The sequence below is a fragment of the Camellia sinensis genome, chromosome 1 (assembly GCF_055761805.1).
Source record: "Camellia sinensis isolate YWXY chromosome 1, ASM5576180v1, whole genome shotgun sequence".
In the NCBI taxonomy this organism is placed as follows: Eukaryota; Viridiplantae; Streptophyta; class Magnoliopsida; order Ericales; family Theaceae; genus Camellia; species Camellia sinensis.
This window is the reverse complement of record NC_138961.1, coordinates 252,133,416-252,205,504: the sequence shown is the minus strand read 5'-3', so window position 1 is coordinate 252,205,504 and position 72,089 is coordinate 252,133,416. Positions and strand designations below refer to the sequence as shown.

The window sequence follows — 72,089 nt, the reverse complement described above, 5'->3', positions numbered from 1 at the left end:
ATAAAGATTCAAAAGGCCAAAAGATTCAAATGGAAGATATTCAAATTAGTAATTATGGAGTGAAAGATATTCAAATTGATAATAATGGAAGTACAACGGCTATAAATGGCTATAAATTTAAATGACTACAACGGCTATAAACGGTTATAATTTTCATTATATATACCAAAGCCTCTAATGTAAACAAGTTACAAAAAAAACCTGAAAATATTCTTTGATCTATAATCATTCACATCTATTCTCAGAAATTATACATTGAGTCTTATAACTTTAAGCACATCTTTCCTGTGTGAGATTTACAGAAAAATCAAAATTTCATTTTATATATCTATCTTTGAGAGATATTTATTGTAAGCTTTCTTTGAAAGCAAAAATATTATTTCATCTTGTAAAAGTGTTGCAAACACTGTGTTCTTGAAATCTTGAAAGTGATTGTGAATCACCTAAGATTTGCAAGGGTTTAGACTTGTGAAGTCTGTGTAAAATCCGTAGAGGATTGCTCCATTTGTAAAGATGTTGCTAGCACCCCTGTGAAACTAGAAGATAGTGAAAAATCTCAAGTGAAGCTTGAGGAGTGGATGTAGGCCGAGTTGAAGCCGAACCACTATAAATTTGTTTGTCTCTCTCTCCCTTATCTCTTTATTTTATTTTAAATTGCCATAGCTATATTTCACATTTTTGCTGTGCTAAAATCATTAACTGAAATAGTTGTTAAGACACTTATTTTAATTATTTTTATTTCATTAATTATATTTATCTATTGTGCTAGTCATAATTTTTATTAGGTTATTATTAATTTTAATTGTAAAAACCTAATTCACCCCCTCTTAGGTTGTCTTTTGGGTAACAATTGGTATCAGAGCGTAGACTCTTGTTTTAGATTTAACCATCTAGGAGTTTCGATCCATGGCAGCTTTAGCTGAAAGACAAGCTATAAATAGGCCACCATTGTTTAACGGAAACAACTATAGTCATTGGAAGGATAAGATGATCCCTATACCTACAAGCCACTGATTATGCCATGTGGATTATTGTCACCAAAGTTCCAAAAATTCCTACCAAATTAGTAGACAATATTAGTGTACCTAAAACTGAAGATGAATGTGATGAGAGAGATCATAAATTATTGCAAGCCAATGCTAAAGCCAAACTCACCCTTTTTTTGTGGATTAGACTCTAAGGAGTATAATAGAATTTCAAGTTGTAATTCGGCAAAAGAAATTTGGGACAAACTAGAGGTAACGTATGAAGGAATAAATCAAGTGAAGAAATCTCGTATTGATATGCTTGTTTATAGTTATGAATTGTTTAAAATGAACTCTGATGAATCTATTTCAAGTATGTTTACTAGATTTACTAAAATTGTAAACTCTTTAAAATCTTTTGGCAAATTTATACTAACAGTGAGTTGGTAAGATGCATTCTTAGGTGTTTACCAAAGAATTGGGAAGCAAAGGTCACTGCCATTATAGAAGCCAAAGATCTCTCCACACTTAAATTGGAAGAGCTTATGGGTTCCCTTATGACTCATGAGATTACCATGAAAGGACATGAGGATGTTGAAAATAAAAAGAAAAGTGGAATTGCATTCAAAGCATCATCAAATGAAAAAGAACACGAAAACTCTAGTGAGGATGAAAGTTATGCCATGTTTAGTAGAAATCTCAAAAAGCGCTTCAAGAAAAACAATTATGCAGAAAGAAGACCTTTCAAAAAGGAGTACAAGAAAGATAACAAGAAAGAACCTATTATTTGCTATGAGTGCAAAAATTCTGGACATATGAAAATGAATTGTCCAAAATTGAAAAATCATGAAAAGACTACAAAAAAAAAAAAAAACAAGAAGGCCATGGTAGTAGCTTAGGGAGAAAGTGAAAATGAAAGCTCAAGTGATAAAATTGAAAATGAAGTAGCCAATTTGTGTCTCATGGCTCTTGAAGATGAAGACTCTACTCAAGATGAGGTAACTACTCTTTATGAAGAACTTGAAAGTGCATTCCATGAACTAAAAAATGAATTTAGAAAAGTTTGTGCCAAAAATAATGTGTTAAAAAAATCTGTTACATCTTTATCTAGTAATGTAGATGAATTAAAGAAAGAAAAAATTGTTTTGAAAAATGATTTTGACACCATCTCTAATGAGAAAACTGTTTTAAAAAATAATATTGATGATTTAACAAAAACATTTGAAAATTTTGTAAAAAGTAGAGATAACCTCAACATGTTTCTTGGAAATCAAAGATGTATTTTTGATAAAGCGGATATTGAATATGACCCTATTAAGAAACAAAAGAATCTCAATACAATTTTTGAAAAGGCACCTCTCATGACTCACCCTCATATTACTTGTCATTATTGTAGAAAGAAAGGCCATTATATATCTTCTTGTCCATTCAAAAATAATATAAACATAGGAATTAAAAAGATTTGGACTGTTAAAGGATCTAACAAAACTAACCAAAAAGGACCCTAGAAACTATGGGTACCAAAAACCAACATTTGATTGTCATCTTGTAGGTTTGTTTTAAGTCCAAAGCTAAAGAAGAGAAGTGGTACCTTGATAGTGGATGTTCCAGATACATGACCGGCAATAAATCATTCTTTACTAAACTATTATCGAAAGATGGAGGATTTGTTAGTTTTGGAGACAACAAGAAAGGAAAAATCATCGGTATTGGTAGCATCGGTATTTCTCCTAACCCTTTTATTGAAAATGTTTTACTTGTTGATGGACTTAAGTATAACCTACTTAGTATTAGTCAATTATGTGATAAAAGTAATTGAGTTATTTTTGATAAATCACATTGCACAATTGAAAGCACAAATGATCATAAAGCTTTATTCGTTGGTAATCGCCATGATAATATTTATATTTTTCATCTTAATGATCTCTATGCTAGTGATGTTAAATGTTTATATGTCAATAATGAAAATAGTTGGTTATGACATAAAAGACTTGGTCATGCTCATATGGATTTAATTGCTAAACTTTTGAGAAATGATTTGGTCATTGGACTTCTAAAAATTAAATTTGAAAAAGATCATCTTTGTAGTGCTTGTCAACAAGGAAAACAAACTAAAACATCATTTAAATCAAAATCTCATATTTCCACAACTAGACCTTTACAACTATTGCATATGGATTTATTTAGTCCCTCAAGGACATCTAGTCTAGGTGGTAAACGTTATTATCTTGTTATTGTTGATGATTATTGAAGATTTACATGGGCTATGTTTTTGGCACACAAAGATGAAATCTTTTTTTCTTTCACAAAACTCTGTCGTAGAATTCAAAATAAAAAAGGTTTTCTTATTACTAATATTCGAATCGACCATGGTAAAGAACTTGAAAATGAGAAATTTGAATTGTTTTGTGATGAGCATAGTATTGGACATAATTTTTCAGCACCTAGAACCCCTCAACAAAATGGTATAGTAGAAACGAAAATAGAACTTTAGAAGAGATGAGTAGAATAATGCTTTGCGAAAATAATCTTCCTAAATAATTTTTGGGCCGAAGCCATTCACACCGCATGCTATATTTTAAATTGTGTATTAATTAAACCTATTCTCAAAAAGACTCCTTATGAACTTTGGCATAATAGAAAGCCCAACATTAGTCACTTGCATGTTTTTGGTTGTAAATGTTTTGTGCATAATAATGATAAGGATAACTTAGGTAAATTTGATTCAAAATCTGATGAAGTAATTTTTCTTGGCTATTCCTTAACTAGCAAAGCTTATCGTGTTTTCAATAAAAAAAACTCTTGTTGTGGAAGAATCTATACATGTGACATTTGATAAAACTAACATCTCTACTCAAAAGCAAATTGTTAGTGATAATATAGGGTTGGAACCAAATGTGGAAGAGTCAAGTATCTACAAAGAAGAGAACCAACCATGTAAGTTGAACAAAAAGATTGAACAACCTATTCTCCCACCTCAAGAAGAAGGAGGAAATAATGATGATTTGCTAAGAGAATGGAAGTTTGTTCATAATCACCCTAAGGATTTAATCCTAGGTGACCCTACAACAGGTATTGAAACTCACTCTTCACTTAGAAACATTTGTACTAACTTGGCTTTTCTCTCACAGGTTGAGCCTAAAAACTTTCAAGAAACCGAATTCAATGAACATTGAATGATAGTTATGCATGAAGAGCTTAACCAATTTGAGAGAAACAAAGTGTGGGAACTTGTGCCAAAACCTAAAGATCATACCATTATCGGTACCAAATGGATTTTTCGAAACAAGCTTGATGAATCCGACACAATTATAAGAAACAAGGCTAGACTTGTTGCACAAGGATACAATCAAGAAAAAGGTATTGATTTCAATGAAACTTTTACTCCGGTTGCTAGATTAGAAGCCATTCACATATTACTTGCATATGCATGTTTTAGAGATTTCAAACTTTATCAAATAGATGTAAAAAGTGCATTTTTAATGGTTTTATAAATGAGAAAGTTTATGTTAAACACCCCCCAAGTTTTGAAGATCATACTTTTTCAAATCATATTTTTAAACTATCAAAAGCTTTATATGGTTTGAAACAAGCACCTCGTGCATGGTATGAACGATTAAATAAATTTTTGATTGAAAATAATTTTTCTAGAGGAACGATTGACACAATACTTTTTGTTAAAACTAAAAATGATGATTTACTTATTGTGCAAATATATGTGGATGACATTATATTTGGTGCTACTAATGAAACCATGTGTAAGGAATTTGCTAAGTGTATGCAAGGTGAGTTTGAGATGAGCATGATAGAGGAGCTAAATTATTTCTTTGGACTTCAAATCAAACAATGTAAGGAAGGAATTTTTATCAACCAAGCTAAGTACACAAAGAACTACTCAAAAAGTTTGATATGTATGACTCAAAAATAGTTGGAACACCTTTGAGCACATCCATTAAGCTAGACAAGGACAAAAAAGGTAAGTCCATTGATCAAACAAAATATCGAGGTACGATTGGCTCACTTCTTTATTTAACTGCAAGTAGACCCAATATTATGTTTGATGTTTGTATGTGTGCTAAATATCAATCAAATCCTAAGGGATCACATCTCAGTGTTGTTCAAAGAAGTTTTAGATATGTTGTTGGCACTCAAAATTTGGGGCTGTTTTATCCTAGAGGTGTTGCATTTGATTTAATTAGTTACTCGGATGCCGACTTTGCCAGATGCAAACATGATAGAAAAAGCACCAGTGGCACTTGTCACTTTCTTAGTAACTTATTAGTATCTTGGTTTAGTAAAAAGCAAAATTCTATTGCTTTATCAACGGCCGAAGATGAATATATAGCTTCCGGAAATTATTGTGCCCAAATACTTTTGATGAAATAACAATTGGAGGATTTTGATTTGTATTATGATCATATCCCTATTAAATGTTAATACTAGTGCCATCAATTTAAGCAAAAATTCGATTCAACACTCGTGAACAAAACATATTGAAATTCGACATTATTTTTTAAGAGATCACGTTCAAAAATGGGATATTGTACTTAAATTTGTAAACACCGACAAGAAATTAGCGGATATTTTCACAAAACCCCTAAACGAGGATCGCTTCAATTTTATTCGTGGCGAGCTTGGAATGTCGATTTCTACTTAAAAAGTTTTGTTATGACTGTGAAACTTGAATTTTTGTTAAAATGATATATGTGTATTGTTACATTGATATGAAAACATTTATATCAGTTGAATGCTCTCAAGTCCTTCATACATTTATTCTCCTTAACAGTTTGCTATTCTCAACTGTGTAATTTTTTTTGGGTTCTGTATCTTGAGGTAAAATTAACTTTGCATACACTATTTTTTTTTTTTTAAAACCCTCAAGGTATTTTTTTTATTACCATTCCAACAACACCAACGTCTCATTAAGTTTAATTTCTGCTTGTATTATTTTATTTTAATTTTGCTATTAGGCTTAATTTCTTTTATTTTTATTTTTTTCTCATTATTATTTTTTGTTTGGGCTTAATTTTCTTATTTTTTTTGCTTTTTAATTTCATTTTTCAGTACTTAAACATAAAACAAAAACAAATCAAAATACAAATATTTACATAAAAAAAACACTCTTCATTTTTTTTTAATGCCACACACCGATCAAAATAAACATAAAAAAACAAAATAAAAAAAAAATCATTTTTTTCATGCCGTACGCCGATCTTACTTACTCGCCTCTTCCACCGCTCTCTTCTTCTTTTTATCACCTTGGGCGACGCTTGACGTCCCTGACCCCGTGCTTTCGTCGAGAGCGAGCACTCCCCGCCGACTATCAAAAGCCAAGAACAACGTTGCTCCAAATTGGGCCGTGGAGGTGGTCTTCCGTTTAAGCTCCTTAATTTCGGCCTTCAGTGCGCCTATCTCTGCTCGCGCATCCTTGTACATCCGCTGGAGCAGAGTGAGTTGGGCATTGACCTGATGGAGCTCACTTGTTTTATTCTGCAGTCGGTGAGCCAATTTTGTGACTGCAATCACCGTCTCCATATAGGACGTCAATGTGAAATGATTGGCTTCAATGTCTGATTGAGTTGCCATTATTAGCTCAATCGACATCATAGGAAGGTTGGGAAGAGTAAGAGTCGGGGAACTCGGCCAGCAGTGCTTACGGGATCATTCAGGTCCATAAAGAAAGTAAGGGGACGGGACGAGGCCATGTAGTAGGAGAGAGAGATGTAATCGAACGGAGATTAGTTTTTGGCAACCTTTCTGCTCTGTTCCATCTCTCTGTTCTATCTCTCTCACGAAGCGAATGAGGAAGAAAAAGACGAAGAGAGTGATTAAGAAGAAGACAGAAGAGAAGACAACAAGAGGGAGAGAGAGTCGAGGCAGCTAATTGACTGATTGACCTGTCTTGCTTTTGTCAGTCGGTCGACGCAAAAGCGAGGACGCGTGTCCGACGCAATTTTCGACAAACAAAAAAGAGACACAGGCAAATCATATATATATATATATATATATATATGTATATATCTATTTTGATTATCTATTTTTTTTATGCCATTTATCACTATCATTTTCCTCCTCCTCTAGATTCTAAGCCATAATTTCCTTTTGATAATGTCACAAGGAGAGGAAATTATATGATGTTATGTATTATGGTATTATTTTTAAACTAATCTGATATTATACATTTATAGTTTGATATCTTAATCTTATATCATGTTATTGATTAAAGCTTATTTTTTACACATGTACTAACCTATGTATTTAGAAATAAATTCAGGGAGCATGGCTTGAGGGAGAGCCCTTGTTACTCTCAAATCAAATCAAAACATCATTGTATGCCATCATAAAAAATGAGGAGATTGTTAAACTTATTTATTTTGATGATTTATTTAATTATGTTTTAATTTATTTGAAAAAGAAAAATAGAATCAAAATTTATTTTGTTCCATTATTTCTCACATAAACCTTTATCCTAAATGTTGTTATAATGTATTTAATATTTGATTAAATCAGGAGTTCAAACAGCCCAAAACAAAGGTTCAAATAGCCCAACACAGCAATAGGCCAAAAGGTTCAAGTGGAAGATATTCAAAGTAGTAATGATAGAAGTACAACGGCTATAAACGGCTATAAAGGTTCAAAAGGCCAAAAGGTTCAAGTGGAAGATATTCAAATTAGTAATGATGGAATGGAAGATATTCAAATTGGTAATGATGGAAGTACAACGGTTATAAACAGCTATAAATTCAAATGACTACAACGGCTATAAACGGATATAAATTCAAATGAAAACAACGGCTATAAAAGGCAATAATTTTCGTTATATATACCAAAGCCTCTAATGTAAACATGTTACAAAAAAAACTGAAAATATTCTTTGATCTATAATCACTCACATCTATTCTTAAAAATTTTACACTGAGCCTTATAGCTTTAAGCCCATCTTTCCTGTGTGAGATTTACAGAAAAATCAAAGCTTCATTTATATATCTATCTTTGAGATATATTTATTGTAAGCTTTCTTTGAAAGCAAAAATATCATTTCATCTTGTAAAAGTGTTACAAACACTGTGTTCTTGAAATCTTGAGAGTGATTGTGAATCACTTAAGATTTGCAAGGGTTTGGGCTTGTGAAGTCTGTGTAAAATCCGTGGAGGATTACTCCATTTGTAAAGAGGTTGCTAGCACCCCTATGAAACTAGAAGATAGTGGAAAATCTCAAGTAAAGCTTAATGAGTGGACGTAGGCCGAGTTGAAACCAAACCACTATAAATTTGCTTGTCTCTCTCTCCATTATCTCTTTATTTTATCTTAAATTGCCATAACTATATTTCACATTTTTACTATGCTAAAATCATTAACTAACATAATTGTTAAGACACTTGTTTTAATTATTTTTATTTCATTAATTATATTTATCTATTGTGCTAGTCATAATTTTTATTAGGGTATTATTAATTTTAATTGTAAAAACCTAATTCATCCCCCTCTTAGATTGTCTTTTGGGTAACAACTACGATTGACTTTATTAAAAATTGAATGATTGAGATTGCTTGATTATAATGAGCTTCTCGTCCAAACAACTTTTAACTTTTATTTGACAATCTCACATTAAGAAAATGAGAAAAAAATGAGTTGTTTCACTATATAAATCTTATACTCCCAATTAATATTATAATGTTGTATATGTTTCAGTTCAAGACAGTTTAAATTTAAAATTTAAAAGTTTTAATTAATTAATTTTTGTATAAGTTGATTGGTTCTTTGAACTATCCGATAGGGTGAACCGTTTTTGATTTGACTGATTCACTGGTTTAACTATGATTTTAGCGGTTTTATCAAAATATATTGGCTAGATTTGTTTGATTCGAAATAAATTAAAGATTGAACTAATTAAAGATTGTTTGATTCGAAATAAACTTCCCGCCGAAACAATTGTTAACTTTTATTTTACACAATCCCACATCAGGAAAATAAGAAAAAAAAAGTTATTTTACTTATATTATATAAGGAAAATAGAGTTTTTAGAGAGAATATTTCTAGAAACTCATTTTTTTTAATTTTAAATAATTAAGAAAATTCTCATTGGATAGTTTCCCTTTAACTTTTATTTTATAATCCCATATCGAAAAAAAAAGGAAAAAGTAAATTGTTTCACTTACATAAAGTGAATCTTATGCTCCCATTTATATAAATTATTGAATTTTCTTAATTTTAAATAATTAGGAAAATTTTCATTGGCTAGCTTCCATTTAATTTTTATTTTACAATCGTGCATCAAGAAAAGAATGAAAAAGTGAATTGTTTCACTTATATAAAGTGAATATTATGCTCCCATTCATATAAGTAAAAAGAGATTTTTAGTGAAAAGGCTTATGATCAATATTTTATACTAATTTTTTAGATTTTCTTAATTTTAAATATTTACAAAAATCCCGATTGGCTAGCTTCCATCTAACTTTTATTTTATAATCTCACATAGAGGTTTTGATTTTAAAAATAATTTTGTATAAGATTTCGAAACTCTCATAATTAATTAATTTTTGTGTAAGCTGGTTGGTCTTTTGACATAACTAATTAAACTAAATTATTTTTGGTTTGAATGATTTGCTGGTTAACCATGATTTTAGCGATTTTACATGTTACGATGATTCTTTCTTACTCATTAAACTGTTAAAATTTCTTTAATTATTTTCCTTTCAAAAACCAATATGAAATTTTTTTAAAATTTATATATTTTTATTCTAAAATAGTGAAATATTAGAACTATATCATTTTTTTTTATAGCAATGCATAATTTTAATTATTAATTGTCAATACAACAATTTTAATCTATCTGTGGGGACATAATTTTTGAATGACAACACGTGACCAAGGTGTCACCGAAGTGCCAGCTGAAGTGCCACGTGTCCTAGTCATGACGCCGAGATGATCTTGGCTAGGACGAGGTGATCTGCAAAGAAACCAGAATCCAGGGTAAGCAGATAAGGGACAAGAGTCTTAGAATGAGAGAGGACTTCGGTTTGGGTAAAGATAAGACTCTTAGAGAGTTTATCTCAACCCTACCGGGAGTTCAAGATTAGCAGTAATCCTAAGTCCATTGAAGTTAGGCTTCTATTGGGACTAGGTTTGTGTTGGCTATAAAAAAGAGGCACCCTCATGGGTCTAAGGTATGCTTTTTGTATTCTGAATAGTGAGTTAAGTACTAATTGCTATCTTTGAGAAATAACTGACTTGATCGTCGAAGTGCCCCCCGAGTGGACGAACCATCGTCAGAATCTCTTCTTTTTGTTGATAGGTCGTTCGGGCTTAATCTATTCTGCTAGTGTTCTCTAGCTGAATACCTGTTTGGCAGTATGGTCGAAAATTGACACACACAATTTGGCGCTGTCTGTGGGAATGAAAAGAGAATAGATGGCCAACGACGGACAGAAAGAGAAGGTTGGGGACGACACCCCTACTGAGAGTGGGAAACATATTGACCTTGACGCCGAAAAAGACAATTACAACGAAAAGATTCGTGATAAAAATCACGGAGGAAAGAACGTCGGCCAGGAGGACGGCGTATCGAAGAAATTGGACCGGAACGGATATTATAACGACGATGACCACAAGGTATGGAAAGATAGATGCCTGCGGAGGGACGACGAGATAAAGGGAATGGCGAACAAATTGACGGACCTGCAAACGGTCGTCAATTTCCTGATGCAGAACAACGTAATACAGCCATCGTTCCCGCTACAAGATACACCGATTCCAGCGGCCAAGAAAGGTGCCCAGAAAAGGGGGCAGAAAACGGTTCCTACAGTCCCTCAGCATGGCGGGACCAAAGAAAGAACATTCTTACCGGCCTTCGCGGGAGGTCGGGCATGGAGAATCCCAGAAGACACGATCTCGGCCTAGATGATTAGGTCCGAGAAGAGAAGAGCTTAGCCTAAAGTGAGTAGATCCCAGATTCCAAAAGACAAGATCTCGGCCTAGATGATTAAGTCAGAGAAGAGAAAAACTCAGCCTAAGTTAAAGACTTTTTATATAAGGTCCACAAAAGAGTAGGTAGAAGCCATGCAGAAGGCTGGAGAATGATACTTGGGAGCTGAAATTTACAAGCTAAGATTAGTTTAACACTTGTTGAAATTTAAATTTACAAGCTGAAGTTAAACTGAGGTCATGTTTAACACTTGTTGAAATTTAAATTTACAAGTTGAAGTTAAACCGATGATGTGTTTAACACTTGTTGAAATTTAAATTTACAAGTTGAAGTTAAACCGAGGTCATGTTTAACACTTGTTGAAATTTAAATTTACAAGTTAAAGTTAAACCGAGGATGTGTTTAACACTTGTTGAAATTTAAATTTACAAGTTGAAGTTAAACCGAGATCATGTTTAACACTTGTTGAAATTTTAAGAAAAATTTACAAGTTGAAGTTAAACCAGGGTCATGATTAAAGTAAGGAATGATATAGGTTTCATCACCTCAGGATGCTGCGGTAATAGAACCTAGGGGGCAATTGTGGAGACATAATTTTTGAATGACAACACGTGGCCGAGGTGGCACCGAAGTGCCAGCCAAGGTGCCACGTGTCCTAGTCATGACGCCGAGATGATCTCGACTAAGCCGAGGTTATCTGCAAAGAAACCATAATCCGAGATAAGCGGATAAGGGACAAGAGTCCTAGAATGAGAGAGAACTTCAATTTGGGTAAAGATAAGATTCTTAGAGAGTTTATCCCAATCCTAATGGGAGTCCAAAATTAACAGTAATCCTAAGTCCATTGAAGTTAGGCTTCTATTGGGACTAGGTTTGTGTTGGCTATAAAAGAGAGGCACTCTCATGGGTCTAAGGTATGCTTTTTGTATTCTGAATAATGAGTTAAACACTAATTGCTATATTTGAGAGATAACTGACTTGATCGTCGGAGTGCCCCTGGGTGGATGAACCATTGCCGAAATCTCTTCTTTTTGTTGACAGGTTGTTCGGACTTAATCTATTCTATCAGTATTCTCTAGCTGAGTACCTATTTGGTAGTGTGGTCAGAAATTGACACACACATTATCTATACTATATGTTATAGTAAAGAAACATTTGAAACAAACCTTTAAACTTATATATAAAATTTTATTTACAAGAGACAAAATATAAAAAAATTAATTATAATTATCATATTTTTAATAAATAATATATTAGTTTATCTCGTGTATAGTACGAGTGATATGTTATTTTGTTTATACGTGGAAGGCTTCTCTCAACTGTCTACAAATAAGACCTCGAAGTTAACATTTTGTTGTAATAAAGTAAATACTAGTTTCCAATTATTGTACTACTGAACCCAAAATATTATTTAAATAGAATAAGAAGTTGATTAAGTAATAATTAATTGATTGTAATCCATTGAGGAAAATAATTATCCTATAGTCTCAATCACTATATGACCTTGTGTTCACCATGTCAAGTGAAGAAGAGATAAAGAGGCTACGTAACTCAGCCACCAGGGTATAATTATTGAATTAATTGATATTGGGTGTGTGGGAAGATATTGAGAGACACATTATCATATAATGTTGATTTATTTTTATTAGCTTGTTGAAAGATAAGAATGACTTATTTAATGAGTTTTTTTTTTTTTTTTTTAAATTTTCTGAAGTTACTTAATAATTTAAATTAAAAAAAAAATTAGAATGAGAGGTCCCTAGTTCCAACCCAACCAAAACAGCACTATGGAAGGCTTGTGTATTGTTCACCCTTTGACTTGGCCCACCAGTTTTAAGGCACATTGATGGGTTGAGGAAGGCAATTGGAGTCCATGGGCTAAGTCATCCTGGGACTCCACCACTCGTGTATTTATATCCATATCGTGATTGAATGATCAATAAGTCTTGTTGGAGGGGAAACAACTACCTTAAAGTTTTTTTCAACAGACAAATCGTTGATATTCAAATTCAAAAATAAAAATTAAAACAGACAATTCATTGGATGATTGATCGTCCATTCTATCTATTTTTTACACATTTCAATTCCAATATTCGGTTTCTCTTCTAATAATTGTAAGATCATGATTTACATATTTTGCATTTGTGCTATGAGTGTAAGCATTAAGCAAACCATGCTTAAACAGTAAAATAAAATAAGGTTGAAGAAAAGATAATTAACTGAAAACTAATCTAAATTATGATTATAAGATACGTGCTGAGTAATAGCGTTGACTTTGTAAATAATTGGAGTTCTATGCATTCAAAAAATTATTTAAAATTTGATATTTATGGAATAAATTTAAAATTCATGTTTGTAAACTCTCTCAAAATAAATTTGATCAATAAATTTTAAATTTTTAATACGTGAAGTTGCCGTGTGAACAGAAGCTTGATAATTAGCCTCTAGAAAAGGGCATTGAGCAGAGACATTTGCTGCCAGCTCATTACATGGGGTTATTGGGTGGTACTAGTACTAGTTGGTCCAATTTTAATAGTGGATGATGTTGTGACGTGTGAATGGATGGCGTAAATGAACGCATTTTTGTATACCAATAATGCTTGAGACACTAATTAGAGTTAGTGCTAATGATGTGGTAGTGGCTCCTACCCACTGTCACGGTGTGTTCTGTGTTTTTTATTTTTTCACCTAACTAGTGATGTAATTAGAACATCATTTAAAACTCTAAATCATTACTATTTTGTATATCCATACTCACTTTCAGATATTAATATAAAATAATGGAGGCTAGTTAGTCAATGCTATTTGGTGCTGCCATTGTTGTTTTTGGTGCACCACCGATCCACTGGTGTGGTGGGTGGCTTCTAACAAAATGGGGCTCATCAAATTTGATTACAATGAGGTTTTTGTTTAAAAGAAAATAACACATTTTTGAGGGTATGACTAGTTAGAATTGAAAACTTAATAAATTTTGAAAATACATTTAAGTTTTATTTATTGGGTTTGGCTTGAAAGAGCATTTTGGTTTGATAAACCTATTTTGAGATTGATTTTTGATAATGTGAATAGTTCTTTCTTAAGACTTGATGAATAGAATATTCATGCAAAAATTAAAATGATTAGATATCGATAACTATATATTTGAATTATATTTATTTTTAAAAAATAGACGATAAATATAATTTTAAGAATAGTCGTATATTTTTTGTAATACAAATTTAATTCAAACATATAACTATCGATATCCGATCATCTTTATTTTTTTATATGAATATTCTACTCAATGAGTCTTAAAAATTGAATGGTTTGGATCACTAAAAATCGGTTCAAAAATAGGCTTACCAAACTCAACTACTATCTCAAATTGAGATACTTAACTTGAAATAAGCCAAAACCTTATTTATTTATCCTTTAAGCAGATTTCAATTTTTCAAAACAAGAATCGAGTTTAATTATTGTTATTATTTTTTATAGGATAATGTTAAAGATCTTAAAAAAAAAAAAAAAAGCAATGTGTAATTCAAATGCATTTATCATTTTTTTTTATTTATTTTTGCACTTTCAACTTTAGAATATTGAAACACTGCATTTGTATATATCCCTACATTGAGGGAGGGAGAGTCAATGCATGTGTGGTTGAAATTGCAGCTGGTTGGCTCCATCACTCTCCACCCACCCACTATATATCTGAGTTTCTTATGGGAGTACTTTGATCCTAAACCCTAAACGACACAACACCAGCAGCCATCATGTCAAGTCTTAAAATTAATCTGTCCATTTATTAGAAATAAGTGATGAATATTTTTAGGGTAAATTATAAATACATCAATTGAGATTTGATAAAAATATAAATCACTTCCTATAATTTTAGAAATTGCATTTTATTTCTTGAAATTTTTAATTTCATAACAAATCGCCTATTTTATTAATAAATTATGAAGTCAATTAACAGTTTTTAATGATATTAGAAATATGTTTTAATTAATAATTTAAGTAATTTTATTATTATATAGGAGAATGATTATGAATTTCATTTTTTAATTAATTCTGTTAAACAAAAATTTCTAACAATAAGATCTTTGTAATTTTTAAATCACAGCGGACAATTTATACTTTAAACAAACTTAGAAGGGGTGAACTTGTAATTTATCCATATTTTTATTATGAGTTTTATATATAATTTGTAGAATTTAGGAAACGTTAGGCAACTATTTTCTAAAACTTCGATTTATTTTGTTTAAAATCGTGCTTCTAATCTTACATCTCAATACGATATTATATTTTAGCTTCCATCTTTGACCATTTACTAATTAATATAAAACGAAAATGATACTAAAACTAGAGTGGCCACCGCCATTTCTTTTCTTTCTTTATTTTATTTTATTTATATAACATTTTTAGTCAAATAAAAAGTAATAAATGTGCATTTAAAGGTTGAGTCGAGACCCACACCACATGTATGCATACATCCTTCGTCATCATGATACAATCATTGCACCATCATGTTGTACATAAGATGGTCACTTGCAAAAAAAAAAAAAAGTTCCTCCTTGGTAGGCTTTGTTTGGAATTCGGAATTGGTAGAAAAATTAGAATTTAGAAGGAAAAAATAAGTGAGAGCTCAAATTGTTTCTTTCATGTTATCCTTCTTAACGAAAAGTTAGGTGGAATTTTTTTTTTAATTTTTTTTTATGAATAAGAACAGGAAAATAATAATTCAAAACTAAAAAGTTGCTCACATATTTACTTTTTCTTATTATTCTTTTTTTTTATTATTATTTTTGCATGATAACAAAAAAAAAAGAATAATATATATATTTTAATTTTATCTTTCCTTACCAAATCCTCAAACCAAATAAAGCATTACAGTCTCAAATAAGCATACCTATTAATCGAAGAGTAATGTTATATAAATAAGAAATTCACACATAATTTTCATATATATAATGATGTGATTTATTATAAATCTTTCATTTCAAAATAAAACACAATTAAACGTAAATTTATTTACAATAATAATAATACCGCATTATTGTTGTCAAGTTTTTTTAATATAAATTTTATATATGAATAGAATTTTCCTTAATCAAACATCTACCATTAATTACCTCAAATTTGGATGGACTAAGGACATGAAAACGAGCATAATTGGGCCTAGAACCAAGCACAAGTCTGCCCAATTTTCCTACCATTTGTGTACATGATGGAAAAATTACAACAATAAAAGCCAGTAAGACCAATTGCATTTTGTTTGCATTTAGTGGTAATGAACACCCAGTTTTAACAAATAAAAATAAAAATGTTCAGGATTGAGTCTATCAACTGACTGAATTCCAATTGGATCTGTACATATCCAAATTCAGTCCAACTATGAAATTTGCCAAATCTGAATTAATCTGATTATGAAGAATTGGCTAGAATCCGATATGCTCTTTCTGATATCCACTCTGACATTTGACATGAACCATCTTATTTTTTTTTAAAATTCTTTTTTAAAAATAATAATAAAAGTGTGTATAAGAACTAACATGACTCTTTCTGACTTGTTTGAATTAAGATTGTAAATAATTTTATATGAATCAAGAAGAACAACTATAAGAATAATTTTACATGGATCCCATCATACTGTTCTTAAAAGATGGCGTCTTACCGAAAGAAAAGAAGGAAGCCAACAAAATTAGAGCAAAGTCACAGCGATTTTGGCTCTCCCCTTCTATGGGGATGATAATCAGATGTTATTCACACCACCGATACTATTACATATCGGATTTATTATATTCAGGGTCTATTACATTATCAGATTGGATTGAATATAATATAGCATGAAAAATTGCGTGTGACTCATTTATTGTGACATGAAAAAGCTCTCTCTCTCTCTCATGTCAATTGCATCATTCACATTACTCCAAAGCAGATAGATAGATAGATTGATTAATCTCATCCTCCGCCCTCATCTTTCTTATCTTCTCTCTCAAACCATCTCTTCAATTAGAGTCATCTATTCTAGAAATACTCGTTATGTGAAAAACAGATGATTTTAATATAGAACAGAACAAAGCAGGAGAGAGAATGGGTACATAGTCATACATACAAGTGAAGCCCGTGTGAATGAATTGAGTCCACACCACCACCCAAGAGGGCAACATCTAATGAGCTCACCATACATAAAAATAATATATATAATAATGTCTCCAACTGAAAATGACAAAGTTGTAAACCTCAAATTCAGTTTGGGTCTGTTATCCAAATCTTTTCCCCTTACATCATATTCAGATCAGATGGGTCCTTTCTCATACCATAGCCCCTCTCCGTTTTAGCCTTTTTCTTTTTCTGTTCTTTTTTACAAAATGCTTTAATATGCAATGCACACTACATGTAATCCTACATAAAATTACCTAAAGTTTTACAAATTTACGTAAGTGAATTGAATACAAATTTATATAAGCTCATAAAAATTTATATGATTGTACAAATTTAAATTAAATTTACGTACTTTCATAAAATCATTTATATAAATTTATGAAAACTTTCATGATTTTGTATAGAGTTACTGTACACCCAAGATTTTTCCTTTATTTTCTACTTTCTTTTCTGCTTCTTTTGGAAAGATACCAACAGACAAGGCCATTCCTCTGCTTCCCCTGACATCTTTCACATGTGTCCGTCTTTTTTTTTTGAACTTCCACAAGAGAGAGAGAGAAGCAAAAATAGAAGAGCTCCTAAAGGTAAAAAAGATACGGAAGTGAAGCATCATATTTTCAGTAGAGGAGGTGGTGGACCATGAACAGTACTGGTTGGTGTTAAGCCAGAGTAGAGAAAGAGAGAGAGAGAGAGAGAGAGAGAGAGAGAGAGAGAGAGAGAGGGAGGACTATGACTGTCTGACTGATCATAATAAAAACAGCTTTATACATATACATATATTTGTATAAATAAATGCAATGCAAATTCATACCAGGCAAACAAACAAACAAACAAACATGAGTTGGGTCCTCCCACTTCCTGTCAGCAAGAAACTGAAACTGAATTGAATTTGAATTTGAATTTAAGGCATATACTATATAACACAAGGTAAGTAAGGACCATGAAGTTACTGAGATTGCACAATCAGTGAGACGAAAACAAAAGAAAAGAAAGCTGTAGCTAAGATTCGAATCTAAACACTTCAAACAATTCTCAAGCACTTAGGACAAATAAATTAGAGGATGCATTGAGTTTCTTTTCTTTCTTTTTTTTTCTTTTTCTTTTTCTTTTTATCCTTCAAAATATGTTCAAATTATACCTTCCGAATCAATCTCAAATGGAAGTTGTTTAGTTTTTAGAGTCAAGTTCAAATTGAGTTAAAAAAATCAATCAAATTTTAAAATAGGTTCATGTTTGATTTGTTTATATAAAAAGTAAGATTTTAAAAGAATTTTTAACAAGTTCTTCACATAACAAGTTAAACATGAATTAAGTTTAAATAACTTGGTTTTCGTTTATAACCCTGCAATCATTGAGTGTGGAATAAAAAAGAAAAATGAAAAATGAAAACATGTAAGCGGTGATTGTGGCATTACAAGATTCCTGCTCTTTTGGTGTTATTGGATGCATGATTTTATTGAATAAGAAGGAATTTGTATTGTCTTTGTATGGTATGAAGGAATTTTTGCTCTTTTAATAATGTGCTAGTGTGGTAGAATATTTTAAGGTAATTCTCTATTTTATATATTCTTTAATTATAAATTAATTATTTCATTTATATATCATTAAATCTAAAAATAAATTTATAATACATCTAAAAAAATTAATAAATAATTTGAAGATGACTTTGAAGGACAAACAAATGCCCAACTTGGACGGAAAGAAAAGTAGTGGGAATTGGCAAAGCAATGAAAGGAGAGAGTGTAATTGAAATTGGTAATGATAATGATAAGGGTAATGGGTGATAGTGACAACGAAATTTCTCAAAAAATATAAAAGAATAGTCAAAACAACGTGCCCAGCGGTTCAAATCACATCATTATGTCTGATTGTGTTTACTACTATAATGACAGGGACTTCTTTCACAAGCCTCTATTTCTCAGTGATTATTGGGTGATTTTGAAATATTATTTATTACTTAATATTTGACAAGTTATTTTTTACAGATTCAACGAAAAATTCTAGATGCTATTAGTTTAACCAATGAATGAGAAATTGGAACACCACGTGAATTTCTTTATGAAAAAAATATATATATTTTGCTCCATCTCCTAAAGAAAATTACCTATACAATTACTAACATTCAATAAATATCGGCACCTAAAAATTTTAAAAACAAAATCTAAGAGAGTATACATTGATGCATTTGTTTTGAATCGCACACACCTGCAAGTAATTATTTATTAGTATGGGTTTGGCTTCGTGCTGTTGGACTCGTGAGAGTCTACTATGGGTCATTTTTTGATAATCTAAATAGTTCAATGTGTAGAACTCGTCGAGTACTATATACTTGTAAAAAATCACGTTAATTAGATATCGATAGCTACATAATCAAATCAATTTTGTAAAAAAAAAAAAAAAATAGACGATGAAAAAATAAACGATTGACAAAAATCTGATTTGATGAACTAGCTATCGATATCTAATTAACTTGATTTTTTACAGCCATATAATACTCGATGATTTCTACAGATTGAACGGTTCAAATTATCGAAACAGAACCTATGGTGAGTCTCCACGGGTCCAAAAGCACCCTCCTGTGAAGGGAAGCCAATCCCTATTAGTATATACAAGAAGATCATGAGACATTATATATATATATATATTTTTTCAATTAACAATATAGTCAAAATTATTGCAAGTGAGATAATATTAATCCATTTTTATTGAATAAGGGGTTGTGTGAAATTATCTAAATAAGTATATTTTTTTATTTTTTTACAAAAAGATGTGAAAAAAATAAAGAGGTGATGGACTTATCCATTTGATTACTTTTCAACTTTTATGGATTACTTATTAATTGTTTTCAATTATTGTTTTTGGTTGTAGGGGTTAATCATGTCGTGGAGTCATAATCAAATTAACACATTTATAAACAGATGGAGCTAATGTCATTATATTTGACATGATTAGTTATATAGGTCAAATTAGTAAAAAAATTATTAAGTAATCTTAGAGTAACACTAGGTGGTATTTCATACAAATGGTGAATCACAAAACATATTATATTTATCTCTCAATCAGGGATTGTTTGCCATTCCTTATATTAATACACTTTTTTATCTTTTTAGAGTCAAAAAAAAAAAGAAAAAAATAAAAGAAAGAACACATCTAAAAAGAATAACATTTGTCACATAATTAAAAGAACTCATAATTGACTCCAACAACTAATATACAACCCTAACTATATCAATAATTTGAGTTATGCTAAATAAATTGGTTTAATTTTTGTATTATCATATTGTGTGACCCTCTAGTTCGTGTCAATAATTAGTCAATCTCAATCCATTAACTTTTGTGTCTGATTGTGTGCCGTAAAAAAATCTCATCTCAGTATTGCATGCATTGCATTATGTGCAAAAAAAATTCTCTATTTGTAGAATTAGTTGGGAAAATTGACTATGAAAATGCTGAAGATGACAAACTGGCCTTCAAGATTTTGAGTAAAAAAAAATTTCACCGCCGGACCAACATGTCAGTTTGCTTGCGGGCAAGCAAGCAAGCAGGTTTCCAAACTTACAATGTGGAGCATATACATATATCATCTCCAAATTAGTAAAAACCACAAGGTATATGAAGTTTTATCAATATCAATATCAATGGTGTCCAAAACTAGCTATATGATGAATGGACTCCAAAGATTGAAAACTAGGGAGAACAATGTCTTGTGTAGCCAAAAACCCCTCACTATAACTAAGATAAATTTCACTAACATGATGAGCATGAAACTCTTATATGTTTGTTTTATGATTTTATATAAAAACAAGCTGCTCAGCACTCCATCCAGACGTAAAAGGAGAAGAAAATAATTAAAGGATAGCTTACACTCTATCATCAACACACCTTCCCAAAATAAACATGAAGTTTAAGCCCAATACCCAAAGCGCTATTTGGCCCTTCACACTTCACCTGCACATTCCAGCCACAACCAAAACTATAATAATGGTAGCAAAAATAATATTTCAAAAATCTCTATGATTTACCCAAAAATACATACATATGTATATATATATATATATATTGCATCTAGTGTTGAGTGTCAAAAACAAACCAAAAAAAAGAAGACCCAGGAGCACCTGTAGTTTGAGACTTTGGATGAAGCTGTGGAGGCAGAAAAGATGGGGCAAACCAAATCCAGAACCCTATTAAATTCTCAGCCATCTCTTTCTCCCACTTTGGCAATTGTACAATACAGAAACCATTTTAAAAACCAAATACAAATCCCATCTTCTCAGAACTGCTCAAATTGAATCTCTCTCTTTTGTATAATTTATCTGCAAATCTACTGTCCTCCTGACCCTTGAGAATCATCCTTGGAAGATGGTTGCTGCTGGTGTTGATGTTGTTGTTGCATTCTGGCTTGCCCCATCTGCTGGTAAATCTGGCTCAAAGCTTGAGGATTCAAAACCCCAATATGACCATCCTGTGATAGCCCAAGCTCCAAACCAGGTAGGTGGTGCTGGCTGCTACTACCACCACCAGCAGAAGCAGCAGCAGCAACACCACCCAAAATTGAGGTGAAACTCATTGGACCCATATTGGTAGCTGCTGGCAATTCAAACCCAGGAAACCCAATTTTTTGCAGATAGTTCGAGCTTTCACTTGCCAAGTTAGCTGTAGATGGACCAGAAGATGACTGAAACCCAAAACCACCGACCCCAGAGGGCCATATCCCTCCTGTAGTGGCCATATGGGTCCTCCCCAGATTCCCACCTAAAGCCACCATTGGCCAACTGGTCCTACCTCCTGACCCCCCAATATGCCCACCCAACTCCTCCATTTTTTGATGCAATCCCACCGATATGGAGCTTCCATGCTGCGAAACAGAGCCTCCTGCGGCTGCCAGAGCCGAAGCGGGCATCGTTCCGGTCCCTGTGGCGGCGATTATGGAGGGCTCGGCCTGCTGTAACAGCCACTGAATGGTCTCTCCGTCAGATTTGTGGCCTAATTCTCTGGTCAACTGGAAAATTCTGGCGGCGCAGAGTGCTGGCATCCGAATCCTCCTTCCTCTGCCTTCGACTTTGGTGTGTCTGTCTTTGTTGGAGCTTCTCTTGGGGGCTAACTGCTTCTTGGAGGCCTCTAATTCTTTGTCTGCAATCACAATCTGGAAGTCCTTGATTTCTGCTGGCTTGTTGTCCTCAACACCCATGTTGTTATTGTTGTTGTTGTTGTTGCTGTTGCTGCTTGTGTTGGGCTGTGGGAGGCTCAAGAAGTCGGGCATCATCATCATCCCCTGTGTTTGTGCCTGTGTTTGTGGTGGCTGCTTTGAGACCTTGGGATCCATCAAACACCAGGGGTTTGTGTGCACAAAATACTATAAAACTATAAAAGGGGCGTCTTCTTTTTCATTGAAGAAGGTGACCTCACAAAACCAATATTTAAAATTAAAAATTAAAAAAAAAAAAGTCGTGAATTTCATGAGTTTTCACTGTTTTTGGTAAGGAATGTGAAAAAAAAAATAAATAAATAAATAAAATTTGACAATACTACATACTCAAATAAAATTACCATAGTAGTGTGATTCATACCACACCAATTTTGAATTATAATAGTGAAGTATGTGGTATAAATTTAAAATTATTGAAATATAGATTCATCTAAAATAAATTTGATTTTATGTATTTTTTATTGTTGGAATTTGCAATAGTTAATTGACAAAAACTAGAATAATTTCTCCCTATCTTTTACATAATTAGCTTCTTCTTCTTCTTTTTTTTTATAATTTATTTAAGTTATTTTATTTTAGTTTCATAAATTTTTTTATAAAATGAAAAATCCAAAAAGGGCCAAATTGAAATCCCAAGAAAGGAGTAGAGCAGTGAAGCTTGTTAATAAAATTAGTGATGAGTCCATTGGCCTCTCTCTCTATCTCTCTGTGGTATCATACCTATTTTCCAATGGGGTGGGTTTTGGCTTGTTTTGGATAGGACAGGCACTTTTAACTGTCAAATTCACTTATCTTATCGAAAAATTATGTAGTGATCTTCAGGCGTTATTACATGGTGTCCTAATTCAATATGATTGGTTAAAATTATGAGATTCAGTGTTTTTTATTAAATTAATAAGAGATAATTTGACAAATATCTAATGGTATGGAGCAATGCTGGACCACCCAATAACCTCTCCATCCAATCACTTCTCTCCACTTCTCATCTCAGACAAACCATTCCCACATTCCATGGATTCTCTCTCTCTCTCTCTCTCTCTCTCTCTCATTATTTCTCTACCCTGCTTGCTGCATGTTATTATTATTGCAACAAAACAACATGTGGTGCCATCTCTTGCAAGGAACTCAACTCAAGTGTCCAAATGGAGTGGAGGCTTGTTCTGTGTAGACACCTGTCATGCAATGAATGGGGGTAGTGGGGTTGCTTCTAACCCACTCTCGGCCCATTCTTAAGATACATTATTATAAAAAAAAATTAAAGAAGGTAATATAGATAATGGAATCAGCAACAAGGAGTTATAGGAAGTTGATTAAGAGGTAGTTTTTTTATTTTGTTTTTTAATTTTTTTTTTTAAATGTATAAAAAAAAATAAAAAAAATGATGTGACTTAAAAAAATTTAGAAGTTAAAAAAATTAACTTTTAGGGTTGGTTTAGGAAGTGGGTTGGCTTTTTGACGTTTTTGATTATTTTAACCTGGGCTAAAAAGCTTGGTTTGGGAAGGATTTTTTGACTTTTTGGTTTTTTTGATTTTTTTTATGAGAGAAGAGTGTGATGATTATGAGTTGGATGTGATATTTTTTTTTTGTGATTAAAATAGCTTATTTTATCTTTTATGACTAAAATAACAAAAAAAAACCCCAATCCAACTTGCCAAACGGAGGCATCAATTTGCCAAAATATGCCGTAGAAGAACGTATTGTTGCATTTTCAAATATAAGGAGACGAGAACTGATTGAGGGCTCGAATTCCTCCGCCCCAAATGCCCCTAAACCACGAAACGACGTCGTTTCGTGGTTTTAATTTTTTTTTTTTTTTTTTCAGCAGAAGAAGAAGAAGAAGACGGAGGAGGGAGAGGAGCAGAAGAAGGAAGACGAAGACGGAGGAGGGGGAGGAGGAGGAGGGGGACTGGAGGGGGCCTAAAAAATGGGCTGGAGGCGGAGGGGCGCGGCGATCGGCGACGAGCAGAGGCATGGCGAGCAGAGGCATGGCGGAGGCGACGGAGGCGGAGGCAGACGCGCGGCGATCGGCGACGGCGGCGACCCCTCTCCCTCTCCCTCTCCCTCTCCCTCTCCCTCTTTCTCTCCCTCTCCCTCTCTCTCTCTTCCTCCGCTTCGACCTTCCTCTGCGTCGAAAATGGCAGAAAAAATGAAAAAAAAAAAAAAAAATTCGAGCCACATTCGAGCCAGGCATTTCGGGCCCTCAAACATTTTCCATAAGGAGACCTCCAATTTGAATATGGTTTCTGTTTCGAGATATTGTGCCTTTCGGTATCTTTTTGTTTTTTTTCAAAAATAGAAAACAACAATGCTATGACTTCGTTTGGAATGTGTGGGTTGGCTTTTTTATTTTTTAAGTTTTCAGGTCTCGTTTGGTAAGTAATTTTTTTAGTTAAAAAGTCAAAAAATTATTAAAAAAAATAAAAAAGCTAACAACTCATACTAAAAAATCAAAGATTTTATTTTCTCTTTACTTTTTGCACATCTTTTCGTAAAAAATCAAAAAATCATCTCAAACATACTAGTTTTTTTTATATCACATTTTAGCTAAAAAATCAAAAAGTTACTAAAAATGCCAGTTCCCAAACAAGGTCTGTCTAGGACTAAAAAATCTCGTTTGGAATGAACTTTTTGACTTTTTTAATTTTTGTGAGAAAAAAATAAAATAATTATGATTTAAATGTGACATTTTTTAATCTATGACTAAAAAACTTATTTTGTTTTTTTTGTGATTATTTTAATCCCAACCCATCATGCCAAACCAGTGCTACATCCACACAATTTCTTTCCACAAAATCCTTTTGAATGACGTGGCAAGATTAGTCGGAAGGTTTTAAGAGAAAGGAAGAGTGTAGAAGTTTGAGTTATTAATTTACCTTTTTATTGCGACCTCATTCGGAAGGGTTTGTGTGAAGGCAAAAAATTTCTAACGAAAATTGGTACAGAGAATTTGTTTGATGAATTGTTTTCAATAAATACACATGGGAGATGAAGGGGTGAAATAAATGCGGTATTTGTCTTTTAGAAAATATTTTTCAATTATTTTTAAATTTTCAAATATTGCTTTTGCACAAAAATGAAACAAGGTTTTTCCAAAAACATTTTAAAATTGTTTTTGTTTCTCAAAAAAAATAATAATTAAAAATTAAAAACTTAAATTCAAATTTTGGAAAGGCGGAATCCCATTTTTCATTGGAGCCATCAGAGTTCTTCAAGCTACCTTCATTGGCAAAAAGTAGAATATGTTTAGCAGAAACTATTATTATCAGCTAGAAATTGAACACACATATATAACTTTGCAATGATACACGTCTAATGATCATGTTCAAGCCTTCAAGTGCTTCTTTTTTTTCTTTTTTTCTTTTTTCCAGTTGTTTTACAACTTTGAGATGTACCTAAACCCTAATTCCTCTTGCAAGCTTTGTTTTAAGAGAAGAAAGCAAGCAACCACAAAAGTACAATTGACATCAACACAAATACTATAAAGAAATGAAATGAGAGGTGTCTAATAAGAAGTTTGTTGATGAGTGGAGATGATGAATAAACAGCTCAAGAAAATGACAAGATAGCTCCTTGATTTACTCCGATGGTGACAAAGATGGCCCCCTTTTTCCTTGTTACAAAGGGTAAACCTTCCATTTTCAAATGCGCGTTGAAAGCTAGCTATTCTTTGTTTTTGTTTTTGTTTTTGTTGTACTATGTGCTCAACCCTTTTCAAAGACAAAATGATAATTGTTGAGATCGGTGCATGCGAACATTTATGATTTGTTCTATGGAAAAAGATCTATACACGGAGATTTAATACATAATTTACTATACAAATGTTGCAATGACAATATTATAAAAATAAAAGTAGTTATAATAGGTTTTTGATTTAAAATGAGGAGATCCAAAACTGTGTCATCATTTTAGACTCAAAAAAAAGTTGTATGAATTTTTTGTTTGTATAGTACTACTCTTGTTCTATACATAATTAAGATTTTGAATTCTCCAAACCTAATAATTTATATAGGAAAATGTCATATCACTACAAGAAATATTACTTTTGGCTACCAAAATATTGATCGCCAATAGTCCAATATTTAGTCGCCGAAACCATTTAGCGACTAAAATATTTTGTCGCCAAACTCGTCGCCTATACCCTGTCGGCGATAGTATTGGCGACTAAACTTTGTTTGATCGCCGAAAGTGACTACATTTCGCTACTAAATTATGTTTAGTCGGCAAATGTTATGTTTCCGCCACTAAAATTTTAGTCGCCGAATGAGGCTTTTTGGCTACTAAGTTGTTGTGGTTGGGGAAGGTGTCACCTTTAGCTACTAAGTAATTAGTCGCCGAAAGTACACATTTGGCTACGAAACATTATTTAGTCGGCAAAAGGTGCATTCCGTGACTAAAAATTTAGTGGCCAATAGTTTCTTTCTCTCATTCTCAATTGTTTTAGCTACTAATTATTTGGTCGCCAAAACTTTTTGGGTTATGTTTTGCTACTAAATTAGTAGTCACCAAAACATTTGATTACGTAGCCAAATGCTTTAACGTGTTTTTTTTTTTTTTTTAAAAAAATTCTAAACAACCTGTATCCATTATGAATACAACATGTACCCTGTATAAACAATATAATCCATCAACACTAAATATGTTATCAAGCATTCAACAATGTGCACACATTTTAGCTCCAACCATCCAAAACATTAATATTGAACGTCCAATTCTATATTTAATACAAATTCCATACGAACCAAGTCTAATCCAATGTCAATAATTTTATTTCATACATAATATAGGACTAACCAAATTAATTAACAAAAAGGACATATGTACCATAACCTAAATTAGCATATATGCTAATTTCTACCATGCCAAATTAGCTTATATTTACCACACCAATGGTATTTCTTCATTTGCAGCCTGTTCATAAGGCTTCCCATTATCCCAAGTTTCAAGAGCCGCAATATGATCACTGTGCTTCTCAAGCAAATCAGCAAACCGCAACATTATCCGTGATCTTTCCTGAAAGTACAAAGCAAATGATCAATGTGTGATATTCTTACATAAGCAGTCATCTTTGGCCATGGTCCTTGGTCGAATGCTTTGCGAGCAGCAGACACTGCTTGGTTGACATCTTCAGCCTCAAATGCAACAGCGGTACTAAACCTATTGATGCTTCAGTCTCAGATTTTTGTAATAAAAAGAAAAGAGTTCTCTCTTCTAGAAGTGAGAAACCAATTTCATCAAGAAAATAAAAATTGTAGATTTCAAGTTGTTTCAATTTTACAGCCAAACAAGTTTAATATAAAATTTTAACCCAATTCCTATATATTGAGAGTCTAAACCTGCAAATAAAGAAAACAAAAAGATCATCAAGCACTGGTCATTTTTAAAAGGGAAAATATTTTTTCCTACTAAAGAGTGGAATGATCAGTGTCACCAGATGATGCATCGTGGAATTAAAAAAAAAAAAGAAAAAAACTACATCTCATTTTCCAATCATACAATTTGAAATAAAATAAACCATAATCACTCTCACTTGTCATAAATTGTATGATCATTCATGTTTGTCCAACTTTGTAACTTCTTCCAAGAGCACCACAAAAAACCGGTCAATGGCACATTTAGCAACTACAACAGTTAAGCAAAATGCTATAGAGAAGCTAGTGGATGTGTGGATGTGCTGACAAAACAGGCAATTGGCAGTTCATTCTCAGGGCATGCATGATATATAAACATACTTGTATAAAATATCATTAGACAAACAAAAAATACCCTTAATTCATTTGTATCTTAATGTAACAAATGCATGGCAATTGGCAGCTCATTCTCGGGGCATGCATGATAACCCAAAACACCTCAAGTATTTCCCAATCAGCGAAAGCAGAATTAATTGTTTCACTTGTCAAGATGTAGGAATTTGAAACTTAAAATGTTCATGGATACCTGCAACTTCTTCACATTTTCGCCCAATTTGCTTTGTGCCATCTTTGCAGCACTAGAATCCTGCACCCAAAGATGGAAATAATGCCTCCTACTGGAACATTGTATATGAAATTAAACCTAAATATAAAGCTTAAAAGTAGTGGATGTTATCTTATATCCAATAAAAATTCCAGTCCTTTCATATGGCTCACATCTTAAACATGGCTAACAAAAATTCCAGCACAATGCATTACAACCATCTTAAACATTATGACAATCAATATGGCTCACATTTCCACAATCATGACCAAAATTATTCACCGTAATTCTTTTTTTTAAATGTTCAAAACAAAAGGTGATGTCTTGGTCAGATTTTGAATGTTCAGATCAGTATTAAACCCATTCAAATATATAACTAATTAACCAACTCAAACAAAATGTTGAGTGATGAAGTGCACAACAGATGATTAGATATAAATGTAACAACCCTCATACTGTTTACCGATTAATGACTGATTGATTACCGATAACCATCGATTACCGTTAAACTGAATTGATCATGACTGATAATTGAACTGATTAAAAGTACTGAACTGAACTGACTGACTGACCGAAATTGAAACTGAACTGAATGAATACATCTGTTTGAATTGCATTTTATCTGTTGACTGTTTGTTTGATCTGTTCATGTTTTATGTATAAACTGCTAATTGAAGACCTTATCGGCGGCCGAACCGGGAATTGGTTGGTGTTTTATGATCCTTAGAATTAATGTGATTTTATGGTATATTTACCTGAAAACTGATTTGGTATGATTAAATTAGATTAAAATGAGTTAAATTGCATAGTTGGTCTTATTTACCATTTTGCCACTAGAGTGGCCCACTACTTGAACCCTTTTTGATCTCCTAATACACTCAACAAAACATTTCTTCTTCCACTTCCTGCACACAACCGACCTTAGAGAGAGAGAGGAGCTAGAAGAGTTGAGTTCAACTTGTTTCATTGTGAATTGGCTAGAATTGTTTGAAGAATTGAAGGTTGATTGCATATTTGAGCTCCCTTCTTGAACTACAAGACTAAAGGTAGCTCCATTGTCTTCTTATTCATGTTTTGAGTTGATTCTTGCATGGGTTAGAGCTAAGTTGAGGTCTAGAGCCACCCTATGGCTCAAATTGCTATGTTGAAGATTAATTGTTGCATGCATGTACATATATTGAAGTTTTGAGGTTGTAGTGCATAATTCCTCACATGCATGTCCATGTGTTGAGAATAGTTCATGAAATCATCTTGTTATAAAAAGAATTGGCTCATTAGAGCAACAAATTGGAGCTTCAAAGTGTTTCAAATTCATGCATGTTTGCATGTTCATATTGTTCTTGGAAAATGGCTTGAAATTGGGTTTGAATTAAACACTCTTGGGCTTTGATTTCTCAAATTGAGTTTTGAATCGTGTTATTCCATGTGTTTATAAGAGTTTTCCAGAAAATGAGCCCAAGAGGACCGGTTTTGAGTTGTTAACAACTTGGTTTTGAGCTTGGAGGTGCAATCTGGAATTTCCAGATTTCGCACTTCCGCTCGAGCGGGGAGAGTGCCGCTCGAGCGTGGAATTCGAGCATCCAGCATCTCTGCACTGTTTTGCAGTCCGCTCGAGCGGAGGATAGGGCGCTCGAGCGGAGTCATGTCTCATGCTCGAGCGGGCGTCGAGCGGAGATTTCACCCATCCAGTACTTTTACAGTACGCTCGAGCGGGAAATTTTACGCTCGAGCGTGTACCTTTGTTGCATGTCCGCTCGAGCGGGGAAACCTGCGCTCGAGCGGGACTCTATTTTTCTGAAAATGCTTTTAAATGTGCATCTTTGCATCCTCATCTCATTCTAGGCATTCTTAGGCCTAGTTGTAGACATCTTGTTGAGGATATAGATGTAGAACACACCGAGGCATTAGGGGTTAAATTATTATCTTTCCCAGCTGTGTAGCTTAGTGTGTTCAATCTGTTAATTGTGTAGGGATGGCCATCATTACTGTTCGGTCTTTTAAGACCTACTGCTACTGATATGCTAATGGATGTACCACATATGACTGTTTACTGTACTGAGCAACTGAAATACTGATTGAAATGAACTGTTTTCATTACTGTAAGGACATTCATTCTAAACCCCTTTACGCTTTACGTTATTCACTGGGCTTTAGCTCACTGCTCATATATATATGTAGGTGTTCAGGCACCAGACCGCAGCTAGGAGCGTCAGGGTTACTCCAGTTTTGTCAAGCCAGCCTTTGTGCCTCACTGCGAGGTTCTAAGCCTATCGTGCTAAGGCTTAGGGGTGTTTTAGAAGTCCCCCTTCTGTACTGTCTTACTGTTTTGTAATAACTGGATGAATTGTATAGACTGACTGTTTACCGTACTGTTATCAAGGGATTAAGTCCCTGTACTGTGTGACTGTAAATTTTGTATAGACTGTACTGTTTGTATATGTGAATGCATGAAAAATCTTTTGGCATGCAGACTGTCACAGCTCAATGGACATTATTTATTTACTGTATTGGCTTCCGCCAGGCCTTGTACTCTGTTTTACTGTACTACTGTTCTGCAGGCCATCGGTAATCTCGGATTACTGGCCGGTTATGGTGCTAAACCCATAGGGTCGGGTTTGGGTCGTGACAATAAATCTATTAGATGCATACTTACACCAGACATAGTAAATCCATATTTTTTCTTAATTTGATCAACTGCACCAGCCTTCTCTACTTGTGGCTCTTCCTTTGACAGCACTTATTCATTTTTTACCTTCATCTCTTTCAGTTTACCTATTGTGTGAAAGTATTCAACCCACATTTATGCAACAATTAAGAATGGATTGTATTAGAGGCTATTTTGATTCCTAATTGAAATTAAACCAGTGATATGTTTTCATGTAACAAATCTAGTACTTCTAGTAAAATATTTGAAACCATTGAATGATAACTAACTACTTTCCCATGCAACAGGGGTTATGCAGCACCAGAATATGCCATCTTAAAAAAAAATTAATTAATTAAAATATTACAGAATTAAAAACTACCCTCCAATGCAAATGACTCCACCAGCTAGCTAATACTTATAAACTAATCTTTATAAAACATTTTCACATAACCATATAGCATTGAAAAATCAGCAATTGCAACAGTGCACTTGCCCCTTAAAAATTGAATTACCAAATCATTTTGTAGCAGCAACAAAGCGGGTATTAACATAAATTACATTGTTCTGGGACCACTGATAACATAAAAATTTCATGAATAGACTAATTTCCCCCAAAAACATGTTCACAGAATTTTACAGGCACATTCCCTGAATTTTAAAAACCTTAAAAATGTGTGAAAATAACCCAACCAATACAATTGCAACCATTTTCCATAAAACAAAATTCTTATTTCTATTCAAATGTGTTTAGAATTGCAGAGAGGAGCGGGTGATGGCATTGATGTTGGAGGGTTACCCAGCAGGATTATTAGCATCTCTCATAGAATGCTGAGTAGTGGTTACCATAGACTCACAGCTTGCATTAGTAGTTGCCAACGCCTGCAGGACATTCATTGAACATAAGTATCTAAGCCAAAACATGAAAATGCCATAAGGAAACTTTACTTTTGTTGTTTTTCAGAGCAGTTCAATATAATTCCTGGACTTTTATTATATTGTAGAACAGTTAAATATAATTCCTTTCAAAGTATAAAACTGAACAGGCTACCAATTTCACAGGCTATCTATGCAGAGCATTGAGCAAATATGTTTGGACATCCAATTTGAGACATAAAATAGATATAATAGGCATCTGAAACACATAGAAGCTAGAAGAAAAAGATCACAAAATAAACAAAATGCACAACCCCACAGACTGGTCCCAATTGCTAGTTGTTCACAACTTCTGGAAGAACCCGTAAAGTTGGGGTTCCCAAAACTGGAAATTTATATTATCATTCTACAAATATAACAAATATCAACCCTTTGATTCTTTTCGGAAGTAAATGCATCCAGTAAAGACAGATAACAAGAAAGAGAAGTCGATCCATAAATATATAGCAATAGCAACAATAGGGTAAGAGATAAATTAACATACAGTGTGCAGTTGTTGCCGCATAAAACCATTCTCGCATACCAACTGTGACACCTGTTTCTGCAACCGATCATTCTCCTCCATCAACAGCTTGTTCATCGCCGTCATTTTCCTGTTCACAGTCTGCAGCCGAGAAGCCTCTTTTCGTTGCTTCTCTCAACACCTGCATAGGCCAAAAGAAACTTTAAAAAATCGTTTCAAAATCCAACCTACGAACCCAATTTACATTCAATTACACAGATTAATTTATTTACAAATAAGCAAAATTGCAATCAAAATCTACACATTTAAACAAAAATTCCAAGAAATTCAGTTAAATAACCAAAGTTTTGCATCAAGGCCTCTTCTTTACCAGCGATTCTGAAACCAGACTTTGATATGCTTGGGTTCGATGTTAGACAAAATGGGACAGTCGCGGATCAATTGCTGCCGATGCAAAGAGCTCGGCGTCGAACACTCGGCATAAACCCTTTCGAGGGCTTCCACCTGCTCGCCAATGTACCGGACATATTTTCCGGCATCGAGATGCCTATTGATGCTATCACTGCTACTCTTTCTGTGCTGATGTGCCACTGTCATCGCCATTTTACTCGAATTCGAAGCTTCTCTGCAATTCTAAACACACTGATCAAGAAAGAAAAATGGCGGTGAGAGTGGAGGGGAGAGGAGCGGCGGTGAGGGAGACGGAGACGGAGAGGGAAAAGGACGCTGAAGAGAGAGAGAGAGAGAGAAAGGAGAAAGAAAGGCGCTATTAATGGTTCAGGGTTGGGTTTGGTTTGGTGAGAGCGTGAGATAATTTCTATAAATGGTTATTGGCCACTGAACCTTTTTGTCGCTAAAGATATTTTATAAATCCCTCTAAATATTTGAAATGTCTCCCTCCAAAACATTTTACATCTTTAGCGACTAAAATTCAATTTTGTCGCTAAAAACAAACTTTTGGCTACCAAAATTTTGGTCGCCAAAGGTAAAAACATATTTTTTTTTTCGTTTTCATTCGACAAAATAAATCGAAAAATTATAATTTTTTTATAAAATTTCAAAAAAAATTCAATAAAGATAAAAATTAACAAAAAAATAGTAAATATTTGTTGCTTATTTTGAATTTTGAATTTTTTAAAAATTTTAAAAAATATATATTTCTTAGATTCGGTTCGATAAAATGAATTGAAAAAATAAAAAATTTTAAAATAAAATTACTAAACGACAAATTACTAAATAAAATAAAATAACTATTTTGTTTAGTCAAATTTCCAAGTGGAGACTAATGGTATTATTGTTAATAAAATAAAATAACTATTTTGTTTAATCATCTTTGGCGACTAAAATATAATTTGGTCACCAAAGATCAAAAAAAAATTTATTTTCATTCGGTTACCAAAAAATTTAGTAGCCAAAAGTAGGTGTGCAGCAACTAAAAATGAATTTTGTCGGTGAAAATATATTTTTGGCGACCAAAATATTGGTCGCCAAAGATCAAAAATAATTTTTTTATTTTCATTCGCCTACCAAACAATTTAGTAGCCAAAAGTAGGTCTACAGCGACTAAAAATGAATTTTGTCGGTGAAAATATATTTTTGGCGACCAAAATTGGTCGCCAAAAATCAAAAATAATTTTTTTATTTTCATTCGCCTTACCAAACAATTTAGTAGCTAAAGGTAGGTCTACAGCGGCTAAAAATGAATTTTGTCGGTGAAAATATATTTTTGGCGACCAAAATAAAGATCAAAAATAATTTTTTTATTTTCATTCGGCTACTAAACAATTTAGTAGCTAAAGGTACCTCTATGGCTACTAAAATTTCTTTTAGTCACCAATTGTTATATGTTTAGCTACTAAAAAATATTTTAGTCGTCAATTGTAATATTTTTAGCTACTAAATTTTTTTTAGTCGCCAATAATCAACATTCCCCTACTAAAAAAAATTAGTAGCTAAAAAGTTGACTTTTGCCGACTAATATTATTTTTTGTAGCCAATTCCGTAACTTTTGGCGACTAAATTGTTTCTGGTAGCCAAAAATGATCGCCAAAAATGTATTTTCTTGTAGTGTATAAATGAGAATTGAAAATTTAATTTTAAATCAATGGAGTATAAGTGAGCACTGTGCCCTGGATTCTCACTTGCACTCTATTAATTACAATTACTTTCTCAAGTGTCCAAGTATCTAAAATTTCCCATTTATATATATATCACTTTAGGAGATCATCTAGAGCGAGTTATTTTTATTTTTGTTATTTTTCGTTCTTCTATTTATTTTTGTTATTTTTCAATCAAGGTTTACGTGTAGCAGAAAAAAGTTGTTTTGGGCCTCTTGGCTTAATTGTAACCTTTTTTATCATTATTCAAGAACCATCTTGTTAATTCATAATTTGACAATAAAAAAGATAAAGCGAAAGAGATGTTAATTAGTTTTTTAGGATCTTTAGGTCATCCGCCACTGTTTGGGAAACTTAGTCTCCGTAAGAATGAAATAGTTGGGAAAATTAGTGCAAGGTTGCTTTTTGTATTGTAAAAATTCAAAAGTGAGCAAGTTGGCATAATTATTGTCTCCCCTTTCAACTACTGAAGACTAGAAGGAAATTCTACTGTTTTAAGTCATGTAATATGAAAGCTTTCGCATCAACAACACATAATTTTCATGCTTTGAACACCAACTAAAACATGCACTGATTCAAGTCAATTGAATTCCATTGCATGGAAATTCCATTCAGTTCTGGTCACCATTGTGGGAATTCTAACATTATTTTATGCTTTTCTTTTAGTATTCTCTCAAGTTCGAGAAGTTATCTAGGAAGTTCGACATTATCACGTGAGCATAAAATTTTATGCTCACCTTATATTAAATGAGACGTATAATCATTTTACCTCAAGTATACGAGAAAAAGTAGGAGAAAGTAATTACATGATTCTATACAATTGGAAAAGCACACCACATAGGATGTAAGCCCGACAACGAAAAATTTTGATGGTTTTTGTTATATGCATTAGAGAAAGGGTGAGATTGACTTTTTCTCATTCTGTCTTTTTTTGTTTTTAAATTTTATAAAAACAACTATACATAAATAGATTCTTATTTAAAAAATGGGTCTAGTGTACGTTTGTTTATTAATATGGGATGAAAATAAATTTAAAAATCTAATGAAAAATTTATTTATGTATAGCCTTACCCTAATTTTAAGCTTTGGTTTGATGGGGGAGAAGAGTGATTTAATTGTTGTGTAATGATGATAACAATGGTGGGGGTGGTTATGCGTGTGTTGGTGATTGCATTGCTGGTCACATGTGCTTCCCATCTTGGAGACACAAGAGGCCCCCCCTCTCTTTGAAAAGCAAAGCTGTTGAAATATCATTCCAATATCACTTGAATTCAAAGCTTGAGTGGGAAAAAGATCTTGCTTTTACATAAGATTATAACACACACATAATATATATGTATAAATTTCCAAAAGAGATAAGCTTGGATCTATGTCTGTCTTAATCATTTTATTTTCCAACTTCCATCTTTATCAAAAGCTTTATTTAGCCCACTTGAATGGCAGGAAGCAAGTTTGCTAATTTAATAGAATCAAGCTTCAACTAATCCAACAAGTGCTAGTGCTTTTCCATTAAACCGCTTTTCTTTTTTTTTTTTTAATATATATATATATATATATATAAATTTATTTACGTTGTGTAGAGAACAAACTAGTTAGCAAAACTCAAGAGCATGCATGAAAATTTTGGTTGATGATTTTCAGAGATTGATGCACCTAGTAGACATGGGTTTTCATAACCCAGAAGAAAAACAGTGAAAAGAAAAGAAAACAAAAACAAAAACAAAATTTGGACTCTTGGAGCGTTCCTATGACTTTTTGGTCATGACTCATATATATTGCAAAGTAACAACCATCTGTCTTGTACTATTGCTTTGGTTACTACGTGTCCATGTGAATACCAAACTACAGTTATAGTAAGACTGATTTCAAGTATATATAGCAATTACCCAATAAGGGACAAAAGTAACTCTTGTGGATTTCATGGTAACTTCCTCAATTAAAAATAAAAAAAAAAAAAATATATATATATATATATATATATATATGCAAAATGTATATCTCAGGATGGTAAGACTATCTTTGATATAAAAATAAATAAAACTCACGTGAGACTCAATTATTTACAATTATATGCTTTGTTCTTCTATCTCATCATGTTAATATGACAACCCAACATTTTAATAATTTATTTATCACATCACTAGGAAAACGTTTTTTGCACTTGGATTATTTGCAACTAGTTTATTTATTTGTGACAGCCATAATCGGGTTTGGTAAATGGAGTTTTTTTATTAGATGATGAATGGAGTTAGGGTAGAGATTAGGAAGAACGGAAAAAAAAAACAGTGAAAAGGGGGAGGGTATATTGTATATAATAGTTCCACCACATTACAATAGGAACCTTTTTATGAACCCATCTCTCAAGTCTCTTAGGTTTCTATATAAGTCAGAATCTCTAACCGAATGAGTCATTCGATAAGATGGGACCTCACCATTACATTATCCTCCTTCCTCATGTCACATCCCTCTCTTAAATATGAGCCATCCTTTCTTTTTACTTATTATTATTATTATTATTAGCCCTCGTTTGGGGAGCGACCGGTTTAGTTAAAAAGTTAAAAAAATTAGTAAAAAAATTTAAAAAGTCAACAACTCATACTAAAAAGTTGAAGATTCTCTTTTCTCTCTACTTTTTACACATCTTTTCGTAAAAAGTCAAAAAGTCATCCTAAACATACTAATTTTTTTTAGCTCATATTTTAGTCAAATAACCAAAAAATTACTAAGTTAGCCTGGTCCCAAACGAGGCCTTATTATTATTATTATTATTTCTTCTTTGATTATGTAACATTTAATTGTCTTTTAATTTTTTGTTTGGAAATAATATATATAGACCAACATGTTTGATCAAAATTAGAGAGGCCCCCTTATAAACTACTTTCGCAGTAATTTTTCCCAATATTAGGGCAAACAGACAATATTGAAATATGGCAGGCATAACCAATCAGCTTCTATGTTTTTTCTTTTTTAATTTATTTATTAGATAATAAATTTTACTATTGTTTTTCATTATTTTTGAATAGGATGAATCTTACACGTCATTGGGTGGTCACAATCCTGTTCTATTTCTTTTCTTTTTTCTTTTCAAAGAAAAAAAAAAAAAAAGAAGAAAAAAATAACGATCACAATCTATGCCATGTGTTTGATATGCAAGTTAAAAGGAATCTAATTTTGGGAGTACATGGAGCTATTACATTCTCAATTATTCCAAAAACTAATTCTATAGCCTTCCTGCATTCACTTTACATGCCTTATTAAATCAGGAATGTAGACATTTGAGCAGTCAAAATATTATTAAGATTCAAATTTTTTGACATAATTAATTGGCTCACAAGACTACTAAACGAATGGGTAACCAAATATTGATGCGATCTACTCATCTATCAACTCATCAGAAAAGCTAAGCTCAATTTTCTTTTGATAGAAAAAAGCTTAAGACTAGTTTGGAAACCCAGAAGATGGGTGGTGTAACTTCAATCAACTTAAAACTGTTTTAGCTCTTCAAAAAGGGAAAAGCTATAAACACACAAACTGCACAAAAATAAAGAGTGAGATCTAGATTCAAATCTGATATGGTGTGAGTTACATACATAATGAATCACCAGAATGAATTAAGGTAAAGCATTTCATTTCGAAATTAAAAAAAAAAAAGAAGAGTATTAGAACACATCATTGTGTTTGATGATGTTTTGTGATAAAAGCATAAAAAATACCCTTAGCCGCCGCCGCCGCCGCCGCCCCCCCCCCCCCCAACAACACTTAGTGTGTTTGGTTTGAGTTTTCGGAATTAAATTTTCTAAAAACTGAATTTTTTAATTTTTGTATTCTTTTGTTTTTAGTAAATATTTTTTAAATTTTAAACCTTTTTTTTACTTTTTTAGATGCACCTTAGTTAGATATATCTAAAAAGTAAAAAATTTGTAAAAAAATATTTTAAAAAATTAATAAATACATAAAAATACAAAAAATATACTGAATTCTTATATTTTTTTTGTATTTTTGGTATTTAATGAATTTTTTAAAGATTTTTTTTACAATTTTTTTACTTTTTAGGTATATTTATGTTAAGTGTATCTAAAAAGTAAAAAAATTGCCCACCATATCAAAAAAATTCAATAAAAATAAAAAAAAAAACACAGAAAATAAGAAAGTAGAATTTTCTGAAAAGTGTTTTCTGAAAAATGAAAACAAGCAATTTCAAAAAAAAAAAACCAAAAACAAAAAAAAAAGGCTTTACAAAAAGCAGCAATTGCACATTTTCATGGCTCAATTGCTTGGAAGACTCTTTGGTTTCTTTTAAACATAATGTTTGGCTGGCACTTATCACGGTTTGAGGACCACCACCCACCATGTGTACAAGTGTAAGATTGTTACCCTGAATTTGGCTATAGTAAAACCTGGGGTCCCAATCAGCAAGAAAAGGCTAGATATTATTCTCACCTATCCTCAACCACTGTTTAATCATCTTTTTGAAATTAGGGTTTTCTTTTTTTGGGGTGTTTGGCACGAATTTCTTACCGGACATATTGGTATGATGAGGGACATGATAAAGATGTTTGGCGGAAGGTTTACCAGTCAGTCAAATAGGATGGCGATGGTCCCAAAGAAAGCAGTGAACGGAAGTTGAGATTCAAAACATGAGAGCATAAAGTTAAGAAAATTAAAGATTTTTCTCATCAATCAATCATTCATTCAATTTTTTGTTTTTTAAGATGTAACGAAACAGGTAACAGTCATGGATGCATAATAATTCACAAGAGACATTTACATGTGCCAACAACAATAAGAACAGATAATTATAGAGCTGTACAACTTACTTGCTCAGCTAATTCACAGCAGGCCTAAAGCACATGCAGATAGGTGGATTGATCCTGAAAATGGAGAGTACTGCTGATGGTATAGTCCAAATCCCATCACCACATATCAAACCTGAAGCAACTGCCCCTGCATAATCTTCTGCATCCTTCCTATTCATTCGCTCCCAGACATACAATATCACCGTCCCAACAAACATATCAATTGCAAAATAAGCTCCAATATAAAATGGTACCGCCATTGCCATTGGAATGGGAATAAATTGTGAAACCCTTGCCGGAGTCACATCCCTCAGAAGGTTTAGAACCAGAGCTAATACAAAGAACACACAACATAATGCTAGGCAATGCTTGGGAAGCTCAGAGAAGCCCTCAATTCCCAGAATGGCCATTTCTCTAAATATAACAGCATATGGTGCTTTGTATGGACCATCAGGCGACCCAACGTCAAAAGCAGTCCAAAACAACCAAAATGTGAGCGGAGCAAGTACACATCCCATGGCTGTTCCAATTACCTGGCTCACAAACATAGACTTAGCCGATGAGAAAGTAAGATAGCCTGTCTTGAAATCTTGCATGAGATCAGCTGCAGTTGAGACAATGGACATCATAACCCCACATGCCGCTAAACCAGCTATTACCCCACCATCACGTCCAACCAATGAAGCAATTGTAAAAAGACCAATCTTTCCGTAAGTGGATGCCAAACTCCAGTCTGTGAGTCCAGTGCCATAGGAGTTGCAGAAGGCAAGCGCAGGGGCAAAAATATAAGAGCAGAGCACTAGGTACCACTTGAGGGGTGGGAAGATGGTCGGTAGTGTAGCTGTAGATACTGCAGCCAGGCCCACATATCCAGAAACAGCAAACCAGGATGGTATACTGTCTTTCAAAAATACCTCGTCTTGTTTTCTTTTCTCCATTAGTAATTTAGAACTCTCACCATCTGCAAAAGCATGTTTTGAAAAAATTAATTCCTCAGGAGAAGTCAATATTCATGAGTCAAGACAAGGAAGAAACATATATTTTTGCACATGCACGTTGCGGTTAAGAAGTTGAGAGGAAATTAAAAAGTTAATAAAGCAATATAAAAACTAAGGTATGGTGCTAATTTGCACATTAAAAATAAATCAAAAAACTCAGAATCCTTATACAAAATACAAATCATAAGTTCAGAGATATTTTTATTTGAAATTTGGATTAGTTATATAAGCTAATAAATATTGAAAACAAATTTGTCTCCTTATGACACTGATCAAACCAGTTTAAAATTTTGAGCCACTTACCAATCAATTTTATTGACTAGACTTATTTACCTACAAGTCCGTACTAGTAATTTTATCATTGTAAATTTATTCATAAAACAAGAGAGACAGATAAATTTATCAATAGAACTTAATGGGTAATAAGTTCCAAAAGTAGGACCTATTGGTAATTTAGCATTTTGATAAAAATTGGAGGGATCACATTAGAAATTTTCTTCACAAGTTGAATGCTAGAAGTCCTACACATTGCTTTTTAATATAGTACATGATAGTAGAAAATGATACTTGTGATGACATTTCTGTCCAGAATAGTGTCCAACCATTGCAATCTAAAGAGATAATAAACCTGGGTTGGTATCAACAGATAACAGTATATTAAATGCCACAATTGTAAGAGCCAGTTTGAATTGTCATCACCAGAGTCAAAAAATTAACCTAAACATACTAGTGATTTAAATTTCAAACATCATTATATAGCAGATAAAATGTTCAAAATATGGGACAAAATCCTTGCAAGATCCTAGTTGATCCTCCTTGTTTCAAGGATTGTCCATCATCCAAATTCAGCAGGTAAACAGGCAAACAATTTTCAGCCTGATATTAACATTTAAAGCTATGTTAGTTCTTAGTTGCACACTTCAACATTGGATATTAATCGCTTAGACCTTTGTTTGCCAAATATACGGCCATAACACAATAAGAATTCGAACATTACCATATTACTTCTAATTTCCATTATTCAGTTAAATTTTACTAGTGGATACAATTTTCAGCAACCAACTTAACATTATTAATCTGCTAATCCAGTTCATAATTTCAGTGAGGATAAGTACAAGGTGAATTGCATCTTTTTTACAAGTATACAGCCATTCGTACATGCATTCATGAACAGTAACATGTTCAGCAAAGGTGATATGGATCACTGCTTGCACAAACAAGGCTGGCATGATAATGATGCACATAAATTAAAGCAGTATCAAGGAAAAATTTCTTGTGGTGGGGGCCTTAAACCATATTAACATGGCAACACATCCATTTTACCATATGGAACCTTATAATCCTTGCCTGAGACTTCATTCATGATAGGAAGATTCTTCTGTTCGGTGCTGTTGCACATTTCCCTAACAGTTAGTGCTATTATCTTGATCAAATTGTAAAGGCCATCACCAAGGATAAGGGAGATGGATATGAAAACCTGCAAAAGTAATGGTAGGAGAATATGTGAGATAGAGCATAGGATTTTAGTATGACAGGTGAACCTTAGAAAGGGAAAAAAAAAAAAAAAAAAAAAAAAAAAAAAAGGAAAAAAAAAATGTAAAAAACTCCCATCTTTTAGGAAATTTAAAAGCCTCAGAAAGAGCTTATTTTATAAATCCTTTCCCCACCAAGAAAAACTATATCACCTCATGAAGTGATTTCTATAAACAGACTTCAAGATACTAACAATCACAGAAATTTGTTAAACACCATGCAATATGGAAGTAATAAGGATAAAAGGATAAATGAAGTTCCAGCCCACTGGCCTACATTCCCCAAGATTTTTGAGATATTCATTTAAATTGTTAGGGATCCATTGGTTTAAGTGATACACCACCACTAAAACTGGAAGTCAACATGTCACAAGTCTCCAATAGTGTCTACCAAGAGAAGATAGCTTCACCATATTACTCTCTTCCCTAATTTAGTTTGAAAACAATTCAAAGGATGACAAAGGGATTGTTCGTTTTTTTTTTCCTTCCAATATTGTTGCAACCAAATTTTATGAAATATTAATCCAACTGCTATCAGGAGGGGATGAAAGGGAAGGGAAAGAAGAGTCAGATTATCATGATGAGAGCCATCTAGATCTGTGCCTCAGAGGCATGTCAGTGACATCACCCATAGAACTCAAACCTAGAGTCACAAGGGTCTGGCTACCTCACTGAACCTTCCATGTCATTCTTGAAATGTAAGAAGTAAATTGTACAAGGCTTCAAGTTAGTGAGCTGTAGACAAATGCAGTGATACTGCCTTACTTTGCTATAGATAAAAATAAATAAAAATTATAAAATAAAAAATGACTAAGCATACCTTGTACCCATAAAGACCTTTAAAATCATTGCTATCAAGATCAGCTGGATACCAATCCCCTGCATGTTGGGATATGTAGGGCCAGAGAACGCCCCATGATATGATTGCACCAAAAAGAACCGAACAGTTGACTATGTGAGGGCAGATAAGACCACATCCAACATAAGTTGGACTAAAGTCAAAATAAAACCTGCAATTATTGAATGATTTAAATCACCAACAAATCACTAACACAAGTGAAACACATTATCGGCAATAGTGTCTGTTAAGGATAACGGTTCTCTATGTTTTATGTGAAGCAGTGGAGCAAGCAACGTGTAAATGATATTATGCATACATACACACTCATGCACTTATGTCATAATATAAAGCTTTGCAATGCACGACTCAAATTTTCCTTTTTTCTTTTTCATGAGCTCCACCTCATATTTAAGCGCAGGTCTTAATGCCTGCTTTACAGTGATCACAAGATTCTCCAGGCAAGAGCAGTGGTAAAACATTGCCAGTTACCATTGTCATCTTGTATTGGATAAGCAAGCGATAATAACTAATTTAGAGTACATAAAATCTTTTTATTTTTAGTATTATGTATATAATTTATGATTGTATCAATCACCGATTTAGTATTATTTTCTTATTTATATCGTTTCCTAAATTGTATATATACATGGTCTCTACCTCATTCATAGGTAAGCCAAATAATTCTTTTTATTCTTTTTGGTATCAGAATTAAGTTAAGTACCTAGTAATTTTGCTTCACCGGTGGGTGACAACCTTGCCTTGGCCGCCCGCCGGACCTCAACCCATTCCACTGCCATATTTTCTTTCAGTGTCACTTCATGGTGATCTCTTCCTCTATCCACTAGTTTATCCTTATCCCTAATATCTCTATCATATTATTTTTTACTCGCAATCAATTTTTTTTGTGTGTGTTTCTGTTTCACTTTGTCTTTCCCTCTATTTTAACCTCAAATAGGTTTCTATCTTTAAACCTATTTGAGTTTGAAGGGGGGTCTTATACCTATATCATGGTGAGCATGGTGATATACCATGTAAACCACCTAAGCCGCCCCCTCTAACACACAACTAAAGTCACCCCCCTCTAACGCACCACCAAAGCCGTCCCCTGGCACACTGTCTAATAAGCCACCCCTTGGCGCACTCAGTCATCTATTACCATCATCGTTCAACACCACGTCAAAAGTTATGTGTGTGCCACGCTTGTTGGTTCAACATCCAATTCTCTACATCGGTCCGAGATGACCTCTTTAAACTGTCTCAACATTGATTCCGATTAATCTCTACAACTGTCCGACATGACCCCTTAAACTGTCCCGACATTAATTCCGGTTAGTTCCTACAGCGGTTCGGCATGACCCCTTAAACTATCCCAACATTGATTACAATTAGTTCCTATAATGGTCCAGCATTACCCCGTAAACTGTCCTGACATTGATTCTGGTCAGTTCTTACAATGGTCCAGCATGACCAAGATTTTAAAAAGCGACCGTAACCGTTACGTAACGGTTTTGGCGGGTACCGTCACCCGTTACGGCCACTTTTGCAGTGTGATTAAGATTCACAGGTATGTCGGCCGTAGCGGTCGTAACGGTGCCGTAATAGCCGTAACGGCCTGTTACGCACCGTTACGTAACAGTTCCAAACTGTTTCTTTTGAAAAAAACACACAAAAAAAACTGAAAATGGGGAAGAGGGATAGAAAGAAGAGGGAAGATAAAGAGATAAAATGGAGGAGCAAGAGATAGAGAAAGGGGAGATGAAGAACATGTTATCGATTTGTTGAAGCTGTAAGACCTATGTTATTCTATTCAGTTGCTATCACTCAACCATTTTGTTTGTGTGTGTCTATCTATATATTGTTTGAAAATAATAATAATAATAAGTGTGGTCATTATATATTTGACTTGGTTAAAATATGTATATATATATATATTTAGACTCTTATTTATTCTCTTACTTTTGTCATTATTTATCTTATATATAATAGTTAGTGATTGATTTTTTGTATAATATAAAGTCATTAATTATTAAAATAAAATGTAAAAAACTCAGTTTATAGTGATTTAAAAATATGAAATATATTGAATCATACTTAAAAATTTACAAAAATTGATCAATATTTGTTTTTAACCCAATAAATATGATCATGGAAAAAAAATATGCGTATCGGTAAGTTTTTTTCAAATTGTGCAAAAAATAAAAAAAAATCACGGTTCCGATTACTGCAACCGTTACACTACGGCCTTTACACCCCGCAACCGCAACAGCGCCACCGCCACCGTTACGGCGACCGCAACCGCTTTTTAGAACCTTGAGCATGACCTTAAATTGTCTCGACATTAGTTCCGACCAGTTTCTACAACGGTCCGGCACCACCATAAACTATCTCCCGGCATTAGCTCCGGCCTTTGAAGCCGACCAAGGTCTTGTTGGTTGAAAGCCAAGGTGTTTCCTGGCCATAGATGCTTCGATAGCTCTTCTAGGGCATTTCAGTCCCTATTTTTTTAACTTTCTAAGGTGTGGTGCTAATGTATTAAGCACTTTTTGGCCTTTTTAATTTAGTGGACTACCAGATTTGTTCGGTAGCATTTATTTGGACTAGTCGTTGAGTTTTTTCCAGTTTCTTCTAGTCATCCATTGACAAACTGCGATTGTTGAATATTTTCACAGTAGCTTGAAGGGGAGTGTTGAATATAAAAATTAGAATAAATAGAATCTTTTTATTTTTAGTATTATGTATATAATCTGTGATTGTACCAATCACTAATTTAGTATTATTTCCTTATTTATATCGTTTCTTTATTTATATCATTTCCCAAATTGTATCATGAATCTATCATATACACATGGTATCTACCTCATTCATGGGTAAGCCAAATAATTCTTTTATTCTCCAAACAAAATATAAAACTATTCTTCTGGGAAAGCATAAATAAGAATTATGACTTCACTTTACCAAGAATGTACACTTGCTCCAAATGAAAAGTGTAATGCAACACATAAGCTTCATTTAACATAACCAAGGCAATAAAAGGATTTTTGTCCCATCATCCGATGGATACACACACTTCTTTAGGAAAAAAACAATGAAAGAAAAAAAAAAACTTACGTGTTCTTAAATAGAGTCAATCCAAGGGTTGGAAAATTATCAAATCCACAAGAATCCCCAACACCACTGAAAAACCATTTAAAGCAGCTCCAGCACAAACTTATGCTCAAATACTTCCCAAGACATTTTACTTGTTTCCTATCAAGCAAAAATAAATAAATAAATCATAGAATTGAGATTTAATTAGAACAGTCACCACAAGAAAACAATTTAAAAGAAAAATGCTCAAATAAATTTTAAGTCAACATAATCAACAACCATTTTTCAAAGGAGCATACAATGAACATCAACTTCATGATACCCAACAAAATGGTCACACATTCTCTCAAATTATTTAAGGTAATAATTTTTTGTGATTTAAGCACTAAACAGGGAAAAAGGAACTAATATAGAAAGAACACTCAACTAAAGACTTGGAGTTCCAGTCCTAATGAAGTTTTGCTCACCATGAGAGGGAATGGTAGGGCGAAAGAAGATAAACTCACCCCCATGAATTCCAGTAAAAGAAATTTACCAATTAATCTAAGGAAAAAGTATGTCTACTCTGTTGGATCTTAAAAAATACCTAGCGCCTTTTATATATTTCAGGTTTGTAATAAAGTCACAATAGGACATTGTTAATGGCCTTCATATGTGAATCGGAAACTGTTTTTCTGAAAGTCAACGCACCAGCATTGTTACAGAGAACAGATATGTCTCATAAATGTCCAGTCCACAAATGACTCAATTTGAAGGAGCCAAAAGGGAAGGTAACAATTTTAATTAAAATAGTGAAGATTCACCCTCTGAAAATCTCAACAACACTCTAACTAAAAGAAAATGAGACAATCCCTCTGAAAGCTTCACATCGACCAACTGAATCATAACAATGAACACCAGTAAGCTAGCATCTCCAAACTGCTAGTAAACAAAGCATTAAATCGTGTCCTCTGTTGATGATAGGAGATAAAAAGGAATGCAGCATCAAAAAACTTCACCATAAGATGACTCAATGTGTTTCTTGTTTTCCTCACACTAAGGCCACAATACAACAAAGAACCATAAGGATAGAATTTTCTGTCATGCAGCAGTGATCTCAAACAACAACATAAATAAATAAAAAGAAATGGAGATACCAAATAACTAAATCTAACCACATCAATTAGCTAAAGGGCCAAATCCAGGAAGAAAGGTAAATAGGACCATTGATTTTAGCAAATCAGATCTCAATAAGCTCAGTGGAAGATGTGAAGCCATTTTAGCTTAAGAGATAATGAACTAAACTTGAAGACCCTTCCAAGTATTCTACATTCTAAGGAGCTCAATCGTTAAAAGGCATTTTAATAGAATTCCTCATCATCGAAAGGAAATATTTTATTGGTTCTTTCTTTATACTTGTTTTTGGGGATTAAGGCCTCGTTTGGGGTCTGAACTTTTTAATAACTTTTTGGCATTTTTATGAGGTGAAAAAAAGTTATTGTGTTTGGGAATGACTTCTTTTAATTGTATGGAAAAACGTAAGTAACTGGTGTGTTTGACTTACTTTTTAGTAGCTTTTTGACTTTGGCTTTTTTAGCCAAAAACCCAAGCTCCAAAACAAGGCCTAAGAGACTGATGACATGAAAACAGAAGACCATTTCCAGCAGCCAACATTCTAAAGCATATTGTCATATTCTCCCTCATTGTAAGGCATTTAATAGAAGCTTTAGTCAGGGTAGGTATGATGTGGATAATATAAATTGATAATCTCATGAAAATTACAAGCTACTAACCAAAAACTATTGAAAATACCTAATTTTCAAGCTTTACACTAATGTGGTTGTTAAAAAAAGATTTTTAAAAAAAAGGCCATGTCAATCTTTATGCACTCTTCTTGATCTGTTTAATCTTTCATAAATTATGTACCAAGATATACACACACACATACAACAACAACAAAAAAAAAAACATGAAAAACATCATGTATCGATCCCTTACCCTGCAAGCTCAGCTCCAGTATTTGTGTGGAAGCTGTTTATCAACATTGCTGTCGCTGTTCCACTGGGGTATGTAAGCTTATAATCCAAGACCATAACCTAAAAACACAACAATAGACAAAAACATAAGGTAAGTGCTAACAATAATGACAACCATTTCGTGAATAACAGTACCAATGTAAAACGGCTTGAAATTTTTATTAGTACTTTGGATGGATGAGGAATCTTCCAAACAATTCAAAGTAATCGCATCAAATTATAAGCAGAAAATCCAGCAAGTTAGTTTGCAGTCAACCAAACCTCGAGTTTGGCAACTCACAATCAATTATAAAATAAGATCAAGAGGTTGGATAATAATATATCTCAGGCATAGTTTACCAGACAACACCACTGCCCTAGCAATTAAAATTTTGGAACTCATGTTTAAAAAAATGGTGCACTTTGGTTCCAAAACACAAAATTTAATTATCTAAAGAAAACCAACCGGTTTTTTCTATTTATTTGATATATATATATATATATATATATATATATATATATATATATATATTGCAGTAGTTTAGATTAGACTATGGAATTTTAATTAAGGAATGTCAAGATCAAGACATACCTTGCGAAGTGGAACAAGACTAAAAAGCCCAAGAAAACTGACAACAAATAAAAAACCAATCATCCACCATAAGCCAGGGTCCTTTACATCCTCCGCCCGATTACCAGGGTAATCCACACCAATCAGTTTGTATGTTCTATCATCCATTGCAATCAAATATGAACCGAATCCCCCTGTCAACAGATGAATGTTAAGAATTACATCAAACTTGAGAAAAAGGAGGAGCACAAGTTATAAAATATATAAGTTAAAAAAAGCCGTGCAAAAAAAAATACAAAACGAAACAAAATGCTCGGAATGCTCATATGACAAAATTCATTTTATGAAATGGGTAATTTGAATGCTGATTAAACCTACCAGCAAAATGCAATGGAGAATGGTAGAAAATAGGTTGTCTAATAATAATAATAATAATATGATTACCAATTCACAGATGGCAAAATTCAAACTAATGTACTGCAACAAGAACAACAGAAGAAGAAACAAAAACAGAAATCTGAAAGAAGAAAGAAATTACCACTGAAGGCGAGGCCATAGCAGGCGACGACGCAGGTCTGAATAACAGTGTTCTCTTGTCTGGTAAAGGGTTGAACCGAAAACCCTAATTTGGACAAAAAGGAAGTCCATGACTTGACAAAGAAGAACCCTAGCAATCCGGCGCCAACATTGAGGGAGGGAATGATGCCGACAGTGAGATTGAGCTTGTGGGTGATGATACAGAAGAGTCCACCCAACACAGCGCTCGCAGCCAATCCCCTGAAAGTGATCTGGTCTTTCCATTCTGGAATACTTTCCAAGTCATCATCGTTCCTGACCTTCTCCTCAGCTTCTTGTTCAACAATCAATGGCTCTGAGATCTCAACAGTTTGAGTCCCCATTGTTACCCAATCTTCCAAGAATTTAGAAAAATTGGATTGGAGGGAGATTCTCTTAATCAGAATATACGATACGAGTTTGATTTGTTGATTTGATTTGATTTGATTGGATTGTTTTTTTGGTTTTCTTTCTTTTCTTTGCCTAAAAAGAAAACATATTATTATGATTATGAAGGGAACGAAAAAGACATTTGAGTAGAAGAGAATCAATGGGAGTTGAGTTGAGATGAGTTGAGTTGGGGGGCAAATCCGAGAAAATAAAATACTGTCATATCTGGTGATAGGCTAATATTGAACCACGTTTCTGTTAGCTTTTAACGTACGTCTTTAAAATAAGCCTAAGCTAACTTAGGCTTACATCAATGGTGGATTTTGGAAAAATGACTGAGACCTCCAGCTGGGGGGTGCTGGGGTCAGTTCCTATTGGATAAAAAAAATTGTTTTTTTTTTTTTTTTTTGTTTTGGATTTTCGGCCAATCCCAGTGCGACACGTCACTGGGGGTCGTCAGTGGGAGTCACCCCACTGGGGTCTGTAGCATGGCCCTGGATTTTGTATGATCTCTAATCAAATTAATATCTACACTATTTTTTTATAAATAAAAAAAAGTTAGATCTCATCATTGATACGTGGCAGAGATTAAATTAATAAAATATAATATTTATAAGGGTAATAAATTTGATCCTTAATTCTTATTTTTGAATAAGTTATGATTTTGTAATCTTGCTATTTTTTATAAACTAATATTCAGAAATTTTAGATTCTTAAAAATTCGAGACATTTGATTTTTATGAGATTTGTTCTTACATTTTATTGAGCGGTAAACTTCTCTCTCCTCACACTATGGGAAATTGAAAGTAGTATATTATCTGAATAATGTCATCTTTTTAGCATAAGAGTTAAAAGTTAGTTTTTTAACATTTTTTAAATTACATTATCTTTTTTATTTTTATTTTTTTACACATTTTTTCAACAAAAGCTTAAAAAAAAAAAAAACTAAAAAACCTAAAAAAATTAACTTTTAACATACGTCTTAAAATAAGCCTAAATTATTGTTGTGTTACTCTCTTATTCAAGGTAATTAAACCGGAAAAAAAAAATGTATTTTTCTATATATTTTTAGGAGACGATTGGAAAATTTACCCATAAATCATATGTGGGGGAATGTTGATCTATTTAGTTCTAAAAGTTTTTTTATGAACCAATTAGTCTTTTTTGTTTTGAAAAGCTATGTTTATTTGATTTGGTACCATTTGACTTTAAGTGAATGCCTTTTTATGATTCATTTTTTTTATTTCTAATTCATTTTTAGGATAGAAATGGAAAGGTGAGATGTGGAATATTCTTTTTAGACGAAACTGTTGACTGAAGTGTTAGTTGTCGAGTGTAGAAATCTACATTTTTGTAGTGTAGTTTTTTGGTTTTATATTGGAGTGTTACATTAAAGTGCTACGTTTAGAAAAAGTACATTAGGGAGTTTTTGTGTGTTACATTGATTGGCGTTTTACGTTTGGAAAAAATATACTAAGGAATTTTTTTAGATTATTACGCTGTTACGTTTGGAAAAAGTACACTAACGAATTTTTTAATGTGTTACATTAAAGTGTTACGTTTGAAAAAAGTACACTAAGGAGTTTTTATGTGTTATATTAATTAGAATGTTGCATTTGAAAAAAATACTAAGAGTTTTTTTTAGAATGTTATGTTATTATGTTTGAGAAAAATATATTAAGAAATTTTGTAGTGTTACATTAATTGGAGTGTTACATTTAGAAAAAATACACTAAGAAATTTTTTAGTGTGTTACATTTGAATGTTACGTTTTTTGAGTGTTACATTAGAGGTTACATTTGAAAAAAGTACACGAACAAATTTTCTTGAAATATTACATTTAGTAATTTCAACATTATGAGAAAATTCATATTTTGACCATTTATGTAATTAACACTAGAATAAGACCTTTAAGTCCATGAGAAAAAATAAAAGACCAAACCGTTTATAAAAATCACTATTTAGTATTTATTGGTGTTTCATCCTTCTATTTTTACCATTTGATTTGATTATTTTGTATTTATTATTTAGGGGTTGTTTGGGATGACCTAAATAAGTGTACTTTTTGTCTTTTACGAAAAGTTGTACAGAAAAATAAAAAAGTGATGTAATAAAAAAAAGATAAAAAAATAAAAAGTATGAACTTATTTTAGGTAGCAAAACTTGGCCTTAATGTAAAACATGGAAAGTCCATGGTTGAAACAATCAATCCCATATACAACACTAATAAAGGTAATGAAATGTGACACGTCAAAGAATAAATAATAACAACGAATAGTCAACATATTATTTTTGTTAATCTGGGAAATAAGTTGACTTTTTAACATTTTAATTTTTTTTGATTATTTTAATTTGGGTTAAAAAGCTTAATTTGAAAAAGACTTTTTGACTTTTTTTACTTTCTTTGTGAGAGAAAAGTGTAATAATTATGAATTAAATGTGCTGTTTTGTTTGTTATGACTAAAATAACCTATTTTGTCTTTTGTGACTAAAATAGCCACAAACCATCTTCCCAAACAGATTAGTTTATTTTTACTTTATATATGAATTTTCAAAACAAGTTATATATACATATAAGATTGGCTATATTTAAAAAATGATGGTGACATATATTAATATCTAATTTTGAACTCTAAAACAAAGATGAATCAGATGATTTTTAAAAAAAATTCAAATCAGTGTAAATCTTAAAAAATAATTTTAAAAAAAATAATCGAATTTTATAAATATTAATAATTATAATTATAACTTTTCTATAAATATATAATGGCTTTATCAAATTACTATTGAACTGTAATTTTTTCCGATAATACCTTACAACGAGATAGCAACAAGTGACCTCAAAAATCACTGCTGACAATTACAATTGACTGATTGAAGGTACTGCATCCATATTTTCTATTTCACATTATTGCATACATATAGGAGACTGCAAATGAATATTGCAGTGCCCATGTGCTGTTTGAGTAAACCACAATAACTAACCATTATTGGCTAATTGTTATCCATGAGATCTAATATACAACTAAAATTAAGTAAACATTTTTAAAAAAAAAAAATTATTGTTGCAACTTGCAACAAATATTCTTCCTAAAAATTGACCAATATAGTAGTAATTCTTAAACTACTATCACAATGTTTTTAGAAACACATTCCATTTTGATAAGTCTTCTGCATAAAATAATGGTGAAAACCCATTTTTGATACAATTTTTTTTTTTTTTTTGATGATCAATCGAGACAATTTGTTTGTGCTTAAAATAAAATGACATTACCACCTAGTCATACCACTCTAACCATGAAACTAGTATTTTGTTTTTTACTTTAGTTATGAACTCGGTCATACCACTCTAGCCATATCACTTACTTAAATTAAGACCTATTTTCAATTAGTTTTCATATTTAAGTAGTAAGTAATTATGCATTATCAAACGTACTTGACAATCAAATCCATAATGCTCTATTTGATTCACTGAGATAGAATGGAATGAAAAAATCATCCCTTATGCTTTTCTATAAAATGATCATTTCCTTACAATAGTGAATAATGTTTCCGTTTGTAGTGTATTTTTCATTATTTTTTTATTTAACCAAATATGAGAACGAATATTTTGACGGAATGATCATTTCCATCCACTCCATTCTAGTGAACCAAACACTACCTAAATGCTCTAGTTTTAAGTGCTTAATTGTGTTAACAAACAGGCAGCCGAATAAACTAGCAAAAAAGTGTGAGAGAAACTAGTAATTATGCATAACCCATCAATATGGCATCAGATGGACCACAATTGTTTGATCAGTCCAACGCAAAAATTTCAGTTGCATAAGTTGAGAGTTGAGACCACTTCACTGTCGTACCTTGGTACTTTGCTTGCAAGACTATGGACAAGAATTATAGCTGAAAGGGATAAATTTTGGAGTTTAAGAGGCCAGGGCTGGGTCCATCCATCCATCTTGAGAAACCCCTGGAAACAAGCTTTTCCCAAACCTGCTAATTCGAACCACTCTGTCATCATCCAACAATGGCGACTGTTCCAGCAAACTCATCAATCAATACTTTATGGAGGTGTTCTGTCTGTTTCCTTTGTCCTCGCTCCAAAAAAGTGGCAATTGCCATTTTGTAGCACCTTGTTGCTTAGCTAAAAATGAGGTTCCCCTCAACAGCAATTTATCCACTTCAGGGCCCTACATAATGTCAATTTTGATAATTTCAACAGAAATTTGTCTTGCGAATTTTGAATTTGCAATAATGGAGGTTAGCACATGTTCATCTCACAATAATACTATGTTAATTTGCCCAGAAAAGATAGGTGCACCAATTATCAAGGTAAAACTACCAAAGAAACTGGTTATCAAGATACAATTATCGAGGACCTAATACTTTGAATAATACTAACAAAAATATCGTTGTACAATACTATTGCAGTTAAATTAACAATCATAATGACTGAATGAACTTAACAGCCATACATTTGGATTATAGCATAAATATTATTGCAGTTATTTCTAGTTAAACATATAATTCCCTGAACATCTGCACAATATTGATGCGGATGAAAGCAGTCAGAGTACATAACTGCATCCAGAAACTTCACCAACGGCAGTTCCAAGTGATGCAATCTTCAACAAGCAGCACCAAATTCAAAAATGCAATCTTCAACAAGCAGCACCAAATTCAAAATGGTAGGTTCGATGACTAAAAGACGGATCATCTAACCAATATTACCATAACAATTTCAAACAGAATACTAATAAAAAATATTTAGAACATATACATTGCCATCAGAAACCGAAAGACGAAAATCCAAGGGTGAATTTACAGTTGAAGAAAGTTTGAGCTTTCCTTCTATCCTTATTTACAGTTGAAGAAAGTTTGAGCTTTCCTTCTATCCTAATAAGCAACCTCCTAGAATTGCCATGCTTTATGCATGGACGAACTAACACAAACATCACATACATAGGTATTGTACTATGTCTTCGATCAAATCTGTCTAGCACTTTACACTAATCCGCATAAATCATGTCAAGCTTTCAAAAAGCGATTGCGATAGCGCGATTACAATTATAAGGTGTAAAAACCGTTGCATAACAGTTGCGATAATCAGAATCTTGAATTTTTTAATCTTTTACACAATTTGAAAAAAAAAATTACCGATACACATTTTTTTTTTCAAAATCACATTTATAAGAGTTTAAAATAGATTTTGATTAAGTTTTGTTAATTTTTAAGTATGATCCAATATATTTCATATTTTTAAATCACTATAAAAATAAGTTTTTACATTTTATTTCAATAGTTAATACTTTAAGAATAATTGATTTTAAATGTCTATAAAATTACTTTTGACCAATACCTGAACTAAATAAATAAAAAATATTTACAATTATTAAATAAATGATTATCAAAATTGTGCCATAAACAAAAATTGTTTTTGAGTTAATGATTTTTTTTTAAAGACATTTTTCAAATAACACTTTATAGCTAACTATAAAATTATTTCTATTAAGTAATAAATGAAATGATTATAAAAATAAGAATTGTGCCATAAGCAAAAATTATTTTTGAGCTACTAATTTTTTTTTTTAAAGACATTTTTTAGACAACATATTATAGTAACAAAATAAAAAATATTTACAATTTAAATGAAATGATTATAAAAATAAATACAACCACTATTTATATGTTTTTTATTTTAGATGCTAATGTAATAAAATAAAAATTAAAAATTAAATCATAAAGAAAAATTCATACAAGATTTTTTCTTTGGGCTTTAAATCACTTGAGTATTCGTTCTTTTTTGTTAGATTTTTTTTCTTTGAAAATGAAGCTATTCAGAATATTGTAACGGTGTTTAATGGTTGTTATGGCTATTACGGTACCACTACGACTGCTACGTAACACCGAAACGGCCGTTACACACGTAAATTTTCGTCACACCGCAAAAGCGGGTGTAACAGGTAGCGCTTACCACCGCAACCATTAAGTAACACCACTTTTTAAAACCTTGATGATGGTGCAATAGTTGTTGTCTTCCGTAAATTATCGAACAATTCAATCAAAGAAATGACTGCGTGGTACTGTCACTAAGCTTCTAATGGCTTTCTCCTCAGCTCACTTCTATATTTAGAGATGCTAGTGGGGTACACTCGAGTTTCTTTCAAGCCGACAACTATATCTGTATGGGCTCCTCAATGGAAACACTTTCCATCAGAATCAACCCATGACCATTTCCCACAAAAGAGAGTGATTCTGTCAATTAAAACCTGACGATCCATCATCAAATGCAGAATATAAGCACTGAGTAAAAATATGTAGATGTAAGTGCGCTTGGTTCTATCACAAGTCCCAAATTTAGGAAAATTTACCAACTCTAATCACAGGTCACCAAATTATAGATGCAGATGCAGAAATAATATTACCTTCCATTTAGCAAATAGAATTTTGCAGAGTCCACAATCCACAATAGAAATGAGCTACCTCTACATGTGGTGCACAGCACAGCTCTCATAACAGTTTCAACTTTATGATAGCTTGTCTATGATATCAACAATAACTCCCAAAAAATGACATAATTACAGGCTTTTGTCGAAAAAGGCACCACCTAATAATCTATGATTGCTGTTTAATCATGAAAAACACCATACCAGAGACCCTGAGAATTCCTTCAATCAAGAGCTTTAGACTTGCAACACAATAATAACATAATCAAATTTACTAGAGTGAAAAGTGGTCATATACCCAGAAATACTGAAAATTATGAATTGCTAGAAAAAAGCAAGACAAGTGTTAATTAGAGGAGCTCAAGTCAATTTCTTACACCAAAACTTGCAATGACCCACAGAATTTTTAAACATTAATTCAAGTGATATCATTTAGTCAGTGACACAGGCAAGCCAGACAAGGATTTTAAAGGATCATCTTAGCCAAAGCACTATCTACCAAAACTTTAGATATTCATTCAGTCCCCTTTGTGACCCTAATTTGAGTAAAATATCTTCGTACTTTAGATTTTTGGACCCAACAGCATTCAATGATAATATTCTAGAGAGTTTTTTTTTTTTTTTTAAGATAAATACAATAGTATTCTAGAGAGTAATACACTTCATAGTGGACTTTTCGCCAAATACCTTGTAAAATAATTCGTAATAGATCACGTGCTCTTTCACTGTTGCACATAGAAAATAAAGGTGTATATGAATCTAATAACACTCATATATCTACTCTCTCATCATATGCATCCGTCAGCAGTTGAATAAATCTATTGCACGCCAATGCACAAACTCATCAGATGACTGACCTACATAACAGAATTATTTGCATTAATGTGTACACCTATCTTCATGAATGACCAACTGCACATACATCCCTGTATTGTGAAACCATCTCCAAGCACACGTACACAAAAGTAAAAACACTCCTCAATTTGTCCACATGATTTGATATTGACAAAGAATAGCCAACCAAAATCTTGTATCTTTCTTTATGTATCTTCTGCTCACCTCTATCTCAGACCCTTCTAGCAACCACCACCAGGCTCCTATTCATTAACAATTATGATCAAAGCATCCTCCCCCTTTTTTTTTCCTTTTTTTTGATAAATGAAAGCATCCTCCCTTTTCTCCCTCTTTCACCAGTCCCAAATCTCTCCTTTTTAAATCCCCTTTCCCTAAGCTATCTCCATTTATGTCTCCTTTGACAATCAAAGCAATCTATCATTGAATCCTGTAAAAGAAAGTTTAAGATGAAGGTGAGTCCAAATTCTTCTAAATTTAGAATGAACATGATCAACCCTTTCAACTTCATTTTTTGCTTGTCAATGTTTGCAGTTGCTAGGTTGGATGCACCGTAAACTACGGCAGAATAGCATTGAGCCGTTCAAAGAATTCACAACTGGTACTCCCATCTCCTAATCCAGTTTAACAAATCCCTAAGAATTACTTCTTTTTCTTTTCCTTTAACTAGAAAAAAATAGCCTGCGGAATTTCTAAGACCACATTTGAGGACTAGAATCTGATGTATTGAGTTTTTTTCCATTGACTACATATAAATTTGCTAAAAATGATATCAACAGAGTTCCCACCTCAACAAAAATGGTCCTAAAAGATCAATCCCAACCTGTGTTATGGCCGTTTTATGATAGCGTTACTGATATGACATTGTAGTTATGTCATCTTACAACTTTGCAACCCTCATAAACAAGTCTATATGTCATGAACTGCAGCCACTAATTGGTCCCTACCCTCATTTGGTACAAGAAGAAAGATATTAAACCCCAGGAATATATTATATTGAAGAACTTTTGATTTCTGGTTTCAGGGAACTTCTGTTCTTGCCTCTCAACTCAGCCATCACTTTATGAACAAGAATGCTACACAAAGCCAACCTTCAGCTCTGTAAACTCAAGACAATCCCAAGGGGGATATCAAAAATCTTCTAGTGAACTCAAAACCAAGAGCGTCGAAGAGGTTTATGAAGAAAAGTCATCCATCACAATCAGCATGCCCTTTGATGGCTTTCTCATGATTGGAACCCTTGGATCAGAACCAATCATTACAGAGCCCCCAACACCAACGTTTCCCATGCCTGTTGAGAAAATAACTGAGAAAGAAACAGAGGTAACAGAGAATGAATTGAAGCTTATCAATGATGAGCTGGAGAAGTTCCTTGAGGCTGAAGCTAAAGAGGTAGGTGATGCCTTATCAGAGAGAAGCAGTCATGTAAGCATTATTACAATCTGTGGAAAGCAAATTGAAGGTGAGGACACCGAAGAGGACGGAGATATGGTGGTATGTCCACTCCAGGGATACCTTTTTGGCTCTCCAATTGAAGTGCCTGAAACAAGCACAGAGTTAAAGAAAGAAAGGACCACACTGGGTCAGCTGTTTAAGAGGACGGATATGATGTATGACAATTCCACAGATAAATGTGAAAAGGGGGAGAATCATGCCAAGCGAACATACGCCACATGTTTCATCAAGAAGATGCTAAAGAGGCTCCAGTTTTGTTCAACAGGCCAGGCAGCTTCTGCTGCTAGTAGTGCAGCTGCTGATGCTGTTTCAACCAAGAGGAAACTCCCTAAGGTTGGTCAACCCAGAACTGGGTTTTCTAAGAATGACCCCTATGTAAATCTTAGATAATTATCATCACAAATAACCTACAATCAACTTAAGTTGAAATGCTAAATATAATATTCTTGAACACAACCCCAAAGACATGCGAGACTAATCAAATTCATCAAATGTCATGACCAAAAGGAATTCCATATCAGGAGTTCAGATAATGGTTGTCCATTCACTAAAGGTGTCCCATCTAGGATGGCCCTATCAAGGTGGACTATGATGAGTATGCTATGAGAAATTAACCATGTAATCTAACATATAGAAGTCTTTTCTATACAATCTCACTGTAAAGATACTTGAAGTGGACGTATTGCTAAGAAGCACGGACACTTCTAAGAAGGTGACGTATCCGTGTCGTGTCCGTGTCGGACACCGACACTCTTTGGACACTCTTAGGACACGTGTCCGATACTCTTCAAAACGTGTCCTATTTTTTAAATATTTTTAAAGACCCGGACGCTCTTTGGACACTTGGAGGACACACGTGTCAATTGTTTAAACACCTGCGTCTATTGATTATACATATGTGAAACTAATTATAAGTTTGAACAAAACAACTTAAGATACAATAATAAAACAAAAATCATATAAATTTATAGGAAATAGTGCTATATTATATTTTTTATTATCTTTGAATGATATATTCATATATATAATATATAATAAATATATAAAATTATATATTTCATGCGTGTCCTCCACGTGTCGTGTCCTGCATTTTTTTAAAATTAACGTGTCGACGTGTCCGTGTCGTATTCGTGTCGTGTCACGTGTCCGTGTCCATGCTTCTTAGACGTATTGTCAATAGCACTACCATTACTCTCTTAAGTCCGTAATTTTCTGATGTGTCACACGCAGGTTCTAAGAATGTTACACAAAAAAGTCCATCCAGAAAGATCAGCAGCAGAGAAAGAGTACACCAAGTCCCATAAATATGATGTCAGTAAAAATTCCATTGATGGTGGCTATAATAAGGGAGGTCTGACTCTCCAGAAAAAAATCAACACCAGGTCTCCTCTCAGAGGTATGTCAAAGAAGGAAGTAACCAACTGGGACCTAAGCCATAAGAGCCTCAGCAGCAGTGGTTTGACTCAGAAGAAGGAGCATTGGATCAAAACAGACGCAGACTGTAAGTACACACACATAATATGCACTACCTTTATTGTCAACTTGGTAAAAATCCCAGTACCCCAGAAATCAAGAGTGTCCAATTTCTAATGCAAAGTATTAACTTGATTGTAACTTGTAGTCTATGTTATATGGACTCAGGTATGGGTGTTGGGTGGAGGTATGTATCTAAGTGTCGAATTCATCTATTTTCTATAGCCAAGGACACCATGACACAGCCAAATTATATATTTTTTTATATAAATAAAAATAAGAAAGTAGTCCGGTGAATGAGGCTCCCACCATTGCGTGGGGTGGGGGTGGGGGTGGTGGGGGTCTAGTATTACTCGTACTTTTTTAGGATAAAATGGTGTTTCCAAACTAACATAGAACTGTTTATACACAAAACAAGGGAGTTATGCATAGTTATATAGTAAACTCAACTATACTTGTTAGGATGCCGCCAAAAAAAAAAAAAAAGAAAGAAAAACAAAACAAAACAAGGTGCATGTCCTACTAGACATGTTCAATGCAGATATCCTACCCTTACTCAAATGTCAAGTGTCCAACACGGGTACTTAAGAAATTTAGAAGGGTCCATGTAACATAGGTTATAGTAGTGACTGACTGTCTAAATTACAGTGACTGTGTAAATAATTCAATTAGGTGCATATCATCTACCCTGCATTTAATTACATACACACACATAATTCAATATATGCACACACACATAATTCAATATATGCAGTTTCTATAACTTGCACAGGAGAATGGAACACACTTTGCTAAAGATTCGATGTAATCTCCTGAAACACATATTAAACCACAAACATTGATGCAACTATTCCTGACCTTTTTGTACTGTTTGTATTGTAGACTTGGTCTTAGAGCTCTAAAGCAGCAGAAGCTGAAAGAAGTGGCAATTAGCCGTTATCTTTTTCTCAGTAAAAACTGTTATGTGGTGTTCAGTGATGTTATGTGTGTTGGTGAGTACTCAGCTAGTTTTGAGTCATGAGAGTGATGATGGCCTCAAGCAAACATAGGAAAATAAAAGATGCATCTCTATCACCTTGCTTAGTGTGATATCAATGTTGTGGTTTTCAGAATTAACTTTCAGCGTGTCCTAATTAGTATGAATAATTTCAGTTGTCTGTCATAATTTCTGTGGGGCCTATTATGAGTTGAGATTTTGAGTTGCATTTTGCTTTGGAGTCATGCAAGAAGGGCAAAGAAAGAGGAAGACAAAGGTGGTTAAATTGATAAAATTATCCCTCCTCTGCTAGGGCCAGTAAGCGGTGATGGATGGGGAGTTGGAATTGACAATCAGGATTGTTTAAATTGAGAAAATTAAGAACCCAGGGTTTTAATTTGCTACTAGGGTGAAACCTGAGTTTTTTTTTTTTTTTTTTTTTTTTGTAATTTCCCCTATTTTTCTTGTGAGGTGATCTAATGTTTGTCTTAATTGTGTTAATTCTTTAATCTCAAAATAAGAATAATAATAACAACAAAATAAAAGGCAAAAGAAGGCCATTACCCAGCACTATTAACAGTAATGAAAGGTTCTTGATATTTCTCTAAGCAAAGGACAAGAAAAATGAACAGAAGAAACACAAAAAAGAGCCCCCCAAAAAATTGTCATACCTCATGCATGTAATCGATTGTTGACAAGGTATTTACACTGAGACTACTGAACAGATAGAGGCTCTTCCTTAAGTACTCCACCCATTTCCATCTTCCAAGAGTGATCAACTAGAGAGGCTAGCTCCCTGTAGGCATACAACAGCCCCATCATAAGCGATGTACATCACTCCAAGGTAAGGAAAAACTATATAGCATTGCCACAATTCATTTTAGTAATGGGTAAGATTCATTTGATTAGCCACAATAAATAATACCACTGGGCTTCTTGAAAAATAGTAACGAAATACCAATGCAAATTCAAAAGACTTTGGTGTTTTTTAAGCCATCACAACAATTATTTCTCACAGAGTCCCAAAGATTTGGATAAGGCTAAATCGTTGTTTCTTACAGAATTTTAAACAGTACAATTGATTTGATTAACTCTTAAAAAATAATAATAATAAAAATTGCACTTCTGTCTTTCAATAAATGACCTACATTTCATGTACAATTATGACACTTCTCAAAATCAAGGGGTTGTGTGTCAAAATGCCATGTAAAGCACATTGAACTAATTTACTTTTCATGGAAATTTAAATGCTACCAGACAAATTCCCTACATTGCTATTCTTGGTCATCAGTAAAAATCATGCCTTTAATGAAATAAATTAACAATCTGAAAACAAATAAATTATTACAGTAAACAGCGAACGGGTATAAAAAAAGATAAAGAATAACTAAAACTTACCTGAGATCATGACTGACAACAAGTAAAGTTAGCTCTTTCTTTAAATGTTTCAATAACTTTACAACATCTGCACGTGCTTTCCAATCTAATTTTTCAGAGTAGAAAAAAAACAATACTTCAGCAGCTTTTGAAAAAGACTTAGAAGCATAAAGTATGAGACAAGATTGAGATATTTGAAAACTTTCAGAGGAGTTAAGGTTGATACGCCATGTTCCCGAAAATATTTTTGAAAAAAAAAATGTTATGGCCAAAGAATAGCTGTTGTGTTGTTGTGGCCAATGAACAAACATAATGAATATTGAATTTACAAGGTAGGGTTGATACCCATGTTCCTGAAAACATTATGAAAAAAAATGTTCTGGTAAAAGTGTAGCTGGAAAAACAACAATGAAATTTGAATATAAAAGCAAGAAGACAACTATCATGATGTGAAAATATTAATTAAAGAGTACAAAATGCATATTCATACCAAGACCAGCAAGAGGTTCATCCAATATCAATAAATTGGGAATCTGTACCTGCATAAAGTCAACAATTCTCAAGCAGTCATTTTAAATCTTATGCATGCATGTGTGTAGAACATTTTCGCATTCACATAAAACCACTGGGGGAGAGATTTACTAATTGAGTTGCTAGGGCCAGCCGCCTTTTGTAGCCACCACTTAAGGAGTGAGGATCTTTATCCAAGGGGATTCCATGCAGACCAACCTAACAGATTAATTTACTTAAGATATGGTGTTAAATTTGGCAAAGACGCGACAACTAATACATAGAAATCAAGAAAACAAATCCATAAAGTAAAGGAGTAGCATCAAAAAAATATTCTCTAATCTGAGGGGAGTATAATTACCGAAATAATAGCTCTTTGGAGTCTTGAAGCAAGAAGCTCTTTCAATTGAAGGTCACCTCTCTGCCTTGGCCATCCAAATGTGACTTCATCAAGAACATTGTCGGTTATGAAATACCTAGCCCACAACATATCATGTTAGGCACTTCAGAGGGGAAAAAAAATGTTTTCCCCATAGGCCCACACAAATAAGTAAAACAAAACAAAAAGTGCAGCCTTTTAATCATGCAAATGAAACCCAAAAAAAAAGTTATTATGTCGGAATATGCAAAATTAAACCTGCATAAAGCAAAAGAAGAGCCAACATTCAAAAAGTAAAGGCATCACGAATAAAATTGTCAATCGTTTTTGCTAAAATAGTGAATTGTCACATTCATTTTATTAATATAATATATGATTTTATGCAGGCATCCTTGTAAATACATATAAAAACGCACACTTAGTGTTTAAAATAAAATAAATATCAATATGATTAAACCACATATAATCGAAAACAACGGTGTTTCATGAAGTATGCAAACAAAACTGAAACATAATTGAATCACAGTGAAATGTAAGGAATCGCAAATTGAATTGCACGATTCACTCAATTTCCAATTTGACAACACAATTCAAATCATTTTGGTTGACACTCATATCAAATCATATGAATCAAATCATGAATCACACGATTCTAACAACCATTCTTACAACAAAAAAAGACACCTATATGAGAATATGCAAAATTAAAGTTCCCTTAAGCAAAAGAAGAGTGAAGTCCAACTACCACAATAGTCAAGGTAAAATGGTAGGTAAATTACTTTGCATTTGACAATCTCAATAAAAAACTAGATGAGTGGGAGAAAAGTAATACACTGTTGGTGAACAGGCATGAAAACAGAGAGACAAGAACACAACATATATTCCCATGATCACTCTATCATCAAGGATATAAAGAATAAATAATTAAGAGGCACTAATTAAAAGGACAAAAGATCTAAAAAGATCAATTTGGTACTGTGGTTGTGGAAAATAATCATTAAAAATCATAAAAGATTAGAAAATGAAGTTACTACAAACTAGTTGATGTGAGGTAACTTTAACTTACCAACGTGCAAGTGATGCATAAGCCTGTATGATAGATAGCAACTCATAAGAAAAAATAAATAAATAGAAAGCCTCTTCAATTTTCCAATTTGAAGCAATACCTCTCAGGAAACTGAAAAACAATACCAACTCTTTCTGGAGTTAATTGTTCAGGAGATTGATTTGGTTTGCCATCGTTATCATATCTTTGAATATAAATGGAGCCTGATGTTGGTTTGGTCAACCCTGCAATAAGCTGTGAGGAAAATAAAATATATGCAAATAAAATGCAAGATAAAGTAAAACAAGGGGACAAAATTGAAATGAATTAAAGAGGTCCACAACAAATGATAACCTAAAATCAAAATATAGACCTGCAAGAGTGTAGTTTTTCCGCTTCCACTCCGTCCAAAAATCAAGCCAAAACTACAGCAAGACAAAACAACAAACAATCCCATGAATGCAAAGCAGTTCTCAGAAGTAATTTAAGCTCTAATTAAGAACATATTAAGGAGGGTTGGTTGTTAGCACAATTATACATGAGGTCCATTTAAGCAAGAGACTACAAACAAAAATACCTTTTTTCAGGAAGGCAAATGTTAACTTCATTCAAAAGGTTGATTTGGGTCCCCGGAGGCCGATAGCTAACATCCCTTACCTTAAAGAAAACAACAATAATATTTCAGGACAACAATTTCACTTTTATTTGCAAAAATATAACTAGAAAGCCAAGTATACTTAGCAGAAAGCACAAAATTACAAAGTTAATATACATGTGCTTGATGTAAGAATTTAATGCATCCCATATCTGAGTTGTAGGAGAGCCAAGGCATATAAGTGAATGTGGCATGTCAGCAATCACACTTCGGCATACATGTAAGGTGCTATTATATTATTCATCCATGAGGATTCAGCCAAATGAAAGAAAAGTTTAATATGACATTAATTGCCAGTTTGGCAATTTGGATTTTTTAGTGGCTTTTTGGTCTTTTGACTTTTTTATGAGCTGAAAAAGTTCAATGTGTTTATGAATGGTTTTTCCTAGTTGAATAGATAGTTGTGAGGGAAAAAGTGATTGATTGATTGATGTATATGATATAATGTTTTGCTAGTGGGCTTGAATTTGTTGGCTTTTTTAGCCAAAAAAACCTCTTGCCAAATGGGACCTAAACTATATACTAAGTTTCCACCAATTTGCATAACCAGGAATTTGGTTAACAATCCAGCAAAAAAAATATTTTTTGATGAAATAACCAGAAGAAAGACGCCCTCACAGGCATATGTTCCAATATAAATGAAGAAATTGAAATTTCTTCAGAAATTCTTCACACACACACATATAATATATATATATATATATATCATACAAGCCCTTTGGTTGAATGATTTAGGAATTTAGTCAAATCGGTTGGTTGCTTTGAAACTTCCCACAAATAGACTCCTATTTCAAGTAACAAAACTGAAATTCACAAAGATCCATCTTAAACTTAACTATATATGAATGCGAATCAAGAATGTATACCAAAGTCAGATAGGTAAGAATAATTGAAGAGATTAAAACAAAAATGAGAAGGAACTTACTTCGAAGCACGAGTGATTGCAGGAGACTTTGAGTGCTCGATTACACCTGAAATTCAAAGTACGCAAAAAAGAACTTAGTTGAATCAAACAATTGAAGACAAATCGTGAGGATTGCTTTCCTCTAGATTTCAAAGTCGTTCAGTCAAACAATTTTAGAAGAAAAAAAAGTTCGAATTGAAAAAACAAAAAAGGCGGAGGAGAGAAACAAAGAACGAGGAGGTCTTGCCTTATGCAAAATTGAGCTGAGACGACCGTTGGGAGTTCGAGTGTTCTGGAACCGAGCACAGAAGAGGACGATGGTAAGGTTATAGGCATGCTCGCCATGTCTGTCTCTCTTGCCGCCGAGAGAAAGAGAGAGGGATTGTATTTTTTATTTTATGTTTTTGAGCACGAGAAGGGTTGCATTTGATTGTACGAGGATCCTCTCCTTGCAAGTTTCTACTTGTGCCCGTCCTTGCAGAGTCTTCCGGCCTACTTTTAGGCTTAATTTTGATAATTCGAATCGTTCATATTTTATGATTTATTTAGTATATCATACTTGTAAAAAATCAAGTTGATCGTATATCAGAAAGCATATGTTCGGAAAACTGTTTATTAAATTCTTTAAAAAAATAGTTTTTAGTTCAATTTTTCAAACACATACTTTCTGATATCCGATCAACTTGATTTTTTACAAGTATGATATACTAAATAAATCATAAAATATGAACAATTCGAATTATCAAAATTGGGCCTAAAAGTAGACCCGAAGGCCCTACAAGGACTGGCGCAAGCAGGAACATGCAAGGAGAGGCTATTGACTCGCATTTGATTAGGCGGAAATTACACCATCCCTTCAAAGAAAAAATATTTTATTAATATATATTATAAGATTGTTATTTTAAAATTATAGACCTCATCCATTTGAATGATTTTTAAGCAGAGATTTTTGATATTTTGGGTTGTTTGGGATATCTTAAATTAGCTTACTTTTTGACTTTTTAGATTAAAAAGTTAAGAAAAAAAATATGGTTGTTTGGATTAATTTTTTGACTTTTTATGGAAAAATATGTATTAAGAAATTGTATAAATTAGTGTGTAGGGAAAAATTATGATTAGGAGTTATGCAGCCGTAATTTTTGACTTTTGATGAATAGTGATAACTTTTTAACTTTTTGAGTAAACTTTTTAGCTTTTTAGCTTTTTTTAACTTGCCAAACTTGGCCTTAAAAATATTGTGATTGATGAAAAAAAAAAAAAAGTAAGATTTATAATCTTGTATTAAATGATTAAGAAATATGAGAAGACATAATGTATGATTATTAGTATTTGTGTATGAACACATTACGCTCCATGAATATTAAATAGCTTTTTCACCGATTATACAAATTACAATACTCAAAATCTCAAAAATTGTATCAGTTAATTTACTAAAATTAGAAAATATAATTCTAAAATAATAAATTTTAAATTTAATATCATATATATCAAATAACTTGTGTTTTTATTATGTTTTTATTAAATAACTTTTTACTTAATTTTTATTTTTTAATTTTCAATTTTATCAACCAGCATCTCAGTTGGTTGGTTTTTGATAACTTAATTTAGCATTTAAAACACAATGTATTAAATAAAAATCAATTAAATCCATTTGATAATCACAAATTGTATCTCTTACAAATTTAAATGATTCTTAAAATATAAGGTAAAAATTAAGAAATTTTTAAATGATATGAAACTTACTTAATTTTGATTAAATTTGTAAATACTTATACGTAAGTATTAATCACTATTATAATCTCACAATCACCACCATCACCTCTTCTGTCTCTACCACGTCTATCACCACTAGCACCGCCAACATCTACCATCCTTTCATGACTACCATTTTTATCACCATTGTCATTGTTATCACAAATACCGCCATCATGTCACTGCCCCACCATAATTGCTATTGTTTTTAGGTAAGTAATAATCGTCATTATTATTACCACTGCCACAACAACTGCTACCACAACCCATCACCTCCATAATCATTGTTACGATTCTTTTTGAATTTGATATCTCTATTTTTAATATTTTCATTCATTTGCAATATTAATTGTGATTTGTTATTTTGAAAATTATATCCTATTCTGTTAAATTTTTAATTGTAAAACAAATGATTTTTTCATTAATTAACTAATAAATTAATTAATAATTTTTAATGATATCATAAATATATTTCAATTAATAATTTTGATAATTTTATTATTGTATAGGATAGTAATTAGGATTTTTTTTTTTTTTTTTTTTGGGTAAGTCTGTCAAATGACAAATTCTGATGAGAAAATATTTATAATTTTTAGAACCATTGAGAACACATCATGTTTTAAACAAACCTTAGCCAATATTTTATAATTTATCTTTTTATTTATCAGAGTATTTAAAATAATAAGTTAAATAACATAAGACAATCTACTGATAAACAATTTATTTATGGGGTGTTTGGCATGTGATAAAATAACATGCTATTGGGTCACAATTATCTTATTTGTGTTATATCACCTTCTTTATCACATTACTTCAAATTCAACTTATATTTTATGTTTTTAAAAAAAATAATAAAAAAAATAAACTTATTTAGATCATTCTAAATATCCCTTTACTATATAGTAGGAACAAAGATTTATAAAAAAAAAACTTTAAAACAGACAATAGTACTGCAGGCCAATAAGATGAATTTATAATACTCTCAATGTGAAAAGGATAGAAGTACAGTTTGTTGGAAATGGTAGAAAAATTCTGGGTAAAACTAGAATTTTTTCTCAAGTTTGGTCTATTTTTTAGGTGGGCCCCGAGTGTCGATTTACTCGGGTCAAAGTGGTAACGCGTTCTATGCCGCGTTGTGATTCACGTGGTATATTTGGTTGCTCAAAACCATTACCGAGTGAATGGGAAATTGAAGCCAAAGTGTGCTCCATGGAAATGGAATTTTGGTGGAAATTCCTTAAGGTTGTAAATTGGCTTGTCCCACATTGATTTGGTGGGAAGTTTTAAAAGGGTTTATAAGGCTTAGGGTGAGATACTTGGGGTGTGCCCCAAGGGGTATCCAAGTGTTTAAGAGGGAGAGGTTATGGGCAAAATGGGCTAGACCCATTAGACCCAAAAATCACCACACACGCGCGCGCCGCCGCCGCCGTCCGTCCGGTCTCACCTTAAGCCTTATAAACCCTTTCAAAACTTCCCACCAAATCAATGTGGGACAAACCAATTTACAACCTTAAGGAATTTCCACCAAAACTCCATGGAACTCCATTTCCATGGAGCACACTTTGGCTTCAATTTCCCATTCACTCGGTAATGGTTTTGAGCAACCAAATATACCACGTGAATCACAACGCGGCATAGAACGCGTTACCACTTTGACCCGAGTAAATCGACACTCGGGGCCCACCTAAAAAATAGACCAAACTTGAGAAAAAATTCTGGTATTTCCAACAATCCCCCACATGAATGGAATTTGATGACAACGGAAATGCAACAATATGCAGACTTTAACGAAAGAGTATAAGTCGAAAATATCTTGCATCAGGATAGGTAGTTTTCGGCCTTGAACCTTCCCTAATGATAACCTATCGGACTTACTGGCTAACCAATGGACGCGATGCCTTGAATTGTTCAGCCGTTTGTGTAAGCCAAGACAATAGATTTCACACAAAATATCTTCTAACACATCGTGGTTCTCACTGTTGTGTTCATTTTGGCCTTGAACGCGCCTGGTTTTCATAAGTGTTTCTAGAGAATTTAGCCTTTTCATTCTCATAGAACCGGCCCCAGTTTAACACTCATATAGGTGATTCTTATTGTGAGTATCTCCTTATACTCATCTTGATTTTATATCTTAATCAAGAAATAAGTAATCATTAAAAGCAAAGCTTATCTTTATACTCCTGCATACAACATATGTTGCAGATATCACTCTCATCATAGGAATGGGTAGGGAATTTTTAATCCCTTGGTGATTTCTGGTGAGCCATACATAACTTAGTTGTCCCTTCGAACTTAGTTCTTGGGATCTCCAGTCATATAAGTAGGGTTACTATTATGACGACTCTTATGTAATAGGCTTTAATCCCATCCCCTTCGATGAACTATACACTAGCTCTTTTGTCAAACCTTTTGTTAACGAATCCGCAATATTCTCTTTGGATTTTATATAATCTATTGAGATTATTCCGTTTGACAACAATTGCCTTACGGTATTATGTCGACGACGAATATGTCGTGACTTACCATTATACATATGATTCTGTGCCCTGCCTATTGCAGATTGACTATCACAATGAATGCAAATAGCTGGCACAGGTTTTGGCCACATTGGAATGTCTTCTAAGAAGTGACGAAGCCATTCTGCTTCTTCACCTGCTTTGTCCAAAGCAATGAACTCAGATTCCATTGTGGATCGTGCGATGCAAGTTTGTTTCGTGGACTTCCAAGAAACAGCAGCGCCTCCTAAAGTAAAGACATATCCACTAGTGGATTTTGAATCTTTAGTATCCGATATCCAATTTGTATCACAATAACCTTCAAGTATTGCTGGATATCGAGTAAAGTTCAAACCATAATCACGGGTGAATCTTAGATATCTAAGAACCCGAATGATCGCTTTTCAATGGTCTTCTCCGGGATTACTAGTGTACCTACTCAATTTACTGATAGCATAAGCTATATCAGGACGAGTACAATTCATTAGGTACATTAGGCTTCCAATGATTTGGGAGTATTTTAACTGAGACACTGCATCACCTTTATTTTTTGATAAATAAAGACTGATGTCTACAAGTGTTCTAGCTAAATTCAAATCATCCTTGATAAATTTATCAAGAATTTTCTCAATATAATGAGATTGAGATAATGCATATCCGTCAGATGTTTTAGTAATTTTCATTCCTAATATAACATCTGCGACCCCCATATCTTTCATATCAAATCTTTTGTTAAGCATTTGCTTAGTTGATTTGATCATGTTTTGACTGCTTCCAATGATAAGCATGTCATCCACATAAAGACAAACTATGACATATCCTTGGTCAGTGTTTTTAACATAAAAGCATTTGTCACATTCGTTTATTTTAAACCCATTAGTAAGCATTGCATGATCAAATCTTTCATGCCATTACTTAGGTGCTTGTTTTAATCCATAAAGGGATTTTACAAGTCGACAAACTTTCTTTTCTTGCCCTGATACTACAAACCCTTCGGGTTGTTCCATATAGATCTCTTCATTTAGATCACCGTTTAAGAAAGCTGTCTTAACATCCATTTGATGTATTTCTAAATTAAACAACGCTGCTATAGAAATAAGCATGCGAATGGATATTATTCTTGTCACAGGGGAATATGTGTCAAAATAGTCCAGACCTTCCTTTTGTCTGTAACCTTTAACAACAAGTCTTGCTTTATACTTGTCAATTGAACCATCTGCTTTCATTTTTCTCTTGAATATCCATTTATATCCAAGAGGTTTAGAACCTGGTGGAAGATCCACCAATTCCCAAGTATGATTCTGCATAATGGATTCAATTTCATTATTAACAGCCTCTTTCCACAAAGGTGTTTCAGGACCTGTCATTGCTGCCTTAAAGCTTTGAGGTTCATTTTCTAACAAGTATGTCAGAAAATCTGGACCAAAGGATTTTGATGTTCTTGCTCTCTTACTTCGCCTAGTTTCATCATTAGTTAAATCCTGTTGGTCGAGACTATTACTAGTCTCTTGTGTTTAATTGTCATTAGTCTCTTGACTTTGTGTACAATCATAAGTTCTTTTCTGTGAACTTAATTCCTGTCCTTTCTTGTAAGGAAAGACATGTTCAAAAAACACAGCATTCCTTGACTCTATAATTGTGTTCACATTTATATCAGGTATTTCTGATTTATAAGTCAGAAACCGATATGCACTACTATTCTGAGCATAACCAATAAACACACAGTCTATTGTTTTTGGTCCAATCTTAGTCTTTTTAGGAACAGGAACTTCAACTTTTGCCAAACACCCCCACACTTTTAAGTATTTGTAGGAAGGCGATCGACCTTTCCACAATTCATAAGGAGTGCTGTTGGTTTTCTTGTGGGGTATTCTATTAAGAACATAATTAGCAGACAATATTGCTTCCCCCCACAAGTTCTGTGGTAAACCTGAACTTAGTAACATGGCATTCATCATTTCTTTTAGGGTTCTATTCTTCCTGATGTCAGGTACATGCAGTACGTTGTTGAGGGTCAGTTCTTTCCCTGATGTCATCTTCAAGATTACTTTCCCTTGTCCAGCCACAGTAGAAGTAGAAAAATTTCCCATGAAAAGTTGTTCACCATTTGCAGCCTCATTGTAGGTAGTGAACATCTTCTTGTCCGCACAAATGTGACGAGTTGCTCCAGTGTCAACCCACCACTCTTTGGGATTTCCAACCAAGTTAGCCTCAGACACCACAGCAGAAGTTGAAGTTCCTGTTCCTAAAAAGACTAAGATTGGACCAAAAACAATAGCCTGTGTGTTTATTGGTTATGCTCAGAATAGTAGTGCATATCGGTTTCTGACTTATAAATCAGAAATACCTGATATAAATGTGAACACAATTATAGAGTCAAGGAATGCTGTGTTTTTTGAACATGTCTTTCCTTACAAGAAAGGACAGGAATTAAGTTCACAGAAAAGAACTTATGATTGTACACAAAGTCAAGAGACTAATGACAATCAAACACAAGAGACTAGTAATAGTCTCGACCAACAGGATTTAACTAATGATGAACCTAGGCGAAGTAAGAGAGCAAGAACATCAAAATCCTTTGGTCCAGATTTTCTGACATACTTGTTCGAAAATGAACCTCAAAGCTTTAAGGCAGTAATGACAGGTCCTGAAGCACCTTTGT

At 33.0% G+C, this 72,089-nt stretch overlaps 4 protein-coding genes and 1 long non-coding RNA gene across 23 annotated transcripts; 1 reads left to right on the top strand and 4 right to left on the bottom strand.

The window, feature by feature from the left end:
* Positions 1-20,577: 20,577 nt before the first annotated feature.
* Positions 20,578-23,071, bottom strand: LOC114285238 (transcription factor TCP20). Its single transcript, XM_028228262.2, has 2 exons — positions 21,147-23,071; positions 20,578-20,979 (listed from the first exon to the last, which is right to left on the bottom strand). The coding sequence occupies exon 1, from the start codon at positions 22,352-22,354 to the stop codon at positions 21,353-21,355; it is 1,002 nt and encodes a 333-aa protein (XP_028084063.1). The 5' UTR covers positions 22,355-23,071; the 3' UTR covers positions 20,578-20,979; positions 21,147-21,352.
* A 3,955-nt stretch (positions 23,072-27,026) lies between these two features.
* Positions 27,027-33,051, bottom strand: LOC114285207 (uncharacterized). Of its 4 annotated transcripts, XR_014349069.1 has the most exons (6): positions 32,604-33,049; positions 32,255-32,414; positions 31,634-31,716; positions 30,844-30,962; positions 28,173-28,232; positions 27,027-27,571 (listed from the first exon to the last, which is right to left on the bottom strand). It is a non-coding gene; the product is annotated as an uncharacterized LOC114285207 (long non-coding RNA). The 4 variants fall into 4 exon arrangements; XR_014349065.1 differs by having other exon boundaries at positions 27,027-28,232; positions 32,604-33,044; XR_014349063.1 differs by lacking the exons at positions 30,844-30,962; positions 31,634-31,716 and having other exon boundaries at positions 27,027-27,248; positions 32,604-33,051.
* A 5,966-nt stretch (positions 33,052-39,017) lies between these two features.
* Positions 39,018-49,401, bottom strand: LOC114285239 (putative metal-nicotianamine transporter YSL6). 2 transcript variants are annotated; one of them, XM_028228264.2, is made up of 7 exons: positions 48,708-49,401; positions 48,191-48,363; positions 47,582-47,679; positions 45,626-45,763; positions 42,497-42,686; positions 41,468-41,621; positions 39,018-40,107 (listed from the first exon to the last, which is right to left on the bottom strand). In XM_028228264.2, exons 1-7 carry the CDS (start codon positions 49,066-49,068, stop codon positions 39,176-39,178), a joined length of 2,046 nt encoding a protein of 681 aa, XP_028084065.2. In that variant the 5' UTR covers positions 49,069-49,401; the 3' UTR covers positions 39,018-39,175. The 2 variants fall into 2 exon arrangements, with proteins under 2 accessions (XP_028084065.2, XP_028084066.2); XM_028228265.2 differs by having other exon boundaries at positions 41,492-41,621.
* A 3,444-nt stretch (positions 49,402-52,845) lies between these two features.
* On the bottom strand, positions 52,846-65,612 carry ABCI11 (non-intrinsic ABC protein 14). 15 transcript variants are annotated; one of them, XR_014349027.1, is made up of 12 exons: positions 65,428-65,611; positions 65,202-65,247; positions 64,199-64,278; positions 63,995-64,046; positions 63,743-63,876; positions 62,559-62,673; positions 62,330-62,416; positions 62,178-62,226; positions 61,709-61,793; positions 60,982-61,106; positions 55,534-55,796; positions 52,846-53,298 (listed from the first exon to the last, which is right to left on the bottom strand). XR_014349027.1 is itself a non-coding variant. In XM_028228269.2 (11 exons), exons 1-10 carry the CDS (start codon positions 65,523-65,525, stop codon positions 61,025-61,027), a joined length of 828 nt encoding a protein of 275 aa, XP_028084070.2. In that variant the 5' UTR covers positions 65,526-65,611; the 3' UTR covers positions 52,846-53,298; positions 60,982-61,024. The 15 variants fall into 15 exon arrangements, 12 of the variants coding, with proteins under 12 accessions (XP_028084070.2, XP_028084069.2, XP_028084072.2 ...); XR_014349042.1 differs by having other exon boundaries at positions 55,534-55,766; XR_014349058.1 differs by having other exon boundaries at positions 55,534-55,732.
* LOC114285240 (regulator of nonsense transcript protein) lies at positions 56,724-60,372 on the top strand. The gene is made up of 5 exons (XM_028228266.2): positions 56,724-56,861; positions 56,941-57,007; positions 57,431-58,194; positions 59,092-59,362; positions 60,217-60,372. The coding sequence occupies exons 1-5, from the start codon at positions 56,856-56,858 to the stop codon at positions 60,234-60,236; spliced, it is 1,128 nt and encodes a 375-aa protein (XP_028084067.2). The 5' UTR covers positions 56,724-56,855; the 3' UTR covers positions 60,237-60,372.
* Positions 65,613-72,089: the final 6,477 nt, after the last annotated feature.

Coding starts and splice junctions, on each gene's coding strand:
- ABCI11 (XM_028228268.2), bottom strand. CDS start 65,525: ATGGCGAGCATGCCTATAACCTTACCATCGTCCTCTTCTGTGCTCGGT. Junction 61,794..62,177: donor TGAACCTCTTGCTGGTCTTG/GTATGAATATGC, acceptor CTGAAAAATTAG/ATTGGAAAGCACGTGCAGAT. Junction 61,107..61,708: donor GTTGTCAGTCATGATCTCAG/GTAAGTTTTAGT, acceptor GTATGCCTACAG/GGAGCTAGCCTCTCTAGTTG.
- LOC114285240 (XM_028228266.2), top strand. Junction 57,008..57,430: donor GTTCAAAGAATTCACAACTG/GTACTCCCATCT, acceptor TTCTGGTTTCAG/GGAACTTCTGTTCTTGCCTC. Junction 59,363..60,216: donor GATCAAAACAGACGCAGACT/GTAAGTACACAC, acceptor TTTGTATTGTAG/ACTTGGTCTTAGAGCTCTAA.
- LOC114285239 (XM_028228264.2), bottom strand. CDS start 49,068: ATGGGGACTCAAACTGTTGAGATCTCAGAGCCATTGATTGTTGAACAA. Junction 41,622..42,496: donor AAGGTCTTTATGGGTACAAG/GTATGCTTAGTC, acceptor TTACTTTTGCAG/GTTTTCATATCCATCTCCCT. Junction 40,108..41,467: donor GGATTATAAGGTTCCATATG/GTAAAATGGATG, acceptor ATGCTTTTGCAG/ATGGTGAGAGTTCTAAATTA.
- LOC114285238 (XM_028228262.2), bottom strand. CDS start 22,354: ATGGATCCCAAGGTCTCAAAGCAGCCACCACAAACACAGGCACAAACA.